We start from the raw sequence: 69,918 nt of genomic DNA, 5'->3' as shown, positions 1-69,918 counted from the left end.
GAAGGTAGCTTAGTGCGTGCCCAGAAAAAGGCTCTCCGAAGGAGGCCACACTAATCGCTCCTTAGTGGAATGTTACAAGGACAAAGACGGTTTAACTCCGTTATTATCACGGAATATCGTGCAGCAGCAGGGCGTTTTAACAGGGCTGTGTATTAAATAATAAACGTTATTTTGGGGCAATAATCAGGTGGTCATGCTTCCAGACCACACACTCCATATGCTTCACAAATACGCTCTTTTCAAAGTAATGCTTTTATTAGCTTTGGCTTTGGATACGCATCACCCTTTGTACTATAGTTTTGCAAACACAATTCCGTGGCCAGTGAAGAAGTTTGACGATTCTTTAGCATCCTCCATAAGTACATAATCTTGAAATATAAATATCTCTACAACTATTTCATTGTCGAAACATCCTTATTGGTTTCCCCCGCCGGGGTGACGCAGTGGTTGCGGCGCTCGACTACTGTTCCCAAGGATGCGGGATCGAATACCGGCCTCGGCGGTCGCTTTTCCATGGAGGCGAAAAGCAAGGCGCCCGTGTACTGTGTGATGTCAGTGCACGTTAAAGAACCCCAGGTGGTCAAAATTTCCGGAGTCCTCCACCACGGCGTATGTCATAGCCTGAGTCGCCTTGGGACGTTAAACCCCACAAATCAAACCAATCCTTATCGGTTTCTTGTTGGCTTTTTTCTGTACCTACTGCCTCTGTGCGTCAACATGTTGCTGTCTCTTAGCCAAGACATCGACTTCTGTTGATTCATACTGCCGCTGTCATCTTGGCCGCTGTTGTTGCCGCCATAACACGTGACGATACTCTTCGCCAGACGATCATGACTGCTCGGGTTATCCTTCATGCATAGTCGAGAAGCAGAGCCATCACAAATTAGTCAAGAGCGCCTAGCAGTGAATACAAAGCGAGGCGACCTCCCCGCGCAGGCGCTTTGGAGCAGAAGCGTATTCGATTCGCTTCTGAACCGGTTTCGCGCATGTCGAGCGTTACCCCACCGCCTTTCTTCTCCCTGATAACAAGTCGCAGAATTTCCTTTCCTTTTTGCGCCAGTCCAAAAACGTGCAGGCTCTCTGTGTGGCGAAGCTGTGTTCCTCCTCCTGCTGTCACTAATCCACCGGAAAGATCAAAGGTGAAATCGGGTTATAATCATTATCATCATCATCAGCCTGATTATACCCACTGCAGGGCGAAGGCCTCTCCCATATTTCTCCACTTAACCCGGTGTCACGAAATCGGCGCCCATTTTCATCAAGCCGACACGGCGCGAGGCCCGCGCGGCGTCGCGTGGAAAACATGTAGAAAAAGCCCCCTTCCCCGCGCGGGAGAGCGCGTAGCTTTGTACGCGTTGCCGTCACCCTCTTTTCCATTGCCCGGGGAGGACGGTGATTCATCGGACTGGAATCAGCCAGAAAATTCTAGCATCTTCTATGGGACCTAGCCAATGACGACGCGCGGCTCGACGGGAGGAGAAGAGGGAGCTATAACCAGCGAAGCTATGTGTGTGTGCGCGCTAGCTTTGGCGCATGTTAACAAACAGACGCGGCGCGCCCTATTTAAAGCGACCGCGCCGCTTGTTGAGTCAGCCAGTCAGCCAGTCAGCCAGTCAGTCAGTCAGTCAGTTTTTTGCGACGTGCTCGCCTGCGCTTCGGCTGGACTCCCGGGGATCACCCGCTGCTGGCAAGCCCATGGACTTTCAAGGGAGCGGCGCTCGTCTCGTATGGCGGCCACATCGTGACTCTTGAGGCGTCGGACTGCAACAGTGCCCGGTGAACAATTTGGTGTTTGTTTACGTAACTCTCTCGTGTTTGATCTGTTGTAAAGCCTCTGTGTTATAGAATCATTCTGTGGTTGCATGCTTAGCGTTTGTTATTCTGTAAACCTCTCGTCTGTGTATTTCAAGTGATCTTGTGTATTCCTCTGTATCGTCTCTTGCTGTACATAAATTGTGTTTTGTTTGTTACTTCTGGCTCCGACCCTTACTCTGACTTGAACCGGCGACCGCTGGGCACCAAACGACCACCCCCTTCTGTCACTACAAGGTAGTTGAATTCCGGCTGAGCTTGCCACGCAGGTCGAGGGCATCTCCTTTGCGACCGGAACAGCTACCCCCCCTCACTCGAAGGGTGTCTGGGAGTGTGCGCACCGTTAAGGGCGCATCGTTAATAATACCCCATATTTATTAACGGGTGACACCCGGTTATAATAATAATTGGTTCAAATGAAAGGAAAAGCGCACTATCTGTCACACTTGTGCTGTGTACACCTTAACCGGCTGTAAGGGAAGGGAAGAGGCAGAGAGTGAAAGCGGAGCGAGAGGTAGAGCTGCCATAGCCCCACCAGACATCGGGTTTTCGCCAGAATGCGGCAGTGCTGCAGCTCTAAAAATGACCAAAGGTGCGCCGCCCTGAAGTGGTGCTCACTGAGGTAAGAAGCTTTTCAAAGTTTGGCCTCTGGGCTCTCGGAATTCAGGTAAACGCACTAAAAATTTTAAGATCTCAGTGAAGATATACAGCAACAAACGAGCCTGTCTCTCAATAAAGAATATTAGATGTTGAACAACACAATATCGTGACGAACATTGCGGAGGTTTATACTGATTAAACATAGTTATTCGAGCGTAAGCCCTCTTACGCATGATTACACATCAGCCTGAAGCCTGCGCGGAAGCGTTGATGCACTCGGTGCGCACCTCTCTACGTCAAGACAGAGAATACAGAGCAGCCAAGTGCTGATGAAGCAGTTTTTAAACTCGCCACTTAGCTATGCGGTCAGTGCATGTTATAAAAAAGGTCAAATGATTGAAATGTGTGAAGCCCGGCTTAGTCTCTAACTTACTCTCTAGCTTAGCCTCTAGCTTAGTCTCTAAAATAAAAGCGCGCGCGTTTTCCATCAGCGACCGCGGCACGCGAGCTCAATACAAAGGAACTAGCAGTGTCTCACCGCATCCACCTGTACACTCGAGGTCGAAAGTTTCAATAGTTTCAGTAATACGTCCCATTTTAGACTTTGGACTAGTAGCCTACAAAAACGCCTCCGTCGTTAAACAACGTGCCATGCAAAGCTAACGACAAAGTCATGCAGGGCTCCACCTTAAAAGCCATCACACAAAAAGAACCTACCGAATCGGTGCTCATCGCTTTGTCCAGCCAATTTTGTAGCAGTTTTAAGATGCACATTAATTAAGGATGCACATTATTTTGAAGCGAATTAAGTCATCAAAATAGCATAAAAATTACTTCTTACAGCACGCCACCTTGCTGAGCCGAATTCGAGTCGTTGGTTGCGACTGCCGGAACAAGGATCGGCTGACAGCCGGTGATGCCAGTGTAGGCGTGGCAGCAATGCGGAGCGCAGTTCTTTATTCTCGCAGTAATGTAGGAAGAGGTCTCAGAAGTGGCCGTGTACCCGCTCTCCCATGAAGGTACCGAGGAAGACGACCACAGAGACGAACTGCCCGTCAGTGCCATTTGGTCCGAGGCGAAGAAGGATTTGGTCGCTTGACCTGAATGTAGACGATGACCACACCGAATTGATTTGCTCTGAACCGTATTCTATGCAAACATATTAGTTTTATAACACGGGCGCGGTAGTCACTTTAAATCATGCGGACCTTAACAGGTAATATTTGCTACTACATTCAAACTAATCACGGGAAGCTTTTGATGCGTGCTTATGGGCCCCTTTTGTGTGAGGGCCTGATGTCATGGACTGCAGTTCCAATTGAAAGCCTTATTCTTTCATTCATCATGCATGGATGCATCATGCATAAAAAAACAATTAGGAGGGTTTCAATTAGATGTGCGAAAGCACATTTTAATTTGGTATAACTGCTTGACGGTATTTTTTTTTCTCTATATTTCGATTTGGTTATGCTCTAGAATATGCACACATTAGCAACATGTTCACGTTTTCGGCGTCTTCTCTCCCGTTCCAGCTCAGCCCGACGCACACGGCGTGCTTCTTCAGCCGACAGTAGGAAGACCCGGCTCACTCGCCACCCTGGAGTGGTCTGACATCCCGTAGAAATTGCACGGAGCGGCTTTACAGGCAACCATGGCGCTTAGCAAGATGGAATTTTATTTTTTTTTGTTATTATTAGTATTTATTGTATTTTTTCACTAATTATCACGAATTATTATTTTATTTTTATTTGTTATTAACTACCATCGTAACTATCTTTCATTTTACATACCCTACTAATGTTTTCGTTAATAATGAATAATAATAATGGGGTAGCAGGAAAGGAAAGTCGCAGTATCTGTCACACTCCTTCTGGGGACACCTAAACCGTGCCATAGGGAAGGGAGGCAGGTGCAAGTGAAAGCGAAAAGAGAAATTGGTGTCGTAGTGCAGGGCTTCGGAGTAATTTCGACCACCTGGGGATCTTTAACGTGCTTTCATTAGTAATTGGTTTGCAGTGGAAAAATGGCGCATCATAGTCACGCTCACTGCGGACATCTGAATAATATAATAATTAGTTTACAAGAAATTAATAGCGCAGTGCCTGTGACGCACATCTTAAGGCCCGGTTACACCTTGTGAAATAGTGCACTCGCATTGAAAGGCAACGTGTCATTGTACGCGGAATTTTTTAGCGCTGCTTGCCACAATGTCGGTGTGCAGACAAGTCTTCATAACGCGTGAAACACAGCTGCGGTTTCAGTGCGACGCCTGACAGAGGTCGCCACATTTACAATAAAGTTCAACCATGTCCGTCTTCATCATATTACCCAATCGCCAAGTGTCACAAGCAGGTGACGCAGCAATGGGCCCGGATCTAGCATCTGAAAATTTACCAAGGTATCGCTAAAAACCTTCAACTAGCCGCCAGCCATAGAATTAAACTATTGGCTGCCGTGACCTTTATAATTTAGTCGGAGACCACATGTAATATTCTAACAACCAGTAACTAAAATAATGCATTTTCCCTAAACGCGGGCTATGCTGTGTCCGCAAAACCTGTCAGTAAAATCTATCAAAATGTGTCACAAGGTACGAGGCCTTTCATTTCGTTCAATAATAGTAATAATTAGTTCACAGGAAAAGAAAGGCGCAGTATCTGTCACACTTGTCTCTGTGGACACCTGAACCGCGCCCTAAGGAAAGGGAGTACGGTAAGAGTGAAAGCGGAATGCGGAGCCAATTTTTTTTTAATTGGTTCACAGCTAGGAAGGGAAAGGCGCAGTATCTGTCACACTTGCTCTGTGGACACCTGAACCGCGCCGTAAGGGAAGGGATGAGGGTGGGAGAGAAAGTGGAAAGAGAGAAAGTGGAGCCGTAGTGGAGGGCTACGGAGTAATTTCGACCACCTGGGGATCGAACCAAATTTTTTTTTTAATTGGTTCACAGCTAGGAAGGGAAAGGCGCAGTATCTGTCACACTTGCTCTGTGGACACCTGAACCGCGCCGTAAGGGAAGGGATGAGGGTGGGAGTAAAAGTGGAAAGAGAGAAAGTGGAGCCGCAGTGGAGGGCTACGGAGTAATTTCGACCACCTGGGGATTTTAAACGTGCGCTGACACCGCACAGCACACGGACGCCACTTCGTTTCGCCTCCATCGAAACGCAGCCACCGAGGTCGGGTTCGAGCCCAGGAACTCCGGGCAGTAAGTAGTCGGGCGTCTTACCACTCCACCACCCCGGCGGGGCGAAAGCGGAGCCCAATTTACAAATATGGTGTAGGCATCCACCATACCCCTGTTCCTGCATAGTGTCGCTACCTAACGGCGAGCTTCAGGTGTCCACACATAAAGTGGAACATAATAATAATTGGTTCACAGGAAGGGAAAGGCGCAGTAACTGACACCCAAACCGCGCCGTAAGGGAAGGGACGAAGGTGGGAATGAAAGTGGAAAGAGAGAAGGAGGAGCCGTAGTGGAGGGCTACGGAGCAATTTCGACCACCTGGGGATCTTTAACGTGCGCTGACATCGCACAGCACACGACGCCTCTTCGCTTCGCCTCCATCGAAACGCAGCCGCCGAGGTCGGGTTCGAACCCGGGTACTGCGGCACAATAGTCGGGCGTCTTACCACTGCACCACCCCGGCGGGGCAAGTGGAACAGATACAGCTCTTTTCGTTTTCTGTAAACTACCTATAGTTAATGACGACAGAAACAATAGTGAAAATTATAGTGATGAAAATATAATGATAGTGGTAAATAAAGATCACAAAATAAAGAATAAAAAATAAATAAATAAATAAATAGTCAAACAAAATAAATATTCATAAAACAAGAGACGAGGTGACAAAGTTGAAAGAGAGAAAGAGATGCCGTAGTGGAGGGCTGCGGAGTAATTTCGACCACCTGAGGATGTTAAACGCGTGCTGACGTCGCACAACACTATGGACACCTCTGCGCCTCTATCGAAACTCAGCCGCCGGTGGTAGGGTTCGATAAAGTTGTTTTCATCCATCCTAGAGTTCGAACCCAGGTACTCCGGTACATTGTTCAGGCATCGTAACCACTGCTCCACGCGGTTTTCTTTTCTTTATTGCATGGGAGAGCTCCCTATAGCAGCAAAAACAAACAGCTCACGCCTCAAATCACTGGGCTGCATAATGCAAGCCCGCTAAAACCCAATAAAACCCCCGATTATAAATGTCGGAATTCAGGGCGGCACACACAAGCATCGAGATGCGGTACCCGGCTCTTTCATGGCAGCATGCACTACTCGCATCAAAACACACTGCTCTCGGAATGAAGACATCGTTAATTATTGTGGTGCAGCATGACGGTTCAGACACGTTCAAACTCCATTTTTTAATCTGTGCTGCACTCACACTTAGATGTTTTTAGCCTATTTACGTTTCACATTTACCTTGGTCATTTTAGCAGCAGTCAAGATACTCATGATCACTCAAAGCAAGTGATATTATAAGCAGACATATTAAAAATAGGCTTGGTTGTTCATAGCAATACTCAAGTGGACGGAATCCAGAAATCGTTGAGCTAGTTTCTACAGCGCCTTCTCTAAAAAGACAAAATGCTTCGTATTATTTTTCCTTGTGTGGTGACATTTCTTTAATGTGAACAATTGTTGTGATTTCGCTAGGCAATGTGCACAATCATGCCATCCAGGTCAAGGCCTGTTGGCCTAAGTTCACTGATACCTCGGCGATCGACCACGAAGGCAACGTAGCCATGCTTTCACCAGGATTATGTGAATTCGCCACTGTTCGATATCAGGCTTACACACTGAAAGGCCTTCCCTGGCAACTTGAGAGACGCATTTCTAAGATCATTACGAGTGGGCTGATCACTCCTCGAAGTGTGAAAAACCGGAATTGTCGAGTACTACGGGCGTAGGCAAACAGAGGTCATTGCAGAAAGTTAACAAGCTTCTCTTCTGCGACATGCTCATTTTGGTGCGGTCAAGGTAACAAATAAGTTTAGCATAGAGTTACTGTACAGCTCTATACTCTTAACTGCTAAAGCCACACCAAAGGTCAGTGCTCATCTGTCACATCACAGTAATAGTCACGGTCAGTTCAGTTCAGTCGTTCAGTCGTGTCCGACTCTTCGTGATCCTACGGGCCATATCACGCCACTCTTTTCGGTCTCTCACCATCTTCCTAACATCACGTAACTTCATCTGCAGCGCCTCGAGGATACCATCTAACCATCGCGTTCGCTGCCTACTCCTTCTCCGGCGACCCTCAACCTTTCCCAACATCCAATCTTTCTCCAGCGACTCCTCTCTTCTCATCAGATGACCAAAGTAGCTGAGCTTTAACTGCTTATTTCGCACGCTAGCAAGGTGATGTTGAAAATCATCCAAGGTGTCACGGTAGTGCTACAACAAAGCTATCTTCGAACTTATGGAGGTACCGTACATAAACGCGCGCATGAGAGTCGGCAGTGCCCATTACCTCGGCGATGCCCTCTTCGCGCAGGGGCCGTGGTGATTGTTTTCAGGTCCGGTTGCCGGTTAGCTTGACCAACAGCCGTCAGCAGCGCAGATCGCGGCCGCGCAGTTGCTGCAGCTAGTTGCCGCTCACTCGTTCCTCGACTACGTTGTGACTGTTTAGGCTGTCTTTCATGGCCCTGCGGCGCATCTTGTTTGCACAATTGATTGCTATCGATGGTGTAAGTAATGCTGCCAACAGACGGAAGCTCGGAATTCTGCCCTTGCTTCGGAGACGACATGGCCCTTTTGTCAGAACGGTACCCTCTGCTTCTTCTTCTTCATTTACACTTTAATAGGCACGTGCCTGCCGGGCCTGACGGAATCCCAGGCTCGTATGACTATTATGCGACAGTAGTATGCAGGAAGATCTGTATATTCCCTACCCCATTTGGAAGTGAACGCTTCAGGTTTAAGCAGCAGGGATAAAGGGATCTACAGTGGAGTACATATTTTTAAGATGGCCGAAGAATATACCTGAATATAGGCTTATCTTTACCGCCACAAGTTTCAGGCCCTGCCGCGTGGTGCAGGAGTTAGGTGCCCGACTACTGTGCCGGAGCACTCGAGTTCGATTGAGTTTCGATGGAGGCGAAACGGAGTGGTGTCCGTGTTCTGTGCGATGTGAGTGCACGTAAAAAACAAGGGTGGATTAACGGACAAAAAAATGAAACGACATCACAACGCTAAGATATCGTTTCTTTATTTATCCTTCTGTCAAAAGTGCGTTGTTTCGTTTTCCCAAGACGTTAAAAAACCCGGCCAGGTAGTCGACATTTTCGGAGCCGCCCACTACGGCGTCTCTCATGGCCCGAGTCGCTTTGAGACGTTAAAACCTACAAACCCAAGAAACCAACAAGTTTTTTAGCGATAGTAAATTGCTCGGCAGGTGCTGTCTAGGTTTCTGTTTTTGTGAGGTCACAGTAATCCGTTTTTGCGAGCACGTCAGGCTACGGGAAGCGTTTTCTGACTGCTGTGTCTACGTATGAAGCAAGCACTACAAGTGTTCGAGGTTTCTTACGCGACGTTGTATCAGCTTCCCAGATTTTGAAAGCTCTGTTTACTGTGGAATATCCCTCCAGTGTGCCAAAAAGAAAACCTTACAAAGATATATGCGATGGGCTGTTACCGGTACCCCTATACCGTTCAATATACGGTGCGGTTCAGGCAGGCGGTGTCTTAAAGAGGTGTCTCTCAGCCATATTGAAGGTTGTGCAAAAAACGGAGGACCAAGGAGTAGAAGGACACAACACGAGCGTATTTTTGCAACTAAACCTTTTATTGAAAACCACGGAATAAATACCAATCTCATGAAACTAAAAATAGAAGAAAATAAACGTGGCAGCATCAAGAAAAATGTAGGGCGCGATCCAGCTTGAGGGGGAGGGGGCGGGTGCTTATGAACCAACGTTACACCTACTCTTAACGTATGCACCTACCATTTTGCGTTCCATAGCCCTCTGCTTGTCGTTAACATTATCAGAACCCTTTTCGTTAGCTTCCGTATTTCAGCCCCGTAGGTAGTGCAGGTAAGATGTAACTGTTGTATACTTCCCTCTTTAATGATACCGGTTAGATGCTAATCATAGTCTCCGAGTACTTGCCAAATGCACTCCATCCCTGTCTTATTCTTTTAGTTATTTTCCTTTCATGGTCCAGATCTGCGATTACTACCTGTCCTAAGTGGAGATTTTCGCTTACCACTTACAGTGCTTAGCTACCTATTGTAAACTGTTGCTCCTTCCCTACGCTGTTGAACGTTACCTTAGTCTTCTGCATATTGATTTTCAAGCCTCCCTTTTTGTTTTTAATGTGCGGGTCATCAATCATTTTTTGCAGTTCATCCCCTGAGTTACTTGGCAAAGCAATCACATCAGCTAATCGCAGATTACTGAGGTATTCTCCATCAACCCTTATTCCTAAGTGCTCCCATTCCAAGTCTCTCCTCTAAGTACACGTCCTCTAAGCAAGCTGTGAAAAGCACTAGGGAGATTGTGCCTCTTTTTCTATTTTTTATAGAAATTTTGTTACTTTATTTATGCAGAACTATGGTTGCTGCACAGCCACTATAGATATATTCCGGAACTTTTACGTACGGTTTGTCTACACCCTGAATTCGCAATGCCTGCATGACTGGCTGAATGAACCCCATGCATATATGGGGGTGTCGCTGGTGTCGCCGAAATCGGTCGCGAGCAGTCGCCAGGACTACTTATTGAAAATTATTTGTAAACTATCGGCTCCACCCAAAGCTTGCAAATTTGAGCCGAATGCTCACAAATACCACCTGTCTGGACGTCGTGCATTACAATTTTCCCGCCAGTAGCATTCCAGGAACCCTTTAAACTATCGGATTATGTGGATAGCGCCTGCTGCTGTAAACTTTCGGAAGACATGGTTCGTTCCTTCCAGTCCAGAAAGTCCTACTTCCTCAGTAGGCTGTTTTTCGTGTTTAACTTGTCATGGCCACTCTCTACGAGCGATTCGTCGCAGTTTGCTATTACTGCAACACCCAGCCATAAATGTAGAACGCGAGGAAACGTAGAGCATGTCCTTTTTTCTTTTACGGTTTTATCTTTAAGATACGTGGGTCCCTATATTGTTCATAGATAAAGGTTTAGTTTTGTATTCGTGGGAAGAACAAATCAATTTGAGAAACTGAAGCAACGAGTGTCACATTCACCGCATCTCCAGCACAGCATATGCAGGAAAACGAAATGCTGATGCCTTCCGTGTTCCACGCCAACCGCTTCACTTAAAGCTTCTGGAGCCTATTCCTATTTGCTTCCATTCCGCTATCCACGCTATTCTATCTTTAGAGCGAGAGGTATTGTGCGTTCATTTGCGCATTTTCTGTTGTTTCGTGTTATTCCTGCGCCTGGTACCTCACTATTCCACAGACGGCGCTGCATACTCGTGGGCCATAGTGGGCCATCGTGAGGTTTGTTTTTGTGTGTATTCCTTTTTTTTTTTTTTGCTTTGTTTTTCGGCTAGACACACGAGCATATGTCTGCCCAGCTACGGGAGGGTGCAGCCAGTAGCATCATCAACGCCATCATCACCGCATGTTTCTTGCATGTCGCTTCATCTCGCTCTATGTAGCATACATCGTCGCCTTCATCGTCGTTCTCAGGCACGAAAGCAGTATGCTTTCGTCGTAGCCGATCAGGCTAGCGTACAACTGACACACTCTCACGCTGTGCAGTCAACATCATCGTCTTCGTGAAGTTCCTCTACGCCACTCCTTCATTTAACCTTTGTACGTGATACACATAAGCCATTTTGCTAAAGATACTGCAACCGTGCCTAACACAGACAGGCTGCTGAGACCATCGAACAATGTGGAGCCAGACCAGCCCGTTGCCAAGCTTACCAAGCGCGGAAGCGAGCCAAGATCGAAGCGAGCCAAGATCGAAAAGGCAGAAGCGACTACGGCTGCGGCCGATAGCTAACGCTCGTGAAACTTGGTTCATCAATAGTTTGACCTCTACAACTTATGACAGTAAACGTAAGGGTGTCAGTACACTATTTCTCCTCCAAAAGGCGACCCTCCTGCGCACCTCTTTAAATCTCTCTGCGCAAACTTAAACACAAAACTACGGTCAGCTCCTTCCTCGCGCAGGGCAAGCCTGAAAAAGGAAGAAGTAACAGCGCCCAGGGCAGAGAACGTGCATGCGGGACACTGCTACCTCGAATTCTGTTCTCTGCTTCTTGTGGTGCGCCTGCTTCTTCGATACTGGTGAGGTTTTTCTACTTCGAGATTTTGGCTAAGGCTTGAGGCTAAGGGGCTGTCCACGTGAACCTGAAGGCGCGTTTCTGGCGAGCTATGTATTTACCCTCCCCAGGCGGAGGGTCGGCAGCCTGATGTGCCAGCTTGCCAGTCAAACACCTTCCGCTCGAGTAATTCCAAAAGAATAGAATTCATATAATTCCCGTTGCTCCCGTCCTGATCGGTGAGAGTATGATCAAGGCGAAAACACCCATAATAATTCAACAGGAACTGAGATCTCTGGCAGCCCACTTTCTATAAATTTTTTAAGTGCACCGTTCGGTCGTACAGCCTGTTTGTTGGTCCTAAGGCATCGCTTGCATGGCCGACTTATCTCAATGTAAAATTGGCAGCCGAGAGCCGGCGTCAGCTTCCCTTCCCGAGCAGGTTCCATGTGTCAAAAGTACTGTGCCTACATCTTCCCAGCAGGAGTTTGTAGAACAATTTCAGGGCGCGGAAGTTGGGGTCTTTTCGTCTATCGCTGCACTAAATGTTGAATGGCTGGCGTATCGCTAATGAGTATTAACAACTCTTGCTGACTCCTTCGATCTTGATGAAGTAAATATTTAGTCCATTATGTACCATGTGGACTCTTTGCACTCCGTCCTCTGCCATTCACGAACTGCTGGAGGGTTGTATGTAGCCGTAATTGTGTAAGTCAGCGACCTGCTGCCATGTATGTAAAGGGCATGCAGTTGACAGCTATTCTTCATAACAGTATCATTGTTGCCTATGAAGTAGCAACGATTAAGCTGATGATGTAGATTGCCCAAAACGCAGTGAGGAACAAAACTTCTTACTTCAAACTTAAAATAAAACTTCAAAACTTCTTAGAGCTCATGAAAGAGAAGACGTGCTCAAGAGTGGGTGCATATATTCTTCTGGGCCACAAATAAAATATCTATGCCATTCGCGTGCGACGCTCTCTTTGGGACATTGATCCTTATGTGACCTCAAGTGCATATGATGAGGGGCGACTGATTGGTTCACAAAGGATTGTGGCATGTCTAGCGACCACGTTACCATAAATTTCACTACCCATTTAATTTTGCTCAGAAATAGTGATGCAATTCATACATTTGTCAACCACGTATGAAAATTTCATATACACCTCACTTCATATACAATACCGGCCTCGGCGGCAGCTTTTCTACAGAAGCGGAAAGCAAGGCGCCCGTGTGCTGTGCGAGTCAGTGCACGTTAAAGTATTCCATTACGGCGTCTCTCATAGCATGAGTCGCTTTGGGACGTTAAACCCCACAAACCAAACCAAAACAAACCATGCCTATCTGAGTTCTTTGCAATCGGCTGATGACACGCAGACTGCACTTGACTCCCATTACGAGCACATTTTTCCCTCTAATCTGAATCACATGCACGCAAACATTTTAAAAGGTCTTCTCTCTTCTCATATCCCCCTTACATTGTTCACTCTACAGATGCCCCCATCAGCTGCAAAAGGAGCGGCAGTTGGCATATTTTCGCAAAATTTGACATGAAGCTCTACCGACAGCATCCTGTATTACATTACTATCTAGTCTATCTAGTCTTCTCGAAATTTTTGCTCTTGGTTTGGCTCTGTGCAAACTTCCGCGGCAAGTATCACAAGTTGTCACCCTTGCTGATGGTTTATTAGTTTTAGTTTCGCTCGAAACTGCTCAAAAATACTTTTGAGTCAATTCCTTCGATTTTTGTTTTCTTCTTTGAAAAAAGTCCACTTTGTTTTCGAGTCCCTGGCCATGAACGTGTTCATTCAAACCAGGTATCTCATTTCTTAGCGAGCTCGGCCTTTAGTGCGTACGTACCGTATCCCGTCCCGAATATGTCTAGTGGCGATTTCCCGGTTCCAGGAGTTCCAGCAAATATCCGCCAAACCACGCGATCCATTACTATAAATGCCACGAATTATCAGCCCTTACCATATAATTGAAAAGATATGAGTGTTCGCAGTGGATCGGAGAAATAATTCGAGTTAATTACATGGCATTTGAAATTTTAGTGGAAATTAGATGAAATGATCATGTGCAGGACATCTACTTCGTCGAGAAAATAACCGATTGTCGCTAAAAGTAACAAAATAGAATTCCAAGGAAAAGAAGCGTAGTGGGAAGCGGCAAAAGTTAGGTGGGCTTATGTGGTTAAGACTTTTCGCAGCTTGCACAGGATCGGGTGAATTGGGGGGATGTTTGAGAGGCCTTCGCCCTGCAGTGGGTATAGTCTGGTTGATGACGATAATCATCATATAATTTGAGTGTCTGTTCATGTAAAGCCAGCCAATGTGAGATATCAGTGACGCTGTTACTTTGCAGGCCTAGTTTCAATTCATATGTATAGAGATGTGCATGGACGCCAACCAATTGATGTGCTTCACACGGGGAAGTGGAATCCATAGAGCATTTTCTCCCCTCTTGCTGGAGATTCCCATTTCAGAGAAGGACGTGCCTATACGTCCTCCTCTGAAGGTTTGGGCTCCCTTTGTCTCCACCCGTATTATTATCGTTCGGTACAAGACCCAAATCATTTGCGTTGGGTACAATTAGTACAATTACCATTGACTACAATATAGCATTTAATAGGTTGATCTTCAACCCTTTTCTAAATTGCTGATTCTTTTCTTCCTTCAAGATTAGTTACTTTTATTCTACTCCAAATGTTTTTTTATACTTGTTACGTTTCATTAATTTACGCTTTCGATTGGCGCCAATATTTTTGCCGTAATCACCTGCGGAAATTTTCTTGTGTACGCCACTGCACCTTGACCAGTCCCCCAAGGTGGGTGCGTACCACGTTTCAAGAGGCCACCACAACAAAGACAGGTCATGCTCCTCTATTGTTCTTTCAGGATATCGAACAGCGACATGGCATCGGAGCAGTTTCCGGCAGCCATCGCTCCTCTCTCGTCACACGAGGGCCTCAAGGGCCGAGAACAGCAACTTCCTGGAAAAAGTCACCAGGAGCTACGACGGCACCGTGACAAAGCGCGGGAGCCACGCAGAGATGATCCCCGCGACAACAATTCCAAAGCTGAGATGTTCGCAAAGATTGTGCCGCCGCAGATGCACGACAAAGTATGCCATCAGTTCCATGACTCGACTCCTCCAGTACATCGAGGTGGTCCCAGTTCCCATGTGCTGGACGGCGTACGCAGGTTAGGCTTTCTCGCAGTTCTCTAGGGCCGTTCATTACGACGACATTGGTGCATTTACTTATTAAGCTGTTTTGATACTCTTGGTACAGCTTTCCGAACGTCGTCTAAATCGAAACTTCTAACCCGGAGTGTATTCTTTGGAAAGGTCCTTTGGAGATGCCTTTATGTAAGGAGTAAAATTGATATAAAATGCAAGTTAAATGGAACAGCTAACTTCAACGCACGGCTTCCAATGCACTATAATAAAAAACGAAAGCGCAGCAAATTGAACAAGGTTAAAGAGAAAACGCAGAAATATCGCTTCTTGAAATTTTCTAGTAACTTAACGCTACTTCACAACAAGGCTGCCAGGACGGTTGACCTGATCTTCGACGCATCGCTCAACAGAACGCTCATCCCTTCAGAGGCTTGTTAGCAAGAATGCTTCCTTGTGATGAATCCGCATCCGTCTGGAAATGGCTGCGATAGAATGCACTGTTCATGGTCACATGGCGCGAACAAACTTGTAGTAGATGGTGTCGTGGAATGGCCAGCGCAACTATACTCTATAATGGAAGCTTATAACCGCTTTACATAAAGAGAATTCTCAGCATCTTACATTTTCTTGCATGAACATCTGTGATCGTAGTAAATGAGGCAAGCTACAACGACAGCCGATGCAGCAAGTACCAATGGCCAGCATCAAAGAAAGAAAGATATCTCCCCAGAACTAGTGCGGGTTGTCTCCATTATCAATAGAATCACCAGAGGCTATGGAGCTCTTGAATACGTGTCACAAACGGAGCGTAATAAAGAAATTGAGTACCATGCACATCCTAAGTAACGCTCACTTACAGCGGTAGCAACGTTTTTGTATGGATCGTGGCAGTGTACGCAATCCGGCTTTCTCCTCTCTACGAAAAAAATACATTCTTCCAAAGCAACAAAAACTTGCCAGTTTTGGTACCTCACTCTTGATACCTTATTATATTTTTCAGAGATTTTTTGCGAAATAAAAAAATCACCTACTAAGGTAGAACAATCCTATCTACTTGGGCCATGAAGTTCAAGTTCTGGTTCTGTAAACAAACCACATGTTCACATGTCACAGATCTTTTGCCCTGTGTGCTCAAGATGCGCTCTGTCCACGAAGATGTTGGGCGTGACAAACTCATCTCATCGCACATAGAAGAGGCAATCTCCTGATAGCTATATTTGTTTTCAGTGTCACAGATGCACTACACTTTTGCCGGTGCCACAGGTTTGGGCATGACCGCATCAGGAGCCACAGCGAGCACGATTGTGGTACCTCCCCATCTCGAGACTCCGTCGCCGGCACCGATGCTCCCGACATGTCCTCTGCATCCCGTCGGGATGACGCGAGCAACAGCCTCGCCCGAAGGCTGTCACGCACAATGAGTTATGGCAGCGGTGGGAAGCTCGAGCATGTTAACTTGCTGATTGACACGCCAGACAGCGTGCCTATCGTCCAACGGTTTTCCCTACGGGCCTGGCTGTAAGCTGCACCATCTCCCGACTTCTGCAATATCTTCCATTAGGAAGCCACAGTGCCTCCATTCAGTTGACAAAATGAGACGTTACATGAAAGTGAACTTAAAATTTCGCTGATGCATACTTGCGAAAGATGTTTAAGAAACATAAAGACAAGGGGAGCTCTAAGCTAGGTGCTTTCTTTGTGAATACAGCATTATATAGCAGTTTTATTTCGTAAACCCAAAACCGGTGATGAGGCAATTGGTAAACTTCGCAATTCAAAACTGAAAATTGTCTATTTCCTACTGAATAATGCACAAAGCTTAGAGAACGCCCTCATCGTGCTGGTTGCTATCTTGTGCTTACGGCTAAAGGCTGCAGCGAAGTACATAACGGCTGCATACACTGTAGAGATTGGGTCCCCCACAATGATAGTAATGGGCGCTCGATCATGAGGTTACACGTGCCCATCACGAGGCAGAATGTTCAAGCTCTGCGATGTTGTCGGTGTATATGCTCAGAACCTGTCGGGGAGAGTAACATATATCAGCTTTCACCCTAAAAGGATCGCTCATACGAACATGCAATTTCTTGTCATGCCCACCAAGAGGCGCACTGTCTGTTGCCAGGTCTGGGGCAATGGGGCTCTGTGTGATACGCAGACGATAGGTGGGTGTCTGCTACACAGTTCTCGCCGACATCACTTCTCCCAGGAACGCTAAAAGGCGGTGTGGTCTTACACGGCTGCTGTTAATTGATTATTTGATTGCTGAGCGAGTCGCTGCGACCATAATGGAACCCTCTGTTTTTTCAAACATTGACCTCGTGTCGTAACGTTCACTTCCGGGCTGAGCGGCCCCTCAACCTTGTTCGGCTTTCTTTGACCATGTAAGAATCTTTTTTCACCTCATTCTATAGCGGGCCCGCTACCACTTGCGCTCTCTGGGGGAGCAGCTAGGTTCTCGCGCGTGATTAGATTACTATCAATGGGTATCTTGCGAAATCAGATAATTTGCAAACAGGTCCTGCCTAACGCATAATTCAGCTTTTGTTGGCACCAGGAAGGTTGTAGCCAGCAAACGCTTTAAAACGCCTTGGGGCGCGCCTTGTAGTACGTGTTGAAGTACGCTCTGCCAATTTGTTAACCTGAACGCACGAGAGCCAAATTCCAAGACAGTAACTGTCATATGACAGTACATAAGGGCTAAATCAGAAAGAATACATGCATGCGCCCAATGAACAGTCCGGTGCGGCAATCCTCAGCCAGGCTGTTACAGGAACCGGACCAAAACCTTTCTGCCTTTTGTCCCTTATTGCTTTTTCGTCTGCTTTATGAGCGCCAATAAAAAAAAAGGCTATAAAGGGAAGCGTGGTACAATCTTCGTTCCTGTAGGAGAGGAAGCGGTGGCCTGATAATAGAATTAATTCGATCAGATATTGCTATCGCACATCCAATTATATGAACCGTCTTTCATCTGCTTCCATATCAGTGCGAGCCAAGAAATCCTTATGCGGGCTTTGTTTTTGTTGTTGCTCACAATAAAAGTAAAACATTTATTTCTGGTGTTCCATCAGGAAGGCGACGTACTGTTGTTTGAAAGAATAGCGCAGTTTTCCCTTTACTTAAACATGATGACAGTGTTAAAAACACGAAAATTAATGAAGACGATAACGGTGCTCAAAGCAAGGGTGTTGGAGTCCGGTTCCCGGAACATCCTGGCAGCGGACAGCTGCATCGGACATCTCATAGCGCGCACGTGCTTATTCTCGCACAGTTCGCCGCTGGGCTCGGTTAAGCCCGCCGCAAACTAGCAGGAAACTTCTCGTTCCGGCGCAGCGTCCAAGGCGCCGCTACGTCTCAGCTCCTCGGTAACGCTCGCTCTATGCCCGTTTTCCCGCGTTTTCCCGCTACGTGCTCACAGCGTTTTCCCGCTACGTGCTCCCGCTACGTGGTGCTCACAGTTTTCACGTGACACCAACGAAGAATGGAAAGCGCGCCTCGTTTTGTACTCCCGTCGCTAGCGCCGACAATCATTGCACTTGGCCTGACGTCACGGCCTACGATCGGCTACTATTTTCTATTCCGTTCTGTAGAGCATAGTTGAACGGGGAAAACAGCTCCAGGCCAGGTCGCTGCGCGGAAATTCAAACAAGCCAGCCTGAGGAAGTAAAACGGCACCTGCGGGAAGCAGCTCGCGGAAAACCTCCTGCGTTGCGCGTTTTCCCGCTAGTGGGAATGCGCTCACGCTGCGACCGGGCGTTACACGCTACTGATCGACTCGTAGATCGACGCTCGCCCGTTCGGTCTTTAAACTTGGGATTGTATACATTTGTACCTAGAGATGACGCGAACTAGCTGTTCAACGTGATTAGCTTCGAGTAAAGCAAAATACCTGAGATTATAAGAATGCAAACGGTTTACGAAAAATTTGCATTAACAAATTTATATGTAGGTTCTATTCAATGTGATATTGCAATATTGCGTTTCTTTTTTCTTAACGCATGCAGCAACAGCCTGCACACCTCCTGTTTGTGGTACACCAGCGCGTTGCTAACGGTGGCGGTACTCATCGCAAGCATCGCCGCCATCTTGCTGGACATTCAATGGGCAGCGAAAGTTGTTGACGAGGACCGCTGGCTAAGTGACCGGGGTGCTGCTCAGGTTTCCACCGTAGGCTCTGATCTGGTGATGTGCACTTTACTCCATCATCTTGCAATTTCCGATAATTGCTGTTCATCGACGTCCTGTTTGCTTAAACATGAGTGGATTAGTTTTTGAAATATTGCACCCGCTTGCCGATATTCGCAAACTAGTTCTTCACAGCTTCCATGCGTCAGTAGCTGAATACCTGTTACGTTCTAATGAAAGATAGAATGCCGAGGTGATCTTGCAGCAAAAATGAACACCAGCTCAGGACATCAGAGGGCATAGATGACGAATGAAATTCGAAACGGCGTACTTCCCTTTCGGACGCTATCCACCTATGCAGCAAGTTCATATCATTCCCCTTGTGTTTCAGATACGTTTGTTTGTATTATATCTCGCGAATAAAGTAGAAGTTATAAAAACAGCAAGCTTCTCCAAATCACTACATAAACCTGTTTTATCGTGCTATTTTCTTGCCATTTTATCGCATTTCATGTAACCGCTAAATGAAATGCATCTTGTGTCGAGAGCCCAATTCCTTTCCTCCTCGGTATCAAGTTTTACCTACTCATAAATTGAAGAGGTAAGCTTATCATGTTTAAGAACAATCACACTGGCTTGATAGGCCTATTTTTGTATCGATTCACTTTCCCCTATCACTCTCTTGCATAAACTGGGCCATTGGTTTCTCTTTCCTCTCATTCCACAGCCACTAAATGTCACCCCTCGCTAGCCACCAGGGCTGATGCCGACGGATGGTCAACAAGGAAAAGCAAACACTAGAAAAGAACGGTTACAAATTATGGCCAGACTCTACGCATTAAACCTTATCTTATCCACAAAGAAGCATGCATTTGTCTGCCTGGGGCTTTCATAGAAAATGCTTTACATGAATACACTGCATAAGAAAGGCACAATAAGAAAAGATGCAAGACTGAGCATGGTACCGCATATATGTGCCCTAACAAGCTGACTTTTATGAGTGCGAAACATAACTGACTTTTCATTCAGGCACTAAGTTCCAGTATTTAGTGATTGTAATGAAAGTTTTCAGAGTAAGTTTATGGTCAAGTCTGCGTTAGTAAAAGCAGAGCTATTGGTCATCGCACGCTTAGGTGACGCTAAATAGAAGCTACTTAGATTGTGGTTTTACATGCTTCGCGCGCTTTAGCGTTTCGGCTCGGAGAACGGTCTTCGGGGCCACTTCTCATGCATGCATGCATCAGGACCAAGACGCTGAGCTTTCGGGCTTCTCACTGATGTTCATTCTAAGGTTTTAACAACACTAAGGAATAACTCAAGGAAGGAAAGTAATTATCCTTATTTCTTACCAATGTAGGCTAATACGCCACGTCCCAAAACCTCCCTCTCGTTCACTCCCCGTGCCATCAAGACACCGTTCTCTCTACGCCAGAGACGAAAGAAAGAAGTCTCCAAAGAGCACGATGACAAGAGGACGGTGAGAACTGAGACAGCTGCCACTGGTCGAGTGTCTAGACACCCTGCCGCCGCCGCCTCTGCCAAGCAATTTGCTTTGACTTCGGTTAACACGACCATGGCTTTATCGAATCTGAACCAGGCAACTGGCGCTTCTGTCTCACGGAGCACGGACGATGAAAACGATGACCGCCACAAGCCTCTGCCACCTATAACGGAACCGGTGAGTTCGCCTCACTTAGCCGGGGATGCTTTGATAGAGTAGATAAGAACTGGAGAAAACGCAACCTTTTCTTGCACCCAACCACATTAAGAAAAGAAAATGCGATGTTTGCATGTTTTCCTGATTGAAGTGACTGCAATTGACTGCTCCATGGCCTAATCAGTGACATTTGTCGCACAGTCTGTTTTAGGCAATAAGGAAAACATTGCGTTATGCTGGTAGGCCCACAAGCAAACGGCCCATTACAATGTACTTAGGTTCGGTTCGTACGAGATAATAATAATAATTGCTTCACAGGAAAGGGAAGGAGCAGTATCTGTCACAGTTGTTCTGCGGACACCTGAACCGCACCATAAGGGAAGGGAATAAGGTGGAAGTGAAAGCGGAAAGGGAGAAAGGGGTGCCGTAATGAAGTGTTCCGGAGTAATTCCGACCACCTGGGGATTTTTAACGTGCACTGATACCGCGCAGCACACGGACGCCACTTCGTTTCGCCTCCATCGAAACGCAGCCGCCGGCGGTCCGGATCACCCCGCCGGGGTGGTGCAGTGGTAAGATGCCCGACTACTGTGCCGAAGTACTCAGGTTCGAACCTGACCTCGGCGGCTGCGTTTCATGCAGGCGAAACGAAGAGGCGTCTGTTTGCCGTGCGATGTCAGCGCACGTTAAAGATCCCCAGGTGGTCGAAATTACTCCGTAACCCTCCACTACGGCTCCTCTTTCTCTTTTCACCTTCACTCCCAGCTTCATCCCTTCCCTTACGGCGCGGTTGAGGTGTACACAGAAAACAAGTGAGTTACCGCGCCTTTCCCTTCCTATAAATCAATCAGTCAGGCGGTCCGGATCTAACCCGGGAACTGCGGCACAGTAGTCGGGCGTCTTACCACAGCCCCCCCTCTGCCGGGCTCATACGGGACACACAGAGCCTATTTTGAATTGCGCATAAAAACACACATTAAGAGGCAGGCAGGAAGGAGCGTCTGTAGCTTTGGCATTGCTATCTGTGCCTGTATGGAATGTGTTTTTCCATGGTGCAGAAGTGCGTTCAATAAGGCCATACTTATCCCAGGAAGGCTGTCTTAAAACTGGTTTCCCACTAAAGTTATGAAGGCAGCGAACCATCATTGTAGCCAGTGTGCGCGCTTCACACAGCTGGACGTGTTCAATTGCCGGGACTAGCCACCATATGCTGGACAGCATATGACCTGGATAACTTCCAGTTTTTTTATGAAAATATATAGCCAAAGATTTGCAATAATCGATAATGCGAAAGTGGACCGCAACTCTCCAGGTATCTTAGTTTGGCAATATGCTGAGGTAAACGAGTTAAGAAATATGTTCCTATAATGTGCGGTCCAAGGCTACCCTACATTTTCCCCCATAACCATCCTTCAGCTGGCACTCAATTCTTTTCCAGTATATGATTGTTGTGGAGGTGGTGAAGGGTGGCTGTTCCTGGCCCTACGGGGCTGGGATGGTAGGTCAACGCCGCTGTCATCAAAATATGTCGCTGGATGAGACGTTATCCCCTTGTAATGTCAAATCGACTCATTGGAAACGTAGCGATTAATAATAATAACAATTTTATAATAATAAAAACGATTATTACTTGTGATAACAGTGATAAAGATAATGACAGGATAATTAATGCGATATCATTAGCAATGTGGTAATGAGCAATAATTGAATTCGCTAAATATAGTTATAGATAGAATAATTATCGGTTCCCTAAATAGTCATACGTAATCAGTGATGCGTAGTTAATAAGTAGTAAAAATGTCGCGGCAGCGCTTCCAATGCAGTTTCTCTTGTGATGTCTAACTTTTTAACTGTTTATTCTTTGTACCACTCTGTCATGAGTGATTGGCAATATCGTCGAAGTAAGATGGTTAGCTTATGGATAAGAGTGAGGTATAATAACTCCGCTTCATTTGATGTTTTACTGCCCGTTCATGATGTCCCTCTGCGCCCACAGTCACAGAGTGAATGCGGTGAGGCCATGTACCAGTACTGCGACGTGCCACAACACCAATACCATTATCGGGCCAGCACCGACACATGCGTGCTAACCATGGCAGACCACGTGCGCGTGTGCAACCACAGCCCAGACCGGTTTGCCACAGCGGAGGAATGCCGCCGCACCTGCGCGCGGCGAGATAACGGCGATAAGCCCGAAGTGTGCTCAAACGGCCCCCTCTTCGCGCCTTGCACCTGGTGAGAACAGGACTTTTACCTCTGTGGTTTGGTTTAGTCGGGTATGGTATCAAATTTAGCGTCCTAAAACGACTGAGGCCATTAAAGAATCGGTAGTGAAGACCCTCAGAAATTTTGACCGCCTATAGGGTTCTTTTGACGTCCACTAACATATCACAGCACATGGGTACCTTGTTTTCCGCCTGCACCGAAAAGCGGCCGCCGTGGCCGGAATTCGATCCCGCATTCTTGGCTTCAGCAGTCTAACGCCCAAACCACTCAGTCACCGCAATGGAGCTTTCGTATGTGCTTAGATATATAGGCGAAAGCTTAATTACCCCATAAAGCAAGCGCTTTTACTGATGAAATTTCAGTCTGTACCCTTTTTGTGACGTACTACAACGTGAGAGTGTACTCTCAATAGCAGAAAAAAATGAATATTTAAATATTTTGACATATCACGTAAGCTGGCGCAGGTTAAGAAGCGCTGAAGTTGAAGCCATGCCAGAACAAACACAACACGCCGCACACAAAGCAGGCTGTAAAGCCCATCAGCACGGCAGCTAACGTTCCTGAAACAGCTCTCTTTGGTTCACAATAACTACGAAAAGGCGTTCCTTAAGATCTAACAGCACAGGTGTCAGGCTGACATAATTTTTTTACTATCTGCGTCGTCTTTTTAGCGCCCCTGCTCAAAGACATTTCCGTGCTGCCTGCATTAATTGTAGTCTCGGCAATGCATACAGAGGTCTTCAGAAGCAACCACAAAGACGTTGTTGTTGCCGAGACTCTCATTTTGACATATGTCAGTCTGCCCTACGTAGACACGAGCACAATCACAACATTTCAGTTCAACATCTTATCTGCGCTAGCTACAAAGCAGCGCTAGTACTACAAGTTTCTACAACCGTGACGCTGACGTCTTTGTACAGTTTCGGTAACTTATGCAGCACGGAAAAGTAATCAAAAGGTATCCCCTAAAATACGGTGTCACTTAAGAGTTACGCGCTCCACACTCAAATCGGGAACGCCACGGACACTAATACAGCTGCGGATTGTCAAATTTGTAGCCTCATGTGCAATCGTGTTGTAAGTTCTGGTTGGATCCATGCCTCCTAAAGACGAGAATCTAGGTGCTTTGCAATCATGCGAGTGCTTCAGTATGCTTTCCGGTTATCCAATGCGAAGCATTCTAAAAGCAGCGAAGTTTTACGGATATTCTTCTTTTTTTATTTTGAGCAGCAAAGCAAAGGAGCAATCTTTCGCTGTGTGAGCCAGCGTGCAAGACACGGTTAAGCATAAAGAAAATTTATCTACAAGCTGCAGAATTTCTACTGGCATTACACTACGCTTCTCGCATCGAGTGTTGCAGCCCTCATCGCTTAGATGCTAAATTTTTAATTTTCGCATAGCCTAAGAAGCTGATACTTTCGAAAAGTATTGAACTGCATTTCAAAAGAACGAAGCAATCAAAATGTGAGCAAATGGCGTCTTAATTTTTCCTCGTGCAGTTTTTGTTTCAGCCGCCGAACGACGCCTGTGCCGCCATATGTGCTCTTTGGTCACGTAAGTGATGAAGAAGACTGAGACATAACCGTTGCTTACTCATATTCTGCGACTTTAGCTTTTGAGCAGGCTTGCCTAAATCCTTAAAATTGACAAATCAGGGATAAATACTGCCCTTTTGTACGCTTCACATGACCTCAGTATGTGTATGACGTCACAGCCATCATTCAGCTGTTGAAATCTAAGCCGCAACTGCATGGGAGAAAAAATTCAATTGTAACTTATTTGCTGCCTTTTCTGCAATTCACGGGGCTAGCAATTTTTGGCAATGTGCGGCAAATCATTCCATAGACAGAATACACAACGAATTTGGTGTATCTACTCCTTTCAAGATCCAGGGTCGAACGAGAGAAAGAAGATTGTTATGCAGTATGTAAGCACTGAACAAGGTTATAGGGGGTTCGTAAACTGAGCCAACGTTTCGACAAGAGGATTCATCTGGGCCCATACGAAAAGAAGTCCCTTGTAAAAGCTTTGGCTTCGCCTGTGAACTGAGGCTGCCCTTCAACCCTTGTTCAATGCTATATAATTTAGCTTCAAAGTCACCTATACAAAAAAGCAAATTCTTAGGCAGATTTTTTGCCTCTGTTATCCCTCATTGCAGAGAATACACATTAAATAAATGATCCTTCATAAATATTGCATACAATTAATAAATTGAATTCTTTTCATGACGAACAACTGACAGCTGCTAAGCATGTGGGCTGGACACAAAGTTGACAAGAATGCCATCGCCAGGACATGCGAGTGGTTGCAATATGACATCCTTCTAAACGCATAGTGCCTTTTGACGCCGTGAACATTAGCGAATAGGGGTCACCGCACCGGTTTTGTATTCCTTGTTGTAGATCTGATAACACGGCGATCGTCAATGCTTTCCTGAACAACACTGCAGTTAATTTTATTATCATTGCAAAATCGAAATGTCAAAATTCAAATTCTTCGAACAGCAAACAGCTAGACCACATGGCGTCCTGATTTCAACAAGCTGCTCCATGTTCATCAAAATCTCGCAAGCACTGAATTGCCTAAATGTGGAAAAGAAGCTGTGCAATTTCTGTCAAGTACTAGACAACATAAAGGAACCAATCAAAACAAATTTGGTTGTATATGCTTGCGACACTGCATTTTGAGCTTTTGCAAACACCGGTGCTAGTTGGGAAAACTTATATTCACGTGATAGCAATAAAGTCCACGCTATGGGAAACTGCGGCTTGAGTCCTGAGCCTCTATCACAAAACATGGGCTGCAGGCGTCCGACGTCTATCATGAAATTCTCCGATTCGTCAAGAGACGTCACATGGTCGGCATTGTGCTCAAGTGATCAATCAGCGCTTGGACAAGTCAGAATACCTTGGGACGCCATCTATCTTTGAACCGATCAGGGAATTTTGGGATCAAGTTGGTAGATACTTCGGCAGATGACATGGCCAATCTTTCAGTGCCTGCGAAGTATCTGATGTCACACAACCACGTCACAAAGCCGATCTACAAAGTCGGAACGTCTCCCATAGGGTGATAATCTCAGCTGTAATTTTATTGCATCGTACTCCTGAAGAAAAAAGAAAATATTTTCCCAGAAAGAGAAAAGGTAAGCAAGCGGCATAGAACCGCTGCCTTTTGGATCTCTAGCCGGGAGCGACCGGGAGCGATACCTCTGTGAACTTTTCGTTCATTGCGACATTTTAGAAACTTCGTGCGACTGTTTTGTACCGTAAAATGCAGTCGCATTACATAACAGCAAGGATTACTTATATTTTAGACCCCTAATTAGCAATACCAAGGAGCCCGTCTACTACTCAGTACTGCTCATTTGCTACTACCTCCTGCCACAACTAAGCAGACCTCCTACGTAGACCAATAATTAGCTCTACTACAAGTTTTTTTAATAGGGTGCGTAATTAAAATCTAATTAGGGTAATAATTTAAATACAATGCATAATGTTCATACGGCAGTGCTACTGCATCGCCCCTTAAGGACGAATAACGGAGATTCATAGTCCTTAATCTTAAGTTTTCATTACAAGGAAAATTGATTGCGGGTACTGCTCCTCGTAGAACGTCCTCACACTAAAATTCTGATAGTTTGTGTACTCTGCTGGTGCGAGGCGTTCCGCCGTGGATGATCGCAGAGCTTTGCAGGGCAGCATCCCAAGAGATGTACGTTAGGGACTGTACGCTAAAAGTATGCTGCCGCAGCGTCGATGTCTCCGATTTCATATACCGCGGCAATATTTCGCCAGAAGCGACCTACGAGGATATGAAGAATTTCCGGGGGCATGGAAGCTTCTCAGAGCCAACATCATCAAGGAGATAAAATATTTGCGGGCGTCCTCTTCTAGATATAGTAGCGCAAAAAAAAATATGCAGCAGGAAAGAAATATCGAACTCGCTTTGATCGCCTGTGCCAATGTCGGTGAAAAAGTCTGTGTAGCGGCATTTCAACTTATTCAAGCCATCTCGTGCGAGCCGCAATGCATTTCATTCAATCATGCGTGCAGGCTTGACGTGAAGCCGAAGTGGGCCATATTCGACGGCAAGCGATGCGTGCGTTGGCCCTTCCCCGAAGGCCTCTGTCCGGCGAAAAACAACACACTGGTGTTTGCCAGCAGCCAGGACTGTGCCAAAAAGTGTGTTCCTCCACCTCGCAAGATCGACGGCTCCCCCGGAGACCCCTGCACCGCCGGTCCGGGACCAGCGGCGACGTGCAGTCCCGAAGTGCTCAGGTGAGACGGAGACCTGTGGTCTTACGCGTGGTCCCTTGGTCTGTTCGTTAATGGGCCCCAGACGCCACTACTGCATCACGTCTGTATAACAAATTATTAAAACTCCATGGCCCATAACTGAGCGTTTCGTATATCTCCGTGTGGCGGCATTCTAACGACTTAATCGAGCGCCGTTCTTGGGACTAATGCAAGCTTCTCCACCTAGACCTAGCGTCCAGCCATTAATACTCACCGCTGTAGCGCAGTGGTTAGGGCGCTCGATTGTTGCGCCCAAGGATACGGGATCTAATCCGACCACGGAGGCCACTTTTCGATAAAGGCGAAAAGCTACGCGTCCGTGTGCTAGTCCCGAAGCCCTTCACTACGCTGTCTTTCATAGTCTGGGTCGCTTTGGAACGTTAATGTCAAACCAAACCATTTGGTCATTTGTGTACTAGAACAGCTGCAATGTACCGGGGTGAAAAAAGAAATCTTGTCACGCTAACGATACTGGAGCAGCACCTGATGATATTCACCTTTAGAATCAAGTAAGACTACGCGCATGAACAGCACTAGCCGTGTACCGGCGTTCATTGGCAAGGGCATTCAAGGCATCAGGAATGATTCTGGTGTAAAAAACATGCATGAATTCCGTGTGCATGCGAAGCCGTCGACGGTACTAGGAAGGCAATAATGTTAACAGCGTCTACAAGGTCTATGAAATCCTTGAAAGGTGGTAGTGCTGATGCGTCGAAATCTCCCTGCACGTATGCGCATCGCCACGTCATAAAAGGGGATGACTACGATGAGATGGTACTGCAGGTATCGCCGACCACGCATTTCTGTTTCCTTAAAGCAGTCTTTCAGCTCTGAAGCATACGACGTGCGGGGCTAGTGGTCTCATAACTGCGTCAAAGGAAAACACGCCCACTAAGTTTGTTATAAGAAATGCTACAAAGCCGGTCTACAAACTCTGTCAAACCACATAACTTGAATTCCTGTTGCAACTTTGTCACAGCTACTTCAAAATTGTCCGGTGAACTTATCTTCAGGATCCATTTAACCACGCGGATTCTGAGCAAATTATTTACGCCAAAGGAGCACAATACATGAATTATAATAATTCACATAAAGATTCTCTCTTCTCAAGTGTTATCGGCCATTAGAATGTTTTGCAGCCGTATTAGTAAGCTGTTCAAGTCTTCACGGATTTTTGAACTGTTTATGACACTTTGAGTTTGAAACCGATCTGTCAGATGAATTTTTTAATCATTGCATTCTTTTCTTTTTCTCTCGCTGATCGCTTTTGTAGTATCGAATTTTCTTTCCAAGTGACCATGTTATTCCTTTTATGTTGTGAAGTTTATTGCAACCACTCCTGCTTACGCCTGAAAGTGGCTGCAGTATGTGCAAATAAAAAAATCGTTGCAGTGGGAACGTACAGAACATACATACAGGAAGATACATATTGTTGCAGTAGGAACAATTGCTAAGCTAACGGCGTATATGCAGGAATGTTACGACAAGGGCCAAATCCGACCAGCCTGGAAAGAGGCCAACCTAGTCCTAATTTCCGAAATCAGGCAAAAAACTAAGTCTAGAAAGCCTGAGGCCCATTTCGCTTACCTCATATGTAGGTAAGCTAATGAAACACGTAACTCAAACGAAACTAAACGGAACAGAACAGGAACTTTACCCAAACACTATGATAGATTCAGAGCAGTCTTTCGGCACGGGACGTCATGCTTCAACTTACTGAGACACTGTTCGACAACCAAATCTTAGGCACGAGAGTAATAGTTGGTCTAGACGAGGCAAAAGCTTACAACAACATTGACTACTTCTCCTACTAGAACGCCTAGAAACTGTAAATGTAGGTATAAAGATATACATTTACATCACAGACTTTCTTTCGAATAGTATAGTTAATGTCAGTTAGGAGGGAAGGAAGCAAAATTAATAAGACTGGGCTACAATGGTACTCCTCAAGGCTCGGTCCTATCACCAACACCCTTCAACATTTCAATGACTGATCTACCGAAAAAATTGGCAGGTATAGGACTCAACTACACATTATACGCAGACGGCCTCGCCCTCTGGGTTACCAGATGCAGTGATGCGCACATCAAAAACACCCTCCAAGCAGCGATCAATTCAGGAAGTTGAGTCGTAGCTAAACCAAATAGAACTCAAATTCTCTGCTGAGAAATCCGAAGCGCTCTCCCTCGGCCGATAAAATAGACAAAGAAAGCCCCAGGAACACGGAATAACGCAAACGGTAAACGGGGACAAAATACCCTGGGTAGAAACGATTAGAGTGCTGGGTATTAAGATAGAGTCAAACGGTAAGAGCATCGCAATGATACAAAAACTCGGATCGACTGTAGGACAGACGTGTCGGTTAATCGAGAGAATAGCAAACAAACACGCGGGAATGAAAGAGACGAACCTATTGAGACTAAGTCGTTCACTCGTAATCAGTAGGATGTGGCATCATACCTACGGCTAGCAAAAGCAGAAGAAAGCAAGATTGAAATCCTAATTAAGAAAGGTGTCAAAACCGCCCTGGGCCTCCTCCATACACATCTATCCAGGAAATTCTCAACATTGGGATTTCAAACACACTAGACGAGCTCATTGACGCTACCAGAGTAGCACAGCAGCCACGACTCTTACGCAGCCGATCGGGATTAAAAATCGGGACTAGGAACCTCGAGCAAGGCTCAAATAGACGAAGGGTATCCGAACAGACATAAGGGGAAAAAAATAAGAATTCCATCGCTCCCAAGGAACATGCACCCGGTACACCATGAGGGTAAATGAAAAGACGTACAGGCCAAGAGCTCTACAAAAAGAAAAAAACTAGCAAAAAGAGAGGACGTGGTTTACACTGGCGCGGCGGAATACAAACGAAGAATGGATTTTGTATCCCTTGCAACCAGAGAGGACGGGGTGCGAGTCTCGTGCTGCAACATTCGACAGAGGGACGCAACAGCGGCTGAGGATGTGGTTATTGCGCAGGCCCTAATTAAACAGAATGTAAGGAAGATTTTAATTGATTCCCAATCGGCCGTCCAAAACTACAACGCAGGCAGGGTATCTACCGAAGCAGTTAAAATTATGTCTGCCGCACCGCCACCGGCGGAGCTAATTAACCTCGTCTGGACTTCGTCCCACGAGGGCCTGAGAGGAAGCGAGACAGCGCACGTACTGGTCCGAGGACTCACTCACCGGAATACCAGTGCGGTCTCGTTGAGAAGAGAGCCCCTTTAGAGCGAGGAGCTGAGAATCTATCACGATATTCGAAATCTTTACAGATTAGAAAGACAGACACTGTCTCGGGCGGACAAAGTTTAAGCAGAAAGGAAGAGGTTATATGGAGAAAGTTGCAGGCGTAGCTTTTCCCAGCCCACTCACACTAAGCAGATGGCATCCGGCGATACAGGGCTCGCGGGTTAAACATTGTAACGAAATTGCAGACATGATTCAAATGGTATGAACATGCCCTAGCTACAACAAACAAGGCAAGAATATGTAGTCCTGGGAGGCTTTAATGATCAGCCATAACAAAAACGTCCAAAAAAATAATCAATCTGGCCCTGGGCACCGCTGAATCACAAGAGATTCCAGCCTGCTGAAAGAGGAGGTAGCTTTCTTGATGGATGTAAATAAAGTTATTCATCATCACGACGCGTGCTTCCGATGACATTCAAACAGCTTCGAGGTCAAGTTGAAACTTAAGCCCCAACCTTTTTGTACAGCTATGTTCCCACGAAAGGTCAAGGTCCAAGGTCAACTGACGTGCGAAGTAGCTTAACGCGAGCAGCTGTGCGGCGAGACACATTATCGCTGACGTGAATCGTATGCATAGAGACAGTGGAGAGCGAAAACCTGTGCAGTCGAATTTACGGATACACCAAGTTCAAGCAAAGATTAACTTTTTTAAGTATCACCGGAGTCCTTTCATAGGGAAAACCAAAGAAAAGCCTGCTGAATAAAGAGGTGTAAAATGCGTAATCGTGCATCAGCTGTCGCTTCACACTAGGTTTAACCAAAGATAAACCGCAGCCAATTTTTTCAGCTATAGTGGCAAAGCCATACACCTCATATCCCACTCCGATAATTCGCAGTGGTCATCCTGAGGGCTTAAACATGTCACTTTTGGGAAGGCCAGTGTCACCCAAGGCATGGCGACGCTCTTAGCCAGACGACATGGCAAAACTTTCCGCCCATTTCTCAGTTTGGTTCATATTGCAATGCACCAAGAGTGCGCAAAATAGCTAATTTTCACAGTAACCGGAGCCGCATTTTATGAGCTTTTTCTTTTGACTTCATTTCCGTTCCTCATTTTAGCAAGCCGTCGCCACCATTAACGACAGAGCAGACAGCTGACAAGTACTCTCAATCGCCGTCTAAAAATAAATAAAATAAAGCGAAAACAAAACTTAAACGTTCCGACCTTTGCCTGCCGGCTGCAGGCCCAAGCACAGCAACTACATATATATGTGCTGCTGATGAATTTTTCCCGGCCGGACCCAGTTTTGCAGACAGCGAATTCTCTTAACCACACCTCTTTTGGAGATTATTCCCTGCTTTTAACCAGACATAAGCGAGCGTCTGCCTTTTTTTTAACGCTGTGTAAAACACCAAATTTAGGGTGCTCAGTCATCCACATGCTTCACACCTAATTATTGTATTTAAACAACTTCTTATCTGTCAAATTGGTTGTTTTACAGTCGTAGGACCGAGGGTGAAAAATTCACAGAACGAAGAACAGAAAATTGTTGTTTCGGAAGTATAAGCGGTTTAAGAAATTATTCAGCTAGTTCTTTCATTACCTCCTCCAGAGGTCGTCGTCGATTCTTCTTGCTTTCTATCCCCCTTTTCATACCATTCCTGCTTACAAGAGCGCTGGAAGCAGCTGTGTCATGCATAACAATCTCACTCGCAGGTTTCCCTACTTCGCCACCAATTCTTCCGACAAGTGCTACGTGGCGTCGGCTTTGTTTCTCAAGAAGCAGCGATGCCTTGCGCCGCCCGCCATGTTCTCAAATTGGAACAAGTGTCGGCAACAGTGCGTGCGGGGTAACCGCTGACGAATGAGAAGCTGCACCAAATATTACTGCGCTATGATCGCGTCACGATTGCCCATAATCTATGGTAGTGCGACTGCGGCGGCAATAATACATTGTCACCTGTGATAATTATTAACACGCCTATGCAAGACACTCCTGCGCACGCCATCGAAAACTTTTACCTCGCATCTCTATATACCCGCATTCTTGATCTTAGCGCAGTGTTTCGCTTTTCCATACTTCCGGACAACCGGAATTTTATTGATCCACTTTTCTTGTGTTCGATTGCTAGCTCAAATTATTGTAATGGTGCCCAAGTGGCTCCTATTTGATTGCGGCAGTTTGCTGTCATTTTTCTATCTCGACATGACTAATTATGGTTCCAGCGCACATAAAACAAGCCGTTGCAACATGGAATCCGTGCGTGTCGTTATTTCATCATGGAATAAGTGTAGCATAACCCCCAGGTAGTTAACTATTATTAGGATGCTCATCTGGCATCTGTGCGATGCCCCAATTAACTTCCTAAATTAATGTTCATTTCTGATTATTTACATCATGAGCTGAGTTATTAGCGCTACTATATTTACAGCTAACTAAATGCACTTTTCGATGCTTGTTTCCCAAGTATCACTTACCGCATGTTTTGTATATATCAGCCTTATCAGTTTTGTGTTGTTATACAGCCCTGAATATCTTTTTTGTGACTATATTTGAATACAGTGGACAACTCTCGTAAATGCTTTATTTCAGATTCTGATATGCCATGTTTGCAGAATATGATAAGAATTGAAAGCCTTGTAATAACGCATGCTCTGCCTGTTTCATGCCATCTCATCCTGTGGGAATGTGTACTTACTTTCAAAAGTTGCAATAAAATCTATCTAACGTTCTAATCAACGCGCCTTCATGTAGCTGATGTCTAGCGCCTCAAAATACGTACCGAGGCTTCGCGGTAATTACTGAAATCACAGGTGCATTTCACCGGTCACCACATGGACTCTCCCTTCAGGCAAGAATTTTTGCTCTTACACCAATTATTTGACGCGCACCGCAGTAAAGCGCTCTAACTGCCCAATGTCGATCCAGTCTACCTTCTGTGAGCTAGTGACACTGGGAATTCGTATTCCGTTCAAAATTTCATCACAGTTCAGCTGTAATAAAACTACGTGATCTGTATTCCTTTCTACAACCATTGCTATTGGTCCTTTTACAGAGTACTATAGTACATGGTCTTTAGAAATATTCCAACACTATGTAAGTATACTTTCATTTACATTAAAAAGCATCGAGATTTTTCCATTTTTTTTCAGGATCAGTTCTGCTCGTTCTCAGCAGGCGGATGCTTTAATAGGGAGAGAGATGGGGCAAATGTGAATTATTCGCAACGCTTCATCGTACGCAAGAAATGCGTCGCATTAAGCGTTTATTAAAGCATGTCATATTGTCCGGAGCGTGTCATGTTGTCCGAAGCGCACACGTTGTCAAGACCACACAGCGTTAAATAGAAGTACTGCGCATCTCCACAAAGTAGGAAATAAAGTCGCACTGCTTATATAGGAGGCTTTCTTACGCATACATCAAGATGAGCCTCGGACAGTGCTGTCGACCGGCATACGTGAAAGGAACGCAGTTCCCACTAAAAACGATTTCCTGAATACGGAAAACGCGCACAACCAATAGGTATGCCAGCAGCCCTATCTACACCTCAAATATGTTGAAGCTAGCATCAATAACACTGATCATAGTGGTGATCGAATATTATGCTCCTCTCAATTCCCCTTGCCCTCCCCCCCCCCCCCCCCCCCCCGGTCAGGGCACGCCGGCACGCAGAACAAAATAAAGACGACGCCTTACCACGCTTGGGAGCGTCCAATGAGCGGACATACCCAGCAAGTCCCGATGACATCATCGGCGAGGTCTGCGCGCGGTGATAAGTCGACCTAATCGTTTGCGAGCGGTCGCCAGGAGAAATTTGAAAAATTATTTGTAAATTATATCTTCCACGCAAATATTTTAAATGTGCCTCGATTATTGATAATGACCACCTCTATGACTCTTGCATTAGAAAATTTATTTTTATTTATTTGAACAATCTGTTGGTCCCCTCTTGGGTCTGTTACAGCAGTCGACTTATAGACAAGAAAGATGCAAATTATTAAGCAATGATACAAAAGCCAACGATCAAGTTTAAAAAGACAAGAAATCTGGAAATCAAAGTGCTCATAAACGGACACATCGAGAGCGGAACATTAGAAGACAGAAGATGGTCAACTATTCTTTCGTTCAAAGCATAAGTTCAAACACGTCTCAAAGCATTCCTTAATGCAATCATACACCTGATAAACGATCGAGTGAGCAACAACAAAAGACCAATACACACTCTGGATGGTCATTAAGCCTGGCTTGATGACAGTACTGATGAGGCTGCAAGCTCAATGAACTTTTCCAAGGAATGCTGCGCAGTTGGATTTATCTAGGTCGTTTCATTCCCTTACCGCTCGGGGGAAGAAGAAAGCATGTGTTATTAGCAAATATTCCCTCAAGTACGCAGAAGTCCTTTTTTTTATGAAAGTAACCTTCCGCATCCTTCTAAAAAAAGTCGTCTGATGCTGCCAGAAAAATCTTGGTCTTCTATGAAAAAAGCGGGAAACCACCACTTGCTTAGTGCACTGGTTCCTGTTTTAATGCAGTGGCGTTAGAGTGCATGTTTCCCGAAAACCCTTGAGTCATGACGACAAAGTTTCCATGGTCTATGTAGGAATGCCGTCACAGATTCTGTGGTCATTCGAGCACCATTTTAACGTGTTTTCTAATCAGAAGAAAACAAAATAGGCTTGTGGAACAAGAAGTGGCCGAACAAGTGCTGCCCTTCCGGTTGTAGGCCAGGCGAGCTATCTTCACATAACTGAGGGGCTTTCATTGAGTTCTGCAACTAGAAAGCCTTACAGGACTGCCTCGTACACCTTAGAGTGAACAACATCCACATATTATTTGGAGCAAAACCTAGCTCAAATTAAACGACACATTCGCACTATTAGGATACTACTAAATTCCTCCACTACCTCACACAACAAATTAGCTATAAATTATCCAGATTGCATAATATTCATATCTGCAAATTTATTGCTATTTTAAGTTATGCATTGTGGATATCACGATGTTTACGATTCGCTTGCTGAAGTCCTCGATCAGAACTTTCACCGGCCCTTCGTATAAAGCATCTAATATGCGCTACCGGTAAGGCCCTGAGATCAAATATATCTACCTCAAAAAAGCATAAAATAAATCCTGCTGGTATTATGAGCGTATAAAAATTATTTATTCCTTAATTAGTTTTTATTTGCTCAGTTTCTGGCAAGCATTGCGGCTTGTCGGAGAAGAACCCGGGTTTGCATAAGTAGTATGTACTACTTGTGGCATGCTGACTTCATTTACACAAAATAAACATAGCTTCCAGAGTCACTTTAATCTTTTTAACCACCTACTTGAAGCACCTTCGCAGCGTCCATTGACTCTGTAATCGTAAAACATGCAAGCATGCACAAACGTGACGTTTACGCCCGCGGTCTCCTTAACACAGTTAGAACAAGTGAAACATTACTTCAACCACCGCTTCTCTGTCAGCACGGTCTCGGCCCGCAAAGGCAATGTACTCCGAAGCGTTATCCGTGAAAACTGACAACTCGTCAGTAAGGCGGGACGCCACCGTTTATACTACGAAACTAAAAAGTATTTCCACGCCTGCCGACTCCAATAGGATTAGCAGCAAAAACGAAGCCCGTGTATACCGGCACCTTTCTTGAAAGCGCCATCCTGTCAGCAAACTTCAAGTTCTCTTTGTACCCTCGTCAGCCTCTGAAAGGGCAAATCTTCTTTGAATCACTAGACAGGTTCGCGTTTGAATTCCGTAAAAGAACACTTGTAAACACACTAAGCAAAAAAAAAAAAAAGGAAACACAAAACGCCGCCTGTCTGCTCAAACATGTGGGTTTGTGAGTAAAGCGACGTTTCGCAACGTGGTGTCACTTCTGCCCCGAGCGAGATACATCTACGAAATCGAACCCAACTAAGCATTCCGAATTCGGCTCCTCAATCACGCAAGTGTCCTTCACATTTTAATCTTTGCTTACATGTTCTAAAATATTCACTGGTAACACTATCCTTACAGGGGCTTGATTGCGACATTCACAAAAGATTTGAATGCTGTCAATAGCACTCAATGAGTACCTGCCGTATTTTTGCATAAGCCTGTTTGTATGGCGTCGAAAATGATCCCGACCACACTTATATAGCAATGCAGAAGGCACATTCCTGCAAAAGCATAAAGTATGGCTGCACAGCTTCGTTTCTTGTACTCCGAATTGGGCAACCAGCTTCCCAAAAAACTGGCTTTCCTAACAATAGTATATTTTCGGTACTTCATCTACTGTAATCTTTTCTTTAAAGGCGAACATAAAAAGTCGGCCGTGATAAAAACATCACTTCAGCAATATCTTCTACTAGATGTTATGTGCAATAAAGATCCTGAAAGAATTCCTTCTGGCTAGTACTCCAGCCTTGCAATATTTTTCGCTAGCAACCTTTTCGTCTTGCTCAAGGCCAGTGCGCAATATTACGCAAGCAGTTTTAAGGTCCGCCGATTTTACCTTTTCCTTTCCTCACAAGAACGACAAATGACGAGCTGGGTGTGCAGCTGTCTCGTCAAACCAAGCAATCAGCGATCCTATCGAGGCCTCAAGTGCACTCCGCTCTCAATATTATTCAGAAAAATAACCAATAAGCCTTCGCCGAAAGAATTAACTCCGCTCTAAGGTAAATGACTCTGTTTATAAGGTAAGGCCAACAAACAGTTCCCCTAAATATACTGCAGTTGCTTACTTTTATTTCTATAAGGTGTGGGTGAGTTTGCTGCATCGATCAGGGAGGGGCGCCATGTTGTCATTTCGATGGGGACTAAACTCAAAAGCACGTGCGTTTCGATATTTCGCTTCATGCTGAAGAACCGCATGCGGTCGCAAAAACACGTTAGGCCTATCTCACTCATTCTGGTACCGATCGGTTACTTACTATGAGCAGAGGACACTCCACTCCCCCCCCCCCCCCCCCCCCCCCGCTACCCAAGTTCTCAACAGTATCTCGGGGCATAGGGGTGTGACCTGAGGATTATGCAAACCCTGACAGCTTTCATCTAAATATAAACCATACTTCGCATCTTGAAAATAGTCTGTCCAGGAACCGGTCAATATCCATCAATTTTCGTTCCTTGCCAAAGATTTCTCGTTCTAACTATTGCACAAATTCGTTTCTCTTGCTGCAGTTTTTCTGTAACTTAATTTTTTATTGCAGAGTTCATGTTAATCAGCACATTAAGATTATCGAAGATGAAAAGTTTATACAATTGCCCCTGAGCTAGCTAATCAGTTAATTAGGACTGTCACAAATGGAAAGTCTCCTCGACAATGGAGTACAGCGCAAATATTACGCTCGTATTTGACGACAGTGATGCTTCCTCCGTGCTTCGTGGTGGCGATCCTGTGCGCCCAGTGGGCCACCGCAGGCAGCGGAAAGCGGCATTCGGAAAACGTTGGAGCTGTATCAGCGCTTCGGGTATCCTTGCTCAAAGCTACCCCGATGGGCCGTGAATCACCCAACGCTGGCATCGAAGCACCACCCGCAAGAAGGGCTACCCAATTGGTACGTCTCTAGCATGCTTTCCTAGGCATAACCTCCTGCCACCTGGAGTCTCAACTGCATAACTCATGTTTGCTATGAAAACTATGCTAACCTCGCTACTACAGCTTAGCTACCATAGACTTGCATCTCTCGCTAATCATTCGCTCTCGATGATAACCGAGAAAAGCTAGCAATACCTATCATAGGGTATCCGGGGTGCCTGTTGGGAAAGATGGAAAGCGTCGCGCTGCGGAGCCGGAGAACTGTCGAAAGACGAAAAATGCGGTCACAGTCACAATACGATAGTGCTTGCGTGACAAATCGGGCCTGCTCGCAGTCAATGGGATTATGTCAGCGGCAAGTTCGATACCAAAATTCTGTCGAGCGGCAAAGCAGTTGCCGTTTAGCGGTGGCTGTGCGTGCTAATCTAACTTCGTTGTTCTGAGGCTCGGCCCTTACACCTACCGTGGTAGTCATATGCTCCCTGTCGAAAGGTTGGCGATGCAGCGAGCGAAAGTGGGTACACACCCCTAAAGAAAGAAAGATAAAGCGTTGGCGAGAATGCGTTGGCGACTGTCTGAGACAACAAAACGAGTGGCTGAACCGCCAAATCGGGTGTTAGATGTCCAAGCGGGCAGACGCCTGTGAAACGCCTATGATGGAGGCAGAACAATGGACCCAGGATTGTTATATGCTCTCGGAGGCAAAAAAGTTGCACCCGCCTGCCAATTTGCTCATCGGATGTGGTGTTGTGATTGGCGCTACGCATGTGTACAGGTGCGCAAACGTGGAGGTCCACTCCTGCGGGCTCGTCGCTTGGCACAGGCAAACGGTTACAAGGAACCAAAACCCGCAACAAAGCAAACATGTAGCACCAGCGAACGCACTCACGTATCCTGCGCACTTTCCGCACTTCTTTCTTTCCTAACGTTAAAACCCACTGACCACATCATCACACTGACCATCTCCTACGCAGTGGAAATGTTCTAGTCACTAGGGGTTGGACGGTTGGCCTGCCAATAAAGCCACTGTACATATCGACACTATCACACAACGTAGACACAAACACTAAACGCTGGCACAAAGAATAAAGTGACTGTGTTGGGTTGGTAGAGCGCGGGTGGTATCCTGCGCCACCGTGTTACATTCTAGCAGAACAGATGCTTGAAAATTTTATGTTGCTAAACCTCCTTCGATGGCAACCACGCCTGTGATTTCATACTCCAATATATCTGGCAATTTTCCCTCTTCCAGGTCTGAAGGGATGATGTATTTGCTAAGAAATATAAATATTTTTTTTCTTTCTAAAGCAAAAACAAAACCAGAGAAACATTTTCATGTTGAAATTTCTTTTGCAACTTTTTACAGTGCTCTGACATTACAAAACAGAGCTAAGATAAGTTAAGAGCTTAATGAAGCACTGATAACAGGAGTAATAACGCAAAGACGTAGCGCTACGTATGCTATTGAGGAGGTCCAGGCAGAATCCAAAGGCACGTAAATCAACATGTCTAACAACAAAATGTCTCCGTGTCGTTTATTGAGGCTGTGTCATCTCGGTTCTTTCCGTAACGTGAGGTCTCTGCTCAAATCTGTTAAGAAATATCGTTTTGTGTTGTGCGTTTGAGTCATGCCCCCCCCCCCCCCCCTCATTCCCAGAACGGAATTTATTACATCTGTTAAGATGGAAATCAGTGCGGTACTTATAAAGATAATTCTCACCTTTGAAGAAGATGGGGGCTTCAGCTATGCCTTAAGTTCCCGAATATATCACTTGAGAATGGGTTCTGTGGTTTGGAAACATTTGATCAATCCTGCACATCACCATCAGCTAAAATCCAGTTATGTTATATTTTAAGCATAAACTATGAGGTGCTTTTTAATACTGAAGCTGTGTATAAAAAAAGCAACACATTTTCAAATTTAGTAACTGAAACAATGAATACACTCCTCAGTAAAGCATTGTTAAGTGTGCATATTTTCGGACAGTCTATTTTTGTTGCTAATTTCAAAGACATTCTAATATTTATCGAATTTCTCCTAGTGGTTACTCCGACTTTTGTTTTATGAATTCGCAATGATTCCTTCAGGAACGCTGCAGCCAAATGAAAGCAAAATCAGCGCAGAAAACGGGAGGAAGCATAAACGACACACACGTACAGCGCAGAAAATATATTATAGCGCTTGGGAGAAGGCCCAAAAAACAGCATTCTCATTATCCTAGACTTAATTCACCTATCTGTACATGACCACTTCCAAAACGAATAGAATACATGATTTAATGCATCCTATTGATAGCTCATCGTTTACCTTTGACAACTTCTACTCAGCCCTGTAGTGCTGTCCTGAAAACGCCATCACACGGTAAAGCAAGCTAAAAACAGTTGCACGGAGGGAATACTTTTACCTAGACCTTCTTCTGGTTAGCCCAGATGCCACTTAACAGTAATATATTGTGAATTTTTACAGAGACTGAACTATATTTGTCATCCAAAAAGAGAAAACAGAAGCCCTTATCTTACCACCTTGCGCTCCGCAGTCTATCACTTCCGGTATGGGTGGACACCTTTTCGAATTCCCTGCCTACGTCAAAGCGCCCTCCTCCACAAGAGGCAAGCTGAAGGCAAAAGAGTCTGTAAATGTCACCGCCTCCTCAAAACCAGCTGAAACAGTGCCGGCGAGAAGAAAGAACGGCTCCATGGCGAGCATCCCGACGAACCACTTCGAATCGAGCTACGGCAAGCGACCAGGTTCGGAGACAGACTTCAATGCTGAAGATTATGAGGCTGAACTTGATGTGAAGGAGGTATGCACTCACGCTTGATGCTCGGTGCGAGTCAGACGAGCAAGCTGACTTCTGACTGAGCGCTCTACCCCTTGTTGCTTTTCTCGTGACGTCGTGATGCAGTGTTATGTTGATTATGGTATTATGTTAACGACAGCTTATACATATGTAGTAATTCAGATGCGCCATCAAACGTATTGAGCATCCGAATATCTATTTCCTGCAATATTTGTTTTCTGTTGTTAACGGGCTTTCCGGAGGCCTATAGATTTTATGCAAGAGTGCTGCCATCTGCCGGAGGAAAACCGAAACGAGTAATCGGCGCCATTTTAGGGAATTACGGTCACAGAATTTCCTGCCGATGCTGCATTGTGGGTGCACACTGTCATTCGGACAATTCTGCTTGGAAGTATAAGTAGAAGCAGCGCAGAAAAAAAGGACAGAAGAGGATGACACAAACAACAAGACTGGCGCTTTGTTTTTTCTGTCTTCCTCTCCTGTACCCGTTCTAGCGCTGCTTCTACTCTTCTACTTAAAGGCCCACTGTCCACCCTCCGGTCGAAAATATTTTCTTCCCAGTGACTGTGAAACTTCGCCCCCAGAACGCAAGGCCGCAAAATGTTTTTGAAAAGAGTAACTAATAACGCAGTTACAGCCACCGCAATCACCCAAATCTGTCGTGTTTCTCTCCTCCCGTTCCCTCGCAAAGGTTTTTAACTCTTCTGCCTGGTCGTCTAGCCTCCGCAAGACAAATTCCCCTTCCTCCTTCGCATTTGGCGGCCCGTGGGGCGTGGCACCCTGCGTGCGCGAAAAAAAAAATGGGCGAGGGAGCGCGCGCTGCTGGATTCAGTCTGGCCGTGGCGAGGGAAGAGCGCGCAGCGAGCGGTAGACACCCTTCCTTCACCCTCAGATAGCGAGACGGACCAATGGAGGTCGTTTTCGACAAATACGTCATAGTTGCGGCTCGACGGGCCAGCACAGGGAACGGGGAAACTGGCTTCCCAAAGGAGAACATGAGAGAGCTTTGATTTGTATTTTCGTTGCTTTGCGGCGTGCGTGTCACTGTAGCATTTTGCACAGACTATCTCTGGCACCTGATCGAAACACTGGGCTCCTTTGCCTAAACGGTCCTTCCCTGGATAGTGGCCCTTTAAGATGAACCACCGATTAGCCCTCACCAATATTTTGACTGACTGCTTGGAAGATTCGATCTCTGCAAAATACCCTAAGGCCGAACAGCCGACCACGAGTTGCGAATGATGTTTTTACGCGACTGCGTGAGCAGATTAGCTGAAGGTCTACTCCGGCTCCTTTCGCTTGTGACACTTCGCAAACAGTAAAATGTGCAAGACTTGTATAAAAGCAAACTGAGCGTTCAGGATAAAAAACGGGCGCGCGAAGCCGAGGCGTCATGCTCAAAACTACAGTATTTCCCGCTCAATTTAATCCAAGCACCAGACTATTTAATCATAGCGCCATAGAATTTAATCTAGGCGCCACAGAAAATAATCCAAGCGCCAAAACATTCAATCCTGCCGCCACTGATTTTAATCTCGTCGAACTCCAACAGTTCCCGGACAGCCAAGACCATTAAATCTATTTCATTAACTCTATAATCATGCGTATCAAATAATGGAGCTTTCTGAGCGTATCAATATGAATAATGTTGTCAAGCGTTTTTGGTGAGTCATCTGACACTGTAATGTGATTTGGTGTCACATGCGCGATAATGCGCCCATTTTTCAACTGTATCAACACGGGTATCAAATGAAAGCGATTTTCGAGCTTAATAACGCGAATATTGCAGTAAAACGATTTTGCTGAGTTACATGACAGTGTAACATGATTTCTCTTGACATGCGCGATAATTTGCTTTCTCTTTAACCTTATAATCATGGGTATCAAATGATCGGGTTTTCTGAGCGTATTAAGATTAATAAGGTTGTAAAACGATTTTGATGAGTCATGTGACAGTGTAACGTGATTTGGTGTGACATGCGCGATAATGCGTCCCTTTTTCAACAGTACCATCAAGGGTATCGAATGAAAGGGCTTTTCGAGCTTATTAAGGCGAATATTGTAGTAAAACGATTTTGGTGAGTTACATGACAGTGTAACATGATTTCTCCGGACGTGCGCGATAATTTGCTTTCTCTTTAACCTTATAATCATGGGTATCAAATGATCGGGCTTTCTGAGCACATTAAGATGAATAAGGTTGTAAAGAGATTTTGATGAGTCATGTTACAGCGTAACGTGATACGTGATATTATTAGCTTTTGGTACCCTATAGTCATGTGTTCCAAATGATTCAAGTTTTGAGAGTAATGAGGCGAATGTTTCAGTAATATAGCTTTGCTGAGTTACGAGGCCATGTAGCGTGATATGGTGTGACAGCCGCGATAGTTTCCTTCATTTTGAACCGTACAATCACAGGTATCAAATGAGTCGGTGCTTTGAGAGCATAAAGCTGAGGACACGAATGAATAAATTTTGCTGAAATATGACACATTTAGACTTGACACCATTGACATTCCATTCAAATAAATACTTTTTTCAACCCTATCAGCACCGGTATCAAATGATGAATAGTGTTTTATAGCACGTCAAGGCAAATATTGCAGTAATTCCCTTTTTCTGAGTGATTTGGCAGAGTTACGCGGTTTGTTTTTAGATACGCGGTAATACACCACATTCTCAATGTTATCATGATGTTTGCCAGAATCATCCACTGAGTGCAGCAAAACTATTATTGCAGTAAAGCTTTTCTGCTAAGTCATGAGACGATGTTGGGTAATTTGGTTTGACATGCGCGATAATACGCTCTTTGCATCTCTCTTGCGCTTGGTGTCGAATAAATCGGCGTAAAAGGCTAATACTGCAGCAAAATAATTTTGCTAAATTATTGTATGAAGCTACGTCATTCGCTTGGACATACCCGATAACATGCTACGTTTTCATATATTTTTTAGGGGCATAAGTTTACTCGGCTTTTTGAGCGTTTAGCCGAATGCAGTGAAATAATTCCTGATTTTTCTCAATTTGCCCATTTTTGCTTGACATGCGGTAAATGACCCTTTTATTGCCTTCTCATGATGTTGAGGTAGATCGACTTTATCAGCGTAAGAATGCTACCAATGAAATGCTTTCTAAGGACTGTGATGATATTGCCAAATTAATCGGTTATTGTTATCTATAAATGAAGTCAATGGTTCTGCAGCCGTTATTAGTATAATAGCCGATGACATTCCGGCTTGAACCTAGCAACGAGAGCTGGAAAAGGAGAAAAAAACAAGCAAGGCAAAAATAGGATTATATTTATGGTAGGAAAAGCAAATAAACATACTTCCAGGACTGCCTGCACAATTACACTACAATAGGTCACTGACTCCGGCCTTGAGACTATCAAATTTAATCATAATATAAGCGAAAAGGGTAATACCACTTCAGCATTCTTTTTACATATACGACAATGCTCTGGGTGAACACGTCGGAGCTGCTACAGATAACTGACTTAGAAAATGTTATACTATAAATACGTTTCTCTCGACATGTAGCGGATGTTGTGAAAAGAAAAAATAGTTTTCCTGCTATGCGCGGCCCTATTTTTTGGGACACCTACTACTATAGCGACATCTTGAGAGGATTTGGCTTTTGCTTATTTAGGCATTCTTCAAGTGCAGGAAGTTCAGTGCTATTGACCGCAGCTGCCTTGAACATTTGAAGGCAGTAGTCTAATACTGCCAAACTGTTAAATACAATCGAATAAAAACGGAGAGTGTGATGTGTTGTAAGATAAGCCAGGCAACTAAGAGGGCGTACTATTGTTAAATGAATCCCTCTGATGGCTCCTTCGCTAGGTGTTCTATTTTCTCAGCGTATTTTACGCCGATTTATTCGACACCAAGCGCAATAGAGATGCAAAAAGCGTATTATCGGGTATGTCAAACCAAAGTACCCAACATCGTCTCATGACTCAGCAGAAAAGCTTTACTGCAAAATAGTTTTCCTGCACTCAGAGGATGATTCTGGCAAACATCACGATAACATTGAGAATGTGATGTATTACCGCGTATCTAAAAACAAACCGCGTAACTGTGCCAGATCACTCAGAAAAAGGGTATTACTGCAATATTTGCCTTGGCGTGCTATAAAACACTATTGATCATTTGATACCTGTGCTGATAGGGTTGAAAAACGTGTTTAATTAATGCAATGTGAACCGTGTCAAGTCGAAATGTCTAATATTTCAGCTATTCATTCCAGTAGTCATCTTTCTGCTCTCAAAGCACCGACCTATTTGATACCTGTGATTGTACGGTTCAAAATGAGGGAAACTATCGCGGATGTCACACCATATCAAGCTACATGGCCTCGTAACTCAGCAAAGCTATATTACTGAAATATTCGCCTCATTACTCTCAAAAATCTGAATCATTTGGAACACATGACTATAGGGTGTCAAAAGCTAAAAATATCACCTATCACGTTGCACTGTCACGTGAATCATCAAAATCTCTTTACAACCTTATTCATCTTAATATGCTCAGAAAGCCCGATCATTTCATACCCATGATTATAAGGTTACAGAAAAAGCAAATTATCGCGCATGTCCGGAGAAATCATGTTACACTGTCATGTAACTCAGAAAATCGTTTTACTGCAATATTGGCCTTAATAAGCTCGAAAAGCCCTTTCATTTGATACCCGTGATGGTACTGTTGAAAAAGGGGCGCATTATCGCGCATGTCACACCAAATCACGTTACACTGTCACATGACTCATCAAAATCGCTTTACAACCTTATTAATCTTAATACGCTCAGAAAGTCCGATCATTTGATACCCGTGTTTATAGGGTTAAAAACAAGTAAAGTATCGCGCATGTCCAAATAAACCATGTTACACTGTCATGTAAAAGCAAAATCGTTTTACTGCAATATTAGCCTTATCAAGCTCAAAAAGCCCTTTCATTTGATACCCGTGATGATACTGTTGAAAAAGGGACGCATTATTGCGCATGTCACACCAAATCACGTTACACGGACACATAACTCATTAAAATCGCATTACTACCTTATTCATCTTAATACGCTCAGAAAGCCCGATCATTTGATACCCATGATTATAAGGCTAAAGAGAAATCAAATTATCGCGCATGTACAGAGATATCATGTTACACTGTCATGTAACTCAGCAAAATCGTTTTACTGCAATATTCGCGTTATTAAGCTCGAAAATCGCTTTCATTTGATACCTGTGATGATACTGTTGAAAAAGGGACGCATTATTGCGCATGTCACACCAAATCACGTTACACGGACACATAACTCATTAAAATCGCATTACTACCTTATTCATCTTAATACGCTCAGAAAGCCCGATCATTTGATACCCATGATTATAAGGCTAAAGAGAAATCAAATTATCGCGCATGTACAGAGAAATCATGTTACACTGTCATGTAACTCAGCAAAATCGTTTTACTGCTACATTCGCCTTATTAAGCTCGAAAAGCCCTTTCATTTTACACCCGTGTTGATACTGTTGAAAAAGGGACGCATTATTGCGCATGTGACACCAAATCACGTTACACGGACACATAACTCATTAAAATCGCATTACTACCTTATTCATCTTAATACGCTCAGAAAGCCCGATCATTTGATACCCATGATTATAAGGCTAAAGAGAAATCAAATTATCGCGCATGTACAGAGATATCATGTTACACTGTCATGTAACTCAGCAAAATCGTTTTACTGCAATATTCGCGTTATTAAGCTCGAAAATCGCTTTCATTTGATACCTGTGATGATACTGTTGAAAAATGGGCGCATTATCGCGCATGTGACACCAAATCACATTACACTGTCACATGACTCACCAAAAACGCTTGACAACATTATTCATATTAATACTCTCAGAAAGCTCCATTATTTGATACGCATGATTATAGGGTTGATGAAATAGGGTCTTGGCTGTCCAGGAACTGTTGGAGTGCGCCCAGATTAAAATCAGTGGCGGCAGGATTGAATGTTTTGGCGCTTGTATTATTTTCTGTGGCGCCTAGAATAAATTCTATGGCGCTAGGATTAAATACTGTGGCGTTTGGATTAAATTGAGCAGGAAATACTGTAGACCCTCATAAAAAACTACGAGCTATCTGACCCACTACGCCGTAACTGCTACCAGGCCACAGTGTGCTCCTTGGCAAATTATAAAATGTCAAACAGCTCACTTTTGGCCATTTTTCTACGACCTAACTTCTGCGATTCACTTATATACTTCTCGAGAACTCAATGTCTGGTGGCGGCTTCCCGCTGACCTCGTATCCTGTTCCAGCCATAAACAATTACCGGGGCAATTGTCTCCTTACGTGGTGCTGATAAGTATCATCTGCTCTTTCGCTTCTGTTTTGCATTTTTTTTACCCAAGTAGATAACCGTTAGCTCGCTTAGCGCAGTGTTTTATCAGTCTGACATGGTTTTTGCGTGGTTTAGCTTTTTATTTTGATTTTACTCCATGTTGTATCCAAAAAGGTAATCACATATATTGTTAATCATATTTAACTGTTTAATTATTAATAACTAAGAGCTAAAATTAGCATAGTGCAGTAGTACTGGATACAAGCTATGCGAAGATATATGATTAATGATGTAGGATAAAGTTGAACTCAATCAAATTAACTAATTAACAGCAGTTAATTGAGACCTAAGATCAGTAAGGAGCAATTATACTCGACATAAGTTATCCAACGATAAAACAAGTGTGATTGTTATGCCCAACATAAGGTACACAGACACATTCTGCACGCACATTCCATACATGGCTCTCATGAGCAGAGTAATACTCAGCATTAATAATTACTCTCACTTTGTTTCCCTGGTTATCCATAGCTCATTTTTGTGTCCATCAAGGTACATAGCAATATTTGGGTACCTTAGACGACGATAAATGCCAATTTGTGCGTCGCTAATTTAATACTGCCGTAATACCGCTTCTGCATACAGAATTTCCCAACATGGCGGAAACGCGCGCGGTCGGCGGAAGGCGGAGCCACTTTTTGCATAAAGTCTATTAAGGCACAGTTTCTGAAAGAAGTTTGCAAAAAGTACTAATGAAATACTTGCGTTGTGTGCAGAAAATGGCACTGCATGTACGTGCTGTTTACGAGTCCTCAGAAGGGAACCAATAATTTTCAAATATTTTTTTATTACTGCGATTCGCGCACCTGGCGGCTGCCACCGCCACTGTCCTTTTCAGCAAAATCCGCATTTGAGCATCATGAAGCTTTCTTGATGTCAAAGGGAACGAGCTATCATGGGCTCTCCAAAGACCGCAGAGTGCGATGGCGGACTGTTTCTTTTCTTTTTTTTTTTTTTTCCTCGCTCGGCCTAATGTATTAATTGATAGGGAAAACGTGGAGCTGAACGTAACCGCTGGCATACCTTTGGTGCTCTGTGCTAGGTCGAAAATGTTTACAGCAAAATGACGGGTGTTTTAGTGCCTCTCACCCTCATCGTGTTACGTCGTCGGTGGAAGCCCTTTCAGTTCCCCTTGGAGTGAAGAACTCATAAATGTTCACGACATTCAGTCAGCGCGAGCACGACGTATGTGTCGATTTCTAAATACAAGAGAGTTTCGTTTAAAGCACTTATCATTAATTCCAAAAACACACTTTGGTCAGTGAACGTCAAAATGCGTTTTAAATGTATCTTTCTCCCCATTCCCGCACGAATGTTTGTGTTGTTTATTTTTAGAGCGTAGCACTACAGGCTGCAACCACGGATTTCGATGATGCCGAAGCCGCCCACTCCTTCTCTCTCTCACTGCCAACTGCAAAGACATTTTTCGCTCCGTAAACGGAGGGCGTCCTAGTACTATGTCAAAAGAGATCACTAAAAACGAAATATAGCATTCGTAACTTAAGCGAGTGTTTCAGGAATCGCTCGCAAAGACCGTCGTTTCTCGAACTCAGACTGGAAAAACGGCGGTCATTACTAAGAGCCGAAAATGACGTAGAAGCGAGTGCAATTAAGCTTGCCCTCGAGCGCGGTAGCTTTAACGTATTGGCGGCTTGTTGCTTCTCGCAAAAACTTCAGCGAGTGGGCAGGGATTTACCGGGTATTATGAGAGTCGTTAGCATCGATCGTGTATCATCGTGGACCACCGTGTGTTTTGCCCCATATTTACCGTACTTCTGAAACGCATGTGATGTGACGCACGCGTTTCTTGCACGATGCTCGCATTGGTGCCCCTAACGGCCGCACACTACGTGGCCCAGACCACAACTCTGTTCGTTCATCTGCACTAAAATGTATAAAATGAACATAAAAATGTACAGAGAGTGGAATAATATGTATGACAATGTCTTATATCAAAGCAAAACGAAGCCTAACAAACTGTAAAATGCATATGTATACAGGGTTCACTAGTGCTGCGCATCTACTTAGCTTTTGTTCAATTGCGCAAATCGGCAGTACTCTTTTTACATATAACTATCGATATCAATACTACGAGTTAAAAAATTACGAGGGACTTTAGCGACGAAAATAGTGAAAGGCGAAAGCCCGAGTGCCGCAATCTGGTATGCAACTGGCCCTAATTAGTAATTAATAATTGCCTTGGCATTCAGCAGACAATTAGTTATTCAATTATTAGTTTAATAATAAATTACTGAACTGGTCATTATTAGTAAATAATTATTTAATTAATCAGTAATTGATCATTTATTGGCATATGGCCATATACGGCACACATTCGCGCATACTGTGGTGGTGCTCTGTGATTGGTAGAGACCTCTATGACGTCATCCCGCCTCGGCCAATCAGAGCCGCCGCAAAACCAGGACACATTTTGTTCACGACAGCATTAGCCATTAAAGGCCTTCGCCTTAAAAGAGTTCCCGTAAGCATTTTAAAGGCAAGCCCACTATGCACAGAGTGCCCGTAACAGTACGGGGGCTACTACCTCGAGATCAGGATGACGTCAACGGAAACTTACTCAGAGTGGGCTTCAAAGTCCGCTTCTAGCAATAGCTCATGGTTAACTGCTATAAGATGGATCACTAGGCAATGTTGGTCACTGAAATATTTGCACAGGACACACAGGCGAAGCGGAAATAGAAGGTACACATTAGAAATGAGCACATGTCTGAAAGCCAACACTGGGCCACTAAAATGGGCGTTGCGCGTTGCTATCTACTGCAGTTTCGTTTTGGTTTTCAATGGTACGTCTGATTCAAGGCCGACGGCACGTCTAGCCTGGATTTGGCGCCTCGCACTTGCATTAGAAACATGTGTGCATATAGGATTAAGACAACACGAAAACCAAAATGATGATCGAATATTTAGGGCAATCACCTAAAGTGTAGTAGATTTGTAATAAGAGAATAATTACTCATTGACGTCCATCTAAGCGCAACATTGGTGGACGTCAATGAGAAATTTGAGAATTTAATGCATATCTGAATATTTCGCACTTCGTTTTCACCTGTCCCTGATTTTTCGTGGCCATCTTACCACATGCAATGTTTCATTAATAATGGGGCATTGGAAAATTCTCAGTGCACTCAAATTATAACAATGCATTATACGCATAACTGCATGTGAGATGCGTTCAGCGGCAAGCGTGCAACTCCAATAATACCATGCCACATGTGCCTTTGACGGGCGTGAGAGGCCCACAATAAAATGACTGAATGCCCAATATCGAATACTAATTGATGGATTGAATTGCAAAATATTTATTTCGTCAGAAAAGACAGCGGGAAGATGGCCTTTGCTAGGTGGCTATCGGTCGACGGCTGACAGCGGCCTGAGTAACCCCTTCAATGACTCGAATTTGAACTCCCAGTTCTTAGCTGACCAACACGGCCTCCCATTGCTCAAGAGTAGTAACTTGTATTAGAGCATAAACCATAAACAAACTTCGCGCGTTACAAGAAAGCTTACGTCGCTGAGGCGGTTCTTTGCGCATAAACTGCCACTTAAATGAACACTTATGTGTTGCTCAGCTGCTTCTACGTCTGCATAACAAGCAAGTGATTCTGGGTCAAATCCGGTGGCAGCAAAAACCAAACCAGCCGGTTTACATGCATTAAATGTTAGGCTTCATATTTTCGACCGTCCCCTGATAAAACATGCAGTAAGAGCTACATTGCTCTCGTCTTTCATACAAGCGACTAGTTATAAACCAGAACTATGCAGCCACCCCCCCCCCCCCTTTTTTTTTTTTTCTTTTTCCTGCGACACTATTTTCCTAATCTGCAGCTGCCCGGCAATCACACCAGGGCCGTGTTCACCTTCTGTCACGTGCTGCTGCGCATGTACCACTACCGACCGAGCACCAACTCTTGCGTGTCCACGCTGACCGACCAGGCACGGGTGTGCAACCAAAGCCCAAACCGGTTCGCCACCATGGAGGAGTGCCGCCGAGTCTGCCTGGGAGACCCACAGCAGAGGCCAGAAGCGTGCGAGGACGGTCCAATCTTCTCTGTCTGCTCCGGGTACAGTGCACAGTATATGGCGCTCCCATGAATTCTTCTCCTAAGAATGAAGAAACTACTGTTGCCTTCGCACAATTTACGCATTTCAGCGACTTCCTGGGGATCACTCTAAACTCAACGACAGACACTGCGCAAAACACATCGACTTACCAGATAGCGCTTTTTTTTTTTTCAAATATAATCACTAATCAGCTCATTAAAGCTTTAGGCACGCAATCATACTGAAAATAAAATGGGGCTTAGAAAAAGACCACATTTATACCGTGATATTCGTTTAAGGAAGATCAAACACGCTTCGCTGGGCAAAACGACACAGGCACGAACGCTTAAGTGCATAAGCCCATATATACTGCTTTAGAGCTATGTTTTCTGCAGCCTTTGTTGGCCAGTGCACAGAAAAAAGTTTGGCCCGATATATTTTAAGCTCCCTAGCACCATTTGCTGAACGCTAGAGGACACAAATCTTTGTTCTACGGGTGATGATACGACAAAGTGCGCATACGGGGGAAACGGTTGATCAGCCCTTTTTAATCTCTGCACTAGGCACTGATTATTGAAACTATTCACAGTGAATAATCCTGCCACAGTAAAAGCCCACCAAATGACATAAGCAGGATTCAGTTATGCAGCAGGTATTCCCAGAAACTTTTAATATTCACGCCTGTCCTTTTCGCTGCAACATGAGAGCATATGTAAAGATAACACAATTATTACGGTTTTGTGAAACTATTATCTCAAATTCACTGAGTACCACACGTTGTGAGTCAAGAAATGCGAAAGTGCGTGCCCACGATGCTACAAAAGGAGGGGTATGCAATAATCTAGCGACCCCTAACTAAGCGCTATTCCTTCAGTAATTTTGGTCATTGAAGCTACAAATGCTAGCGCGGCGATTTAAATGTCCAATTTGGGTAATTACCCCACACGACCAAATTCATCGGCTACAACAATAAACCGTGCAATCGTTCAATTCTACCACTGAGATCGATGCCGCTAACATTAAACACAGAAAATTAGCGTTATAGATGCGGGCTGCAATAGTTCTTGTGTAGCGAACAAGCGAAATTGGTACATGGTTTCGTTCGGTCAAGATTTATTGAGAAAATGATGCTAACAGCGCACACCTCCAATACCATGCTCACTAAATCATAAACATAGCGGTCACCACACTATTAACTCGGCCGTTTTAAACACATTACTTACACGTTCCTACTCCGGAAGTCTGACTGGCACCATTACATGAAACTCTGACCGGCGTTATTATTGGGTTCAATCCCGACATCCCGACCTCGGCGGCAGTGTTTCGATGGAGGCGAAACGAAGAGGCGCTCGTGTGCTGTGTGATGTTAAAGATCTCCAGGTGGTCGAAATTACCCCGTAGCCCTCCACTACGGCTCCTCCTTCTCTCTATCCACTTTCACTCCCACCTTCCTCCCTTCCCGTACGGCACGGTTCAGGTGTCCACATGCCCCGCCGTGGTGGTTCAGTGGTAAGAAGCCCGGCTACTGCGCCGCAGTAACCCGTGTTCGAACCCGACTTCGGCGGCTGCGTTTCGATGGAGGTGAAACGAAGAGGCGTCCGTGTGCTATGCGATGTCAGCGCACGTTAAAGATCCCCAAGTGGTCGAACTTACTCCGCAGCCCTCCACTACGGCTCCTCTTTCCACTTTCACTCCCTTCCTCCCTTCCCTTAGAACGCGGTTCAGGTGTCCACAGAAAACAAGTGAGACAGTTACCGCGCCTTTCCCTTCCTATAAATCCATCAATCAGTTCAGGTGTCCACAAAAACGAATGTAACAGATGCGGCGCCTTTCCCTTCCTCTGAACAAACTATTATTATTATTATTATTATTATTATTATTATTATTATTATTATTATTATTATTATTATTATTATTATTATTATTATTATTATTATTATTATTATTGTTGTTGTTGTTGTTGTTGTTGTTGTTGTTGTTGTTGTTGTTGTTGTTGTTGTTGTTGTTGTTGTTGTTGTCGTTGTTGTTGGCATAGTCAGCAAATGGTGGTGCCTGTAAAAATGGCGTCGGCATACAAAATCACTAACAGACATCCATATGGCGCCAGATATCCTCTCTTCTGCATCAAAAGTGTGACGCAATCATTTGGTTTCGTACCATTTGGTTCCCATTTAGCATGCATCTGCTAATAAATCTGGAAGGTAATTAGCGATAGATTCAAACAGAATTTTTTATCGCCTTAACCTACCACATGACCTAGTGCAGTGAGAGCGGTCAGAGGAGGAGGAGTGGAGAATGTCATTTTTAAGCAAACAAAGAGTGTCGTGCTACCGGTCACGTGGGGGTGGTGGTGGTGGTGATGATGAAAACGTTTAATAAAACATGGAGTTACATGAAGGTTGCTCTGGGGTCAGTCTTAGTGCCCTTCCCCTCACAAACACTAGGTGGAGCTCCTAGTACGGGACCCCAGTGGCTTCCGCTGCCGCCATTGCTCTTTGCGCTCCACAAAAGAAAGCTATGGTCAAGGTTTCCAGGCAATCTGGAGCAAGTGTGGCAAGCGGCCGTCACGGCAAAGCATCGCGCTTGCCAGCTTTCGCTTAGATACAAGCAGGCAGGCCTAAGCGTATTTGTAGAATATTTGTCTTCACCACAGATATCCATCCAGTTTTGGTTTGGTTTGTGGGGTTTAACGTCCCAAAGCAACTCAGGCTATGAGAGACGCCGTAGTCGAGGACTCCGGAAATTTCGACCACCTGGGGTTCTTTAACTTGCACTGACATCGCACAGCACACGGGCGCCTTGCTTTTCACCTCCATCGAAAAGCTGCCGCCGAGGCCGGGATTCGATCCCACGTCCTTGGAAACAGCAGTCGAGTGCCGTAACCGCTGCGCCACCCCGGCGGGGTAGAGCATTGAGGACTTAGCTAACCAGCAAAAATTATATCACATTTCACTTTTGCATGATGCTGCCCATACGCGTTTGCTCATTTGCTCTTGCTTCATGTGAATGGACAATAATACTAGATAAAAGCTCTCTCGGCGGCGGACGATGTTTTTTTTGTTTTTTTTTATCTGGTATGCGTTAACGTCTTGCAATGCAGCTGTGCAAGCACACGCCAAAATTCCCAGTTTCTGACAGATAAAGGCTGGATGAGGTTAAGATGCAGTAGGACGTTCCGATTAATATTTCTCGCGCGTGTGTGCTGTCCGGGCAATAAGGCGAGCCAGGAATATGTCCGCGTAGCTGCAGCAGAGGCCCACAACTTCCACTGAAGATATTTCTCTCCTTCTTCACGAAACTTTCTTCTCTCCCGCAAGAAGTGATCTAAAGCGCGGTCGCGCGTACTTGACGTCCGTAAAGTCTTCGACATATTTCTGCACGATGTAAATATCGCTCCGCTCCACAGGCGTGGTTGTGACCCTCATCTGTGTTCCTACCACCATGGTTCCTACCCTAGTGAAAAAAAAAAACGTATCAGTCACTGCTTGTTCTGGAGTCGCTGACACCCTGCATGATACTCGGGAACTTCTTCACTTCCTGTTCCTCCCCACAATAGGATTTGTTGAATGACATTAGGGACGTTCGCCGTCTTGTTTTCCTGAGGACCTGTGCGACGATCCTTCTTCTGCCTCACAGCTTTCCCCTGTCTCCGTCGTTATGAATGTGGCAGTCAGGATGCGTAGGAATTGCTGGTGATGATGTGTCCGATCAGCTTGAGGGCAGTCTCTTATTCAAACGCCGATGGCCGCCATGTGGACATTCCCACCCTGAAGCAGCTTTACACGTATATACTTCCAACGTTTACACTTGCCCATCTTCATTCCCGATGCCGAGCGTGACCGAGCCACGCTAGGCTAGTCTCAGCAGCTGACGTCGACCATTGGCCCTTGACCGTTTGGCGGAGAATTACTTATATACTCCTCTTATAAAGTTCGCGTCTCTCTCTGTCCTCCCCCACCCCGCGATATAACAGAGGTACCAACGAGGTCATTCACTCTGACGTCAGTCTATTCTCTCTATCCCTCTCTTGAGTTAGTTGCCTCGAATTTGCTTCTGAACCAAGATGAAACTTGCCTGAACATGAAGTCTGTCGCTGAGCATACGATGAGCACGGATTTTGCAAGGGTGCTTCTTTGTTGGTAACGATACTGACGGATAAGAAGAATGAATGCACTTATTTCTAGACAATACGAATATAGTCAGCCATTACTTATTAGGCTAAACGTTAACGCTGCATACAACGTCTGAAACGTGGGGTGGCACGGTCAGTCGCTAATAATGGTGGGAAATCCCAACCGAGGCAGCTGAAGAAGTGTCTCGTCTCTTCTCCTTAGTGGTCGTGTGTGTTTGCGCTCTTTCAAAGTTTTCCAAAAATGAACCAACTCGCCCAAAAAGAAGTGTTAACGAAGCAGTAGGTCTTTTTCCAGCAGTTTACTCAACTTTGCCGTTTCTCGTCGTGGCAATGGTGGTAGCGAATGTAATGATGACGATGAGTAATTAGGGCTTAAGTTCCGAATTCCGTGTTTATTTGAACATGGTCTTGCAGAGGGTAGTTATTATTATGTGGGAGAAGGCTAGTCACCAAACTTATTCAGCCCTCTATGAGGCGATAAACTGCAAAGGTTGGCACTACGCCAAACCTAAAGGCAACCTTCATTCACAAAAAAATAACTGAATAATTTCACCGGTCAGGCGAGAGATGATAACAATTTTTGCTCAACTTAAAATACAATTTTATTCCTGGTGTTTGGCTAAGAATTACTTATCAATATGCATATCACGTGAGGCATTGCGCCGGAGGTCTCGACCAGTATCCTACTTAAGGAAAGCAAGGGGAGCTAGAGACGTAACAAAATGTATAAGACCGTAGCTCTGTGAACAAAGAAGAAACATCCTGGTAACGACAATCGTAAACATTTCTCTAACTAGCGCCCTATTTATGCTGCGTTGGACTGGAAGCCCGTTTGCTTTCGAGCACTTAAACGCATCTTATTCGCGTATGATTTTCAATACCATACACAGGACACAAATAAGACTTCCGCAGACAGCTCTTCCTATTGGAGCCGCGGCAGCCGCTTTGCGATGAAGGCGGAAAGCCAGTACGCCACTATTCTGTGCAATGCCAGTGTAGCTTAAAGAACATCGGGTGGTAGAAATTTCCGAAGTCTTCCACTAGGGCGTCTCTCGGAGCCTGAGTCGCTTGGGGACGTTAAGCCCCATAAACTAAACCAAACCTTCTTCCTGTTGGGATTTTAGTACACGAAGACCAAAAGAAGAATGGTAACTCTGGTATATCTTTAACACCTACCTTGAAGTGGCGGCAAAATGGGCATCAGGCGCCACATGTGGTTGTGTCTTATCTTATGACGTTCCGTACTTCAACCTTCGTTCATATCGGTCTCAGAAACTCCGCAGCATTTATTCTGAGTAAATATGCTTGACATAGCACCAAACAAAATAATTATGCATGACAGCATCACGAATTCGAACAGAGCATAACTGGAAGGAAATTTTGCGTAGATATGATCCTAATCACCACCGTATTTATCAGTTGACAGAACGTCAGGTGTACATTATCCGGGCGTAAATAAAGCGGTTGCTGACAAAATGTTCAAAGTTATAAATGCAAATACATTGACAAAGCGCATCTCGGTATATATTGTTATGGTCAATTTGCGTCCGTTGCTCTGTATACAAAGCTGCCGAGCTACGAGTTTATTTACATTAAATGCTTGCTGGACGAAATAAATTTCGTGTGCCCTGCGAGCGTACGCATGCTGTTCCAGTATGGTGGCCCGCTGAGAGCTTCGAAAATCAGACGAAATTAGGATTCTCAATGCAGGCCCCCTACAGCTCCAAAGTTTCAAAATAAACACAACTCACCCCACGGCTGCATTCGGCTTGCCAAGCTCAGCGTAGCATAGCATAAAAAAAACTACTATATCAGATCAATTATAAGGAGGGCGACCTTGTCCGTCCTTGCTTATCGCATGGCCAACATCCCTTAGCTGCTGCAGGCCTGCCGCCAAAACAAGCATGCCTTTAATGGCCGCACAAGTCGGTAGACGGCGTTCCTTCTATCATGAATAGGGAGCCTACGGGCGCCGTGGCGCAACATGCAGGGTCCGTGATCATGGACAGGGTGCTCGATGCGAGGCCTCTCCTAACTTGGATAGGCGAAGGGGGTCGCGCGCATCGAGGTACCCTAATCGTGGATGCGTTGATGCGCTCACGAGAAATACGGCGGCGAACAATGAAGTGGATAAAAATAAAAAGCGCCCATGGCGACGCGTGCAAAAAAAAAAACGTCTGCAATTTATTCGTACTCAAGGTTAGATATCTGCATCAGTACCATCTAACACCGTGTATCAGCAAAAGGTGTGGTTTTGTATCCCCTTGCGGCACATTGCCGGGAGTGTAAAGGTTGGTACCCCCGTTTGGACAGTACGCCTATCTTGTTCAGTAACTCAGATCAGACATGCAGAGTGATCGTTGAGGCTTTGTGATAAAGAAATTAGACATATGCGCCGCTTCGCCTTCTATCATTCTTGTGGAGAGAGATTCACACTCTCGGTGAATGCGTGGCGATCAGGTGGTAGCAGATGTTTGTTGTGTAATAGAATGCTGGTTTTCTTTAAGATTATGCAACTTCCCACTCTCTGCGCGAACGGTTTCTAACGGCTTCGCGGTTTTATGATGAGTTTGTCTTTTCGTTTCGGTCATCGCGTTTGGTGCCTATATAGCTAACCATTCTAGAAATACACATTTAGTTTTTCGATAGCGCTCGTGTCGTCTCTGATTCTTCCACTTCGTCTCGTCTACTGCACTGCTTTACAATATATTATTTCCATCTGACCCAGTTTTCGTTTTCTCTGGATACCTAGAACTATCGTGTAAATGGTTTGCTATTTCTGAGACTCAGAAACCCTAATTTAGCACTACCTGTGTACTGCTCCCGGGTAACCCCTCTTGTTTAACGCAGGCCGGACGTGAAACCCAACTGGACCTTTTTCGACGGCAAGCGATGCAAAAAGTGGTCCTTCCCACGAGGGCTGTGCCCAGCTCCCAACAACACGCAGGTATTCAGCAGCCTTAGGGAATGCATTCGCCATTGCATGCCTCCGGCAAGAAATCAACATGGCTCATCTCGTGCCCGGTGCCCTAGCGGTACGGGTCATGCATCGACATGCCCCGCCAGTCTCCTCAGGTGAGACATTGCGCGGTTCTGAGAATAAGCGGCTCAGCACGAGATAACAAGAAATTAATATCTGGAAAATTAAATTTCAGAAAAGTGTCTTCAAGGAACAGGGCTTGATAAAGAAGGCCAGGAATATAAGTTGTAAATGATGCGCTTATGGAGCTTTTATTGCTTAACTAACCATGAAAAATGATAACCACAGCCATAATGCTACACCAGGTCAATGATGCTGAAAGTTAAACGTAATTTGTCAACTTCTCTGAGGGCAAGAAATAGCACCGACAAACGTATCCTTTTCATACGGTGTCACAGCGCACAAAAAGCCGTCACGCGCACGCCCTTGGGAAGGAGTATTTGATGCATATTTCAACGCTGAGCCAGCTGCCTTTTTTTTATTTTTGCATGTTTTATACGACTGCTGCAGTGACACTTTCTTCCTGAAGACAATAATTAAAACGTTGAGCAATTCTGCCAACGTCTGCCAGTAATTAATTTGAAAACCAAAAATATACTAAGGATTAACAACAGTACCTCTATTTTAGGACCTTGATCACATTAACAGGACGCCCTGTATTCGTCTAAAAGTTTAACAGAAAGCACACGCGCCCACACACAGGTTTCCCTACTTCGCCAGTTACTCGTACGGCAAATTTGACTGTTTCCGAGGATCGATCAAGCTGCTCGAGGAGCACCATTGCATCGTGTCTCCCGCATTGTTCGCTACCAAGAAGGACTGCGACAGAACATGCGTGCAAGTGTCGGCTAAGCCCGACATCTGCTGGCAAGTACACGGGCGGAAAGACTAAACTCGAAAGGAAGACGGGACGGAAGACCTCGCGTACGGACTGAAAATATTTTGTGGCCAAGGCACTAACGGGTGCCCATACATTGTGTTTTGTGGATCTTCAGAACGGCACCTGATGTATCTCAATAAATGATCTTCATTCCTCTCTTCTACCTCTCGAAATCATTGCTCACGCTGCAGAGTATGCTTTTGAATATTATGGGCGGGCACGTAAGGCTCTTATAGAACTACTAAGGCGTACAGAAAATAGATTGATGATTATCTACCTCCTACACATTGAGATTAGGCAGTGTCGCAACATACATACATATTCGTCTACAACGTGCTTCTAGTCCAAAATCGTCGAACTTGAGGTCCACAGACTCTTATTTCCGATACATACATACATACATACATACATACATACATACATACATACATACATACATACATACATACATACATACATACATACATACATACATACATACATACATACATACATACATACATACATACATACATACATACATACATACATACATACATACATACATACATACATACATACATACATACATACATACATACATACATACATACATACATACATACATACATACATACATACATACATACATACATACATACATACATACATACATACATACATACATACATACATACATACATACATACATACATACATACATACATACATACATACATACATACATACATACATACATACATACATACATACATACATACATACATACATACATACATACATACATACATACATACATACATACATACATACATACATACATACATACATACATACATACATACATACATACATACATACATACATACATACATACATACATACATACATACATACATACATACATACATACATACATACATACATACATACGGGAAAACGTGGCGTGCACCGAAGACGAATTCGGCCGCCGAACAGTCGAAATCACGACTAAGAACGGTCGTAGACCAAGGAACACCATAGGAAGGTGGTCGGCCCAGGGTCCACGATCAAGGCAAGTATTGAGGGCAGTCTTGAGCTGACAGTGGAGCCGCTCGACCATGCCGTTAGCACGGGATAGAATGCTGCGGTGAGTCAGTGTTTAGTGCCGAGCAGTCGGGTAAGTGCAGTGAATACGGTGCGTTCAAACTGGCAGCCGCGATCCGTAGTTACAATGCCGGGGCAGCCGAAGCGGGAAACCCATGCTGATACGAAGGCTTTGGCAACTGTTTCCGTATTAATTGTCGGAATAGGCAATGCTTCGGGCCAACGAGTGAAGCAGTTGATCATCGTCGGAATGTACCGGCAGCGATTAGAGAGAGGTAGCGGTCCAACCAAATCCGATGAACGTGGGCAAGAGCGACAACCAGATGGCAGAAAGACTGTAGTGGAGTCTTTGTATGCCGAGTCACTTCGGCGGACTAGCAAAAAGGCATGAGCGGGCCGACTGGCGAACGTCGGTGTCAATGTTCGGCCACAAATGCCACTAAATAACGAGGCGTTGTGCGACTCTTATGCTGGGATGGTAGATATGCCATGTAATGAATAGAAAATGGCACGACGAAAGGCCTCTGGAATAAATGAATGCGGTAGAGCCGATGACACGTCACACCAGAGCAAACCGGTGTTACAATTCGCCACCGACATGTGCGACAGCCGACGCGGCCGCAGCGAAATGCAGCTAACGGAAGAGCATCAGTGAAAGCATCGGACATTTCGGACATTTCAGCTCCGTGCATGCGGATGCCAAAACCTTCCTCTGGCTGGCGTGTTTCGACAAGCTCAAGCTACACGTGTCGTCATGTGTGTGCGTGCGTGTGTGTGCGCGCGTGCATGTGTATGTGTGCGTGTGCGTGCGTGCGTGCGTGCGTGCGCGTGTGCGTGTGCGCGTGCGCGTGTGCGTGTGCGTGTGCGTGTGCGTGTGTGTGTGTGTGTGTGTGTGTGTGTGTGTGTGTGTGTGTGTGTGTGTGTGTGTGTGTGTGTGTGTGTGTGTGTGTGTGTGTGTGTGTGTGTGTGTGTGTGTGTGTGTGTGTGTGTGTGTGTGTCCTCTCCATAGTGCGACGGCAGGCGCCTCTTCTGACTTGCTCGGTCTCACGGCTGCTGCACTCCACCCGGCCATGGATTTCACTCCATCCCCGGACGACGGTTGGGAAAACGGTCGGTACCACTCGCAAGGCCGCAAAACCTGCCAGATCTCGCCTGGGTGGAATATCGGTCAGACTCCAGCTCCAGCCTGGCATCCTTTCTCCCACCACCCGCCCCTACGAACTGCTTAAAACTATATAATCGACGCTGCCAACCTCTCTGAATGCTCCAGTAAAGGCCACCTTCAAGACCAAGCCAATGCTGAGCCTAGTCTTTCTGAAAACGCACTGACCACACCGCCAACCTATTGCGTATCACCCACATCAACCTCTCCGGTAAGCTCGTGAAAGTCAGTCCCTAACCTGTCAAACCTTCTCTTTCCTGCCTCGGTGTCATTCATGGTATTCATTCTTCTTTTCTTTCTTTCTCTCTCTCTCTCTCTCTCTCGTTGTTCCGCTAGCGTCCCTCACTACCGGGCATTTCACTCTATAGCTACTAACCCCCTATCTGGTACGCTCGCCGTGACCTCTCGGTAGAAGTCATTGACATTCCCTTGTTGCTCCAATCCTGCCTGGTGGGCACCCTCTACTATCATCCTCAGGCTCACCTCAGCCTGGCACTGTTATCCTTCTACAACCCTCCCACTCACGCAACATATTTCACGGCGCTAGGTAAATTTCTTGACATATTGCCCTCTCATACGGCTGTACACCTCTGCGGAGACTTTAATGCCCCCCACACACTATGGGGTTATACGCAGAACTTTCGTGCTGATACTCCACTCCATGGCCCAGCAAATTTCGCCGCGATTCTTGATGCCCTAACTGCCCTTCCCCTTGTGGCAACCTTTCCCACTGCCTATTTTCATGCCCGGTTGCAATTTCAATCGGGTTTTTCTCCGCCCCCTCCCATACTATCTGGACCGGACCTTGGTGGACTGGCTTGGTGCTGAAAGCGAGGAAGAACAGCGCCTGCTCGTCCAGAAGGTGATCGATGTATTAGGCGCATAAGTGTTGCGCTTCAATCAAGTCTACTACTACCACTGTTCCGGCTGCATCCACTTGACCCCTGCGAACTTCTTAACCTCATCCGCCCACCTAACTTTCTGCCGCCCCCTGCTACGCTTTCCTTCCTATACTACTGCACCGTGTTTTGCACATAAGCCCTCTTCCGGCCAAGATGACACGAGAGGACCACAGTAACAGATGTCTCGGCTCCCCACTACGGACACATAGTCTTCAAAGAGCATGCCTCCGGCGCGCACCATGGAGGTTGATACACGCGCAGAGTCGCACACCAGAACACTGTATTAAACGAACTCACTTTCCGTGCACATATTACACATGCGGAAGACATGGCCACCGCGATGGACACCGTTGATCGGGACTAACGAGTAATAGTCAACTTCTAGGGTTCCTGCCGCAATATCGAGCAGGGGTAGATACCGTATATCGCCAGCAAAAATTAGCAAAAAAGCGATTATCTCGGTGCCCTCGCGCATCGAACAATTATCTGGACTCCAGCTCACACAGACCTCGTGAGAAACGAAACGGCGATGCTGCCTGCCGCCCGCTCAATCATATTCGAGCACCAACCTACCGATCCGGACCCCGAACCCAATCCCGCCTACAGATTCAAAGAAATAATTAAATTCTACCAATCGCGCAATTCTGTGTATCTTAATGTTCGATCCCTACCGCCGGCGCCTGCATTTTGATGGAGACTAAATGGAGTGGCGTCCGCGCGCTGTGTCCGTGGTAGAAATTTCCGTAGTCCTCCCCTAGGGCCTCTCTCATAGCCTGAGTCGCTTTGGAACATTAAATCCTACAAACTAAGCCATCTATCCCAAGTCTCGCAAGGGCCTCACAAAGGCGGAAGAGCGCATTCTTCTTCGCATTAACACTAAAACGTTACTGTGCCCGGCAGTACTAAAATTGAAAATGTCCGCACTGTGAGGAAAAGTCCTCGGACAGGAAAGGACGCAGGGCTCACTGCCAATATCAAGCGTTTGTTTATTCCTTAAGAAAAAAATGCGCGGACGTAGGCATTCTAAAAGCGAAAAAGCGAGCGTAGCGCGCTCTCCTCCATATCTGCTTACACTTCGCATATCAATGCTGTTTTCTCTGCTGCACATCAACCGATCCCCCACGCTGCCGCCAAAGCGCTAGCGCGCTCTTGCAGGCTAGCTCGCAGACCGTACGCGATAAGGCACCGATGCGCGAACAAAATACGCGTCGACATCCTGAAGCAGCGCATCGCGCTGCCCCCGTGAACCACGGACGGCGCGTCGGCGGCGAAGGGAAACTTGAGCAGCGCGCTGCCGCAGGGCGCCGAGCGTGGTGCTGAGCAGGGCGGGTAGCGTGGGTTGGTGCAGCGGTCGATGCACTGATCGGCGTGAAAAAGACAGCGCTGCCGTTGGACGGGCAGCCGCCACCGGGGAAGCTTCAGACCACACCCTGCTTGCCGCCAAACAACCACCAGCCGGAGCGGACGTCCTGCCTGCAGTGAAGAGAGGGAAATGAATAGCTAGAACCTGTCATACACTAAGTGCCGTAATTGGTTTTCAGCGTTATGATACACCTTTTATGCAATACCGAATATTCAATTATTATTCCGCTTGCCGTCACCCCCGAGGTCTTGACAAGGCCAGAGCATCCCAGCAGTCCTTTTTGCCTTTTTAATAAGTTCTTTCAGTATAACCTAAAAATAACGTAACCGGAAGAGAGAGGGTGCCGGCGCTAGCAAAATTTTGCTGGGCTTAAACCAATTTAAGATAAATATATGGAAATGGGCTAAACGCCCATGATAACCGTAACTTTAAGAAAAACGGAGATGTAAAACAAAAAACAATGAAAAGTAAACTAGAAACAGGAAGAAAGTTCTGCGAAGCGCAATTTATAAAGGGAAAAGAAAAACGAGAAGGCACACAAAACGAAAAACTCTAGGAAAGGTGGAACAGAAATAAGACTTCCGCGTGGTGTGCGAAACCTGGAAAGAAGAAAAGAACGTAATCGTAGGATGCAAGCCCACAGCAACCGACATCGCGACAATGGACGGTCGATAAAGGGCCAGTCAATGAAGCTGCGAGTACGGATCTCAGTTGAGTCACGAGATATCCCCTCGCCGCTTCACTCAACACCGCGCTCGCAGATTCATTAGCTTACCACTAATTGCCAATCCTGTAGCCATGACACTGGCTGCCGAGAAAGAGGGTGATGCGGCCACATTAAGTTCGTTGTGCTGACGACTTATTCTGAAACGCTGCAGCAGAAGAGTTGCAGATTTGAAAAAAAAAAAAAAAACGCAGCTTCATTTTCGCAACATATACTTGCTGACCCGAATGAAGATTCCATTCTCTGATGGCCAGAACACGATTTTATTTATTTATTTATTTATTTATTTATTTATTTATTTATTTATTTATTTATTTATTTATTTATTTATTTATTTATTTATTTATTTATTTATTTATTTATTTATTTATTTATTTATTTATTTATTTATTTATTTATTTATTTATTTATTTATTTATTTATTTATTTATTTATTTATTTATTTATTTATTTATTTATTTATTTATTTATTTATTTATTTATTTATTTATTTATTTACAGCCCCAGCCATAACAGTAAGAGCATGCCTTGGCAATAAAATATTTCGCCACATGTAACCAAGTGAATATTCTGAAGCACACATACTTAATCGCATGCCACTGGTGAGCTCGTGTACCGATTCGAGTAACCATCGTATTTTTTGGTATGGAAGGAGTGAGAAAATTTCAACCACATGCATGCTCCGTAATATTATGGCCACATCTGTACCTACATATCGCCCAGGGGTCATTACAGTAGGGGTATATTACAAAAAGCGACATGTAAGCCAAGGTGCGGTCATCTGAGCAATCATCAAGAGCGGTAAGTCCTCAACGTAGCAGTGAAACAATAAAATGTAAAAAAAGGTAAACAGGTAAGCAGACTCAACACCGGCAACTTGCCAGCAGCATATTAAGCTTTAAAAGGCTAAAAAGTAAAAGCATAAAAGTAGGAATATAAAAGTAATGTTTAAAACAAAGCACAATAGTCAAGGCAATCACCAGAACGACAAGTCATAAATATAAGAGTGAAGCAGTCAAGTGAAAAAATGGTAAGCAGGTAAGCAAACTGAATCCACACAACATGCCAGCAGCATACTAAAAAGCAGAAATACAATCTTTATATTGAAGGCCGTAGGTGCTGCATTAGCAGAACAAGAAAAGTGTCGTCAGCCATCGAAACGACACATTCTGATGGTCTGTTTTATAGTTTTATTCTTCGTAGGAATATAGAGGACTAGTACACAGTTGTGCGGCAGGCTATTTTACTTATTTTACAGTTGTGGTCTTTCCTGGCGGAGATAAACGTAGGCGGGCTTAGATCAACATCGTGATCAATTGAAACCTTTCCCCGTGCTATTTGCTGCAGCAGTGTAAGCCTAGATAAGGAACGACGTATATCGACAGGGTACCATGAGAGCTTTCTTCAGTGCGGTAACGCTAGTGTTATACGTGTAGCAGCATTTCGACACAAAAGGGGTGGCGATATTTTGAACAGCTTCTAATTTATTTAAAATTAATAGAATTGGCGTTCCATACGGCGGCGGCATACTCTAGGATTTAGTGGACATTAGTAAAATATAATGTGTCATTAATGCCCCACGATCGGGCAGCCCTGAAATTGCGCTCGGTTGAATTCAGTGCCAGGCCAGCATTCACAGTTACATAATCTACGTGTTGGAAAAACTGATGCTATAGTATTTAGCGTTATCAACCAAAAATAAATTTACTATTTCCAAGTAATGCATTGCCTCCACATTTCTGCGCTTTCCGCTGGTGCGGATATAATGATATTTCTTTTTTAATATTAAGTTTCATGTTCCATTTGTAAAACGCCATAACGTGATATGATTAATATATGTTTGGAGTTCAGCAGCACTGTGCTGTTTGGATATATTTCTGTATATATCGCAATCATCAGCGCACAATCAGAAGTGAGAGGTGTCATTTAGAACCTATGTTATTTATGTATATAAGAAAAACTAGTCGCTCTAAGACTAAGCCTTGAGGTACCCCAGACGTTACAGGCGATAAGTAAGATTCAGAGCCATTGATTAAAACTTTCCGGGCACGATACGATAGATATTGTTCGATCCATCTCAGAACTGAGGGAGGTAGACCAAAGTATGAAAGCTTAAAAGGAGGAGAGAGTGCGGTATGGGTACCGAAAGCTTTTTTAAAGTCTAATAAAATACAATCGATTTGCGTGTTGAAATTAAATGCAGAAAATATGTCGTCAAAAATTTTCAAGAGTTTGGAAACACAGGAAAAGCCTGCCCTGAATTCATGTTGAGTATTAATAAAGAAAGGAATTGGCCTGCAAGCGATGAATTGCGTTGGAGTAGCTGATGTGTTTGAAGGCTTTGCAACTCACACAGGTAAAAAAAAAAATTAAGCTGGTCTATAATACGAGACAAGGCGGCGACGACCTGCCTTCAGTAACGGAACTGCGTTGGCCGTCTTCCATACTGAGGTCAGCTCACTTGTTTCCAAAGACTTATATGGCAACTAGTTATCGCACAATTATTTCATACAGAGAACGAAATGAAATTCGGACGAGAGGTGTAGGTGGGCTTTAGAATAATGAGCACTTTCCTCACTCCAACATTAGTTACGAAGTTCTTAGCACTCCTAGTTGACTAAAGCTATGACAGTAGAAAACAAAAACAGCATTTGAAATATAGTCAGATTTCTCGATGTCATAACTAACGTAACCTAATTCAGATTGTATTGAGAGTATAAGTGGGATAGAACATTCGTCTTTTCCGGTGGACTTCACAAATTTCCATACTTCCTTTGGGATTTCGTTCACTTTACGGCAATGCGTGATGTACAATATCAGCTTCGTGTCCCTTTTATCTTAATTTCCTGCCCAAGTACACGTAATTACTCTAATATATCATCGGTTTTCAGTCTTCGGTATCTAGAACAGACAGGTGATTTTTATTAATTGTTTACTTTCTTCGTTGAACCACGGCTTCGATCGTCTCTTACTGCTAGATATAACATTAGGCGGTTATTGCTAGCATGCATGCATACATATAAGTTCCATCACGGCAAAATGGTAAAACAGCGATCAATGTTAGAAGAGATATAACGCTATGCAAGCGTATTTCCTCTCGAACGCCTAGTTTTGTTATGAAAAATTTGAAAGCGGAAATTGATTCGCAATGTCCTTCGTCGAGATGAATTCCCGTCCGAGCTCACTTTTCATGTCGGTGCAGCCATCAATTCCTGAGTACCGATATGCGACAAACATTTCTGCTCTGGTCTGAATCTTTTCCCGTTTATTGCTCAAAGTTACTTATCAAGGATTTCATACGGCACAAACGAATTCGAGCGCTGTTATAACGTATGTAAATTGATTGCAAGAGAGGCAGCACGTGTCTCAAATTTCGCTTAAGGTCCTGGCGGCCTTTGTAACCAATGTCAACATAAATATTCATTGCACAGTATGCTGTAAATCCTACACCTAACTATTTATACTGCAATTTTTGCGCCATCATATTGTACAGTCATCGCCGTAACTGCGTGTGTTAAAGAGAACGCTACCGCACCTCTCCCGGGTCAACACTATCACTCAGCGCATCAACGCATTCTTGAGATTGAGAATGGTGAACCGGATGAACAGCAGCAGTTGCAACAAACAAAAGATTTGACAATGACACCCCCTACCGCTGTTCTAGTGGATGCATTTTACAGCGGAGCCGAAAATTTGACTTATTTTATTCTTGCTTTTATTTCTCTGCTTACGCACTTTTTCTTAAAACCTATTGAATTCATCGCTGAAATTTTACCATCTCTAGTGCTTATCCGCTTAGAGAATGAAAGATGCTTTGTATTACCTCTCTTGCTGAAATAAAAATTAAAATAGGTTGTACCGATGCCTTTGGGTGCATCAGGGCGTCGGTAATGCTCACATGAAAACAAAAAGATCACGCCTCCGTTTTCTTGTGACTAATGGCATCCTCCGCGATACAACTTTCTGAACCTGCACTGGAAATTCAGTAGGCCACTTCCATTCACACCAAGTAGTATCTCCCTCTTTCCACCTTGCCAAATGCGTGGAGCATACCTCCTGCAGCCGAGGAAGAGAGTACGGTCGTGGCAGGCCTCCACAGGTGGTTCGGCCAGCACGCAGCTCCTCTCGCAGTCGCGTCACGAGGCAAATCGGTTGGCTCCTCTGTTGCACAACTGCACCGCATCTTTCTCGCCGACCGCCAGGCAGGCATCGAGGCCCGGTAGTGGAACTCAAGACGGGCCTCAGAGCAGTACGTGTAGAAGACCACGCCGCACTCGTGTTTTGTCTGCACACGGGAGAACGTTGGGATCGGCAAGACAAGATATTCAAATAAACCGATATTGCCATGTGGCTGGAATGACGGCACGAACAAGACGTCGGTGGCGCACAGGGTTAACGCGCTTCGAAAGATCCACTTTATTTAAAATGATCCGCCGACAGAAACAACTCGGCGTTCGCCTATGGCAGCAAGCGGGCTCGACTGTCAGCGAAGTTCAGAATATATTTGTCTCATCGGATGCACTGAATCAAAAGGCGACAACGAACTGAGGAGGCAAAGCGCCTCAGACATTTTTTTTTTTCGAATACATTTGCAACAGCTGCAAGAGATCATTATTTTTCTATAGCACTCCTGTCATTCACCGCGCACCCAATAAATTGATAAGGCTGCGTCAGTACATGAGCTAAGAGCAAAGAAAAAAAAACAGAATTGGGGGAATATATGTAATGCGCTTGCTGTTGTTAAGCAATGCTGTAATGGCGGCTAGTAGGTTTTTCATCATAGGTAGGCGCGCTAACCTTTGACCCAAGACGATTCACTAAAACAAGACAAGACTGGTATATGCGTTGAAAGTTGAAAGTTCGCGCATATAACAGTCTTGTTTTAGTGAATCGTCTTGGGTCAGTCTACCTATTATGGTTGTTATGGCTGTAGGAAGAAGGAAAAGAAAATGCACGGGCCTGCTACTGGCTCTGTAACTGAGCCACCTCCGCTGCCTCGTGCGGACAAAAGAGAGAAAGTAGAGAAGAAATTAAAAGAAGAGGGAAAGAAAGACGCGCGCCGCAACAGCCGTCGTCCACCACCTAAGCAAGCGGTGGCGGGTGCAATGACGGCCTACAACAGATAAAACATTCGGTGGCTGGCCAGCCCCCCCCCCCCCCCCCCCCCCCCGCAAGCGGCGTCGACCCACAAACATTCCCAGCCCCGTAGGGCCAGGAACAGCCACCCTTCAGCACCTCAAGACTCACTTGTGATCCAGAAACGTGAATGCTGATGGAAGAAACAAACAGTATTTGCTACACGTTCTTTTTTGCTTAGTTGAACATATTAAATAATAGGGGACAATAGAACTGCTGACCAGGACAAGAAATACTGCCTGGTCTCTGCTCCGCTGTTGCCGCTTGTGCTCCTTCTGTTTGGTTATGTTCCCTCGTTGAAGTCATCACTTAATAATAATAATAATAATAATAATAATAAAAATTTGGAGGACGCTTAAGCTTCGCCTTCAAGAGTGGAACGCGATAGCGTTATTGCACCTCGTCGAGAAAACTTACTAAACGCAAGGGTATTGGGGCATCCTCGCACCGGT

At 45.0% G+C, this 69,918-nt stretch overlaps 1 protein-coding gene across 1 annotated transcript; it reads left to right on the top strand.

Annotated features, from left to right (window-relative positions):
- Positions 1-40,381: 40,381 nt before the first annotated feature.
- Positions 40,382-59,105, top strand: LOC146207941 (uncharacterized). The gene is made up of 4 exons (XM_084577821.1): positions 40,382-40,633; positions 50,886-51,121; positions 58,084-58,308; positions 58,916-59,105. Exons 1-4 carry the CDS (start codon positions 40,382-40,384, stop codon positions 59,103-59,105), a joined length of 903 nt encoding a protein of 300 aa, XP_084433947.1.
- The last annotated feature ends 10,813 nt before the right edge of the window (positions 59,106-69,918 follow it).

This window comes from Amblyomma maculatum, chromosome 1, assembly GCF_055883805.1.
Source record: "Amblyomma maculatum isolate TAMU_Amacu chromosome 1, ASM5588380v1, whole genome shotgun sequence".
Classification (NCBI taxonomy): domain Eukaryota; kingdom Metazoa; phylum Arthropoda; class Arachnida; order Ixodida; family Ixodidae; genus Amblyomma; species Amblyomma maculatum.
This window is presented reverse-complemented; position numbering and strand designations above follow the sequence as displayed.

Bases quoted from the DNA above. Each gene is read 5' to 3' on its own strand.
- LOC146207941 (XM_084577821.1), top strand. From the start codon at position 40,382: ATGGGTGGACACCTTTTCGAATTCCCTGCCTACGTCAAAGCGCCCTCC. The intron at 40,634-50,885 runs GTATGCACTCAC...CCTAATCTGCAG, and splicing joins CTGAACTTGATGTGAAGGAG to CTGCCCGGCAATCACACCAG. The intron at 58,309-58,915 runs GTGAGACATTGC...GCCCACACACAG, and splicing joins TGCCCCGCCAGTCTCCTCAG to GTTTCCCTACTTCGCCAGTT.